This window comes from Lytechinus variegatus, chromosome 2 (genome assembly GCF_018143015.1).
Source record: "Lytechinus variegatus isolate NC3 chromosome 2, Lvar_3.0, whole genome shotgun sequence".
NCBI lineage: Eukaryota > Metazoa > Echinodermata > Echinoidea > Temnopleuroida > Toxopneustidae > Lytechinus > Lytechinus variegatus.
In genome coordinates this window covers 30,659,386-30,727,214 of record NC_054741.1, presented here as the reverse complement: position 1 = coordinate 30,727,214, position 67,829 = coordinate 30,659,386, and the positions used below count along the sequence as shown (strand labels likewise).

Below are 67,829 nucleotides of genomic sequence, written 5' to 3'. Positions count from 1 at the left end.
TTGAATGACCCATTGTATAGGGAAGCATGCACATATTTGATAGAAAACTGGATCGTTTATATTTTCTGCACAATGAAAATATTCCATTCATCCACGATATGACACTTTTTGTGTGAAAATATTTTGAAGAAGAATGATTCATTCAGGCTACAAACTGATTGAGACTTTCACAATTCTACAATTCTCTGGTTTCCTTCTTATGTTATCAATGACCCTAAATACACGTGTGAAAACTTGTGATAATTGTTCCATATCAAGTATCTCCGCTTCTAAATTAAACGCCTGATTACGATGAAATGTGGGCAATGTAATCGTAAATGTTTATAATTCAACTAGTCGATCATGTAGATGGCACATTTTTGACAAAATTTGTGAATATCAGTGACAAATATATTCTGCTACCCTGCTGTTCAGGTAAAAGGCGGAAGCACTCTTTTATATCGTAAATTTATCTTTTGCTTGTATGTATGTTATAATGGTTCAAGATAACCTTTGTAAGATAACCTTTGTACGGACAGTGTGATATTATCATCTGTGGGGTTTACTTTACTACCATGTTTTCTTCTGAGAAAAGAAAAAGAAATGCGTTACAACCAAAATATCCTTTAAGTTTTAATACTAATGTTATACAATTTGTATTTCTGCAATGCTTGCTCCGAAAGTATTTCCTCAAATACATGGATTTGGGGTATTTTGATTCAGTATTATTCAGAATAATTGAGACATGAGAATTAGGGTGTTTTGGTTTGTATTCAATCTGGCTTCACAAGTAGATTTTGTCATGAGAGACTTCTTGTATTTGCAGGAGAAAAGGCATGGGGCTGATTTTGTAAAAGTGAAAGTTGATTTTCTTTTCATATTTTCAGCAATATTGTACCCCATTTAGGTGGTATTTGATTCCCCCTTCCGTCCAGATGGGTGTTTCATAAAGCTGCTCGTAAGTTAAGAGCGACTTTAAGAACGACTGGTGATCCTTTCTTGTGATAAATGACGGTTCACCATTATATTCATTGGCAATGCTTTAGCGCGTAAGAGAGGTTCACCAGTTGTTCTTAAAGTCGCTCTTGACTTACGGACAGCTTTATGAAACACCCAACAGATCCCTCAAACGTGGTCTTGCATTAAAATAACCTTGTGGGTTTACAACAACAGTATACGCAGTATGCAAATACTCATATTTATCTTGATATTTGCGGTTTCAATGTCATTGATGAAAAATTGAAAATAATCTATTCCTATCCACCCATACACACACTTCAGTGGTTATTTGTATACTAGACATCGTGCCAATTGTCGGTTTGATCCATTTGTCAAAACGTTTGAGCAAGATATAACCTGATAGCATTTACTCTGTCACTGTATGAACTGTCACATCCCTGCAAATAATGAAAATGTAATTCAAGACATGTGTATTTGAAATTAAAGCACTTACATTATATTGTATAATTGGATGAAAAATGTCTCATGTCATGTGAGAGTGAAGTTGACTTGAGATAAATTAATTTACCATAAAGATGCAGAAACAAGTGTGTTTGTTTGCACCTAGAAAAGAAAAAAAAAGATTATAGAAAACAAGCAATATGTGATATTGAAATAGAGTATATATATATGTATATGATTAAATGTTCAATATTTCATTCAATATTATTCATTGTGTGATATTTTTTCTCGAGTTATTATTTTTCTTTTTTGTAGTGGCCTACTCGTGCCAAGAATGTTTGAATGTTTGTTTTCTTTAAAACACTTTTCTTCTATTTTGTAATTGCCGCTGTTAAATACAAAGACTGCTTTCATATCAAGCTCTAAAAAAAACCCCAAAAAAACTCTGAGATTGTAGACCTACTCACAAATATTCAAACAAAAGGAAGATATTCTAGAAATAGTGGAACATCCCTGGCAGTCTCAGCTGCATTGCATGATTCAATATGGCAGCAGTGCTAACTTTGAAACAACTACATTGAATAATTTTTCACAGAGGAAAAAAATATCAATTGATGATAAAATACCGAGTTTGTTTCCCTCAAATGATTTCTGACCTTGACTGAGAAATTTATATTTTTCGTATGTTATTGTGATATCAAATAACATTTATGTTTCATTTAATTTGATTAAGTAAGAACCAAACAAGCTTTATTCAAGTTGATTGGTCTAAAATGACCTTCAGATTGCTTGATTTACTTCAGATATATATGAGTTCCTGTTTGATCACTTTTGCTCCCTCCATCTTACATACTCTCACACCATTGAAGTCTTGCCCCTCTCCTTGCAAAAAACAAACAAAGTTTAATTTCTCTACTCAGACAATTAATAAAGAACAAGCTTAGATTTAAATCTTAAGAATCCAACTAGAAATATCTTTATTGAAAACTCTTTTTCCTTTGGAAATATATCAAGGAAAAATCTTCCAAAATTAGGTGCATTGAAATAAAAAACAAGTGGAATGCCTCTGGCCGTCTCACCTGCATCACGCGGTTCAATATAGCAGCAGTGCTCACTTTGAATACTACTCTAACTCGCACAAGATGTTCAGTGATACATGGTTACTCTTATCTCCCTTTTTTATGAACTAGACCAATAAACTTACAGAGATATGATGGTTATTCAACAAAAAACCCCAACATGGCCAAAGTTCATTGACCTTACATGACCTTTGACCTTGATCATGTGACCTGAAATGACCTTTGACCTTAATCATGAGACCTGAAACTTGCACAAAATTTTCAGTGATGCTTGATTACTATTATGTCCAAGTTTCATGAATCAGATCCATAAACTTTCAAAGTTATGATGGGAATTCAACAGATATCCCCAATTCGGCCAAAGTTCATTGACCCTAAATGACCTTTGACCTTGGTCATGTGACGTGAAACTCATGCAGGATGTTCAGTGATACTTGATTAACCTTATGTCCAAGTTTCATGAACTAGGTCCATATATTTTCTAAGTTATGATGACATTTCAAAAACTTAACCTCAGGTTAAGATTTCGATGTTGATTCCTCCAACATGGTCTAAGTTCATTGACCCTAAATGACCTTTGACCTTGGTCATGTGACATGAAACTCTAATAGGATGTTCAGTAATACTTGATTAACCTTATGGCCAAGTTTTATTAACTAGGTCCATATACTTTCTAAGTTATGACATTTCAAAAACTTAACCTCAGGTTAAGATTTGATGTTGACGCCGCCGTCGCCGCCGCCGTCGGAAAAGCGGCGCCTATAGTCTCACTTTGCTTCGCAGGTGAGACAAAAAATGAGAACAGTTCTCAATCATCCTTCCAACAAGGCTTAAAGTAAAATCCAACTCCTTAAAGTAGATAACTTTGCCTTAGTCTTTGAGACTGAATAAATTTGACCTGCTGGCCAACTTAATAGGTTGCTGGGCCTGGTCCTTTGACATGATCTTTGATGAAGACCTGATGTACTACTACTAGCTAGTAAATTGGCAATTCGTCCACTCGCCACATGGTCTACCTTCATTTAGTCTTATGCCATTCCGTCCATCAACATTTCGTCTAACAACCATTTGGTCCAATCAACACTTTGTCTAATCACCAGTTCGTCTAATAACTAGTTGGTCTAATACCCATTTTCTTTTCATTCATTTTGTATAATAAACACTAGTTTAATTAGACCAAATGGTATATGGACTAAATGGAAATTGGACTAACTGGTTATTAAATGGGATGGCAGATTAAAATGAAAGCAGACCATGTGATGAGTGGATGAACTGATGGTAGACCAAATGATAGTAGACAAGTTGGCAATTGGATGAATTGGCAGTAGACGAATTGGAGATAAACCCTTCCACATGTAGCTTAGAAGTACAGGTAACTCTGCCGAAGTGGAATCTTTTCAGACCACAGAAATCTGTTTGACCCAAGATAAATTCGACTTTGAAGAGGTATATAACACATGTTTTGAATATTCTGGTCTGAAATACTGCTTCGACTTAGGAAATTATTCGACTTACGGAAGGTCGACTTAGGCAGAGTTATCTGTTAGTCACACACGTTTTTAATAATGTCTAAAAAAATGCATCAACGTGGACTTATTATGGAAATTTATCCGTGGTACCTGTATTATAACAAAATAAACACGATATAATGTTCAAACAGTAACTTGATTCAAGCTTACAAATTAGATTACACATCTAAAAAAATATTTCTTAAATTCAGAAAAAATAGCAGTTGCACTACAAGAAAATAAAAAATTTCAATTACAAAAGAATATTTACATAAGTATATTTCATTTTAAGTGATTGATCACACATACTTTTACATAATGATTGCAGAGAAAATAGAATGGCAATTTATCTGATTGGCAAGTAAGACGAGGAAAATTTAAAGAAAAATCAACCACCTACATAATTCATTCTTGGAATTACTGAGGAAATGAAAAAGAATTATAATCCATAGTGCAAACCCAAATGATACAATTTTCCATGATTTCATTCCAAATTCATAATATCTGAGATTAAATGTAAATCCCAAAAGGTATATCACCTTGAAAATTATAATCTTTAGCTACATGTATGAAAATTAAATAAAGGGATCAGTGACATCTAATTTCAATGTTATCAATATATTCTGAATTGACAACTCCATTGAATACCATTCAGGGTTGCTGTCAATCGCAGAATGGAGAAAGCCAATCAACATCATTGTTGCATGTGAGGTTGAATATGATTGTGGGGAGTGGCACATGGTACATAAGTAAAATTTGCATAAGTTTTTTTGTTGTTGTTGAACAAGATCAAGGACCAAGAATGAAAAAGGACCAGTTCTTCATTAACAGCCTTACAAAAAAACACAAAAAAAAAAAACAGGGGCAAAGTGCATTTAACCCCAAAATATCAAAAGCAGCCACTCAATAGTTGCAAAGGAGACTCCATGACTTGCTGCCAGTGTCAATTCAAAGAGTTATTTATAGGAATACAAAAAGAAAATAAGAGGAACCTGGGAAAAAAATACAATTTAATTTACCCTGTTGGAGTTGTGATTCAAATAAATCAATACCCTGATAGAATGTACATATCAAAGAAAATCAAGAATCAATATTCTAACTCTAATATCACTTAAAACCTGGTCTAAAGTTGCAGTCCAACTATGGATAGGCAAATACAACACAGGTCTCTAAGAGTAGTACAGGTTGACTATCAGGTTATAAAGAGTACTGAAGTGATGACATCACAAAAAACTTTTCATGCATTCCAGCGTTTTTTGATACCAGATTTTGGAAGAGCATGATGAAAAACCACCATTTCCAAAATTTGATGAGGATCGGTCAATGGGGGCCCGAGATATGACTTAATAAATACATAATTGGCACCATTCTAGTCAATGTATATTTGGCCTGGTTCTAAATGTTAGGAACCAGGCAACTAATACACTGACTTCAATGGGGCTAATTAGGTCATATCTTGGGGATGCGGGGGTTTTTCATCATGCTCTTCCAAAATATGGTACAAAAAGCACTGAAGTGCAAAAAGTGAAAATTGATGACATCACACAACAGGTCCTGGACTTAGGTACTCAACAGACTATGGCACTCACAATCATTCGCGTCAATGTGAAAAAAAAATCAACTGAAATATCTTTTGTAACCATTAAAGCATGGAGAAAGAACTTCATACACATGACACTTGCTTCTCATAATTTTAGCACTGACTTGAACCATGGCTTAATTTAAGCAAGTCTTCAGAAGATAGGCCTTTGAATCTTGCAATACTGCATTGATACTGAATGAAAAAAAATGATACAGTATCACTCGAAACAAGTGGGATGTATTCAACAACACCACAGAAATTATTACTTCTTCTGATCACTACATAATGATTAAGTATATATCCACTTTGCTAAGTACAGCTTGAATTGCCACTTCACCCGACAAAAATAAAAAGAAAGAAAGTTGTCCGGTAAGTATAATGAGAATGGTGATGACAAATCTTATTTGATTGATTTTTAAAGATTTTTTTAAAGATTTTGAATAATTCATTTTGGGAATGTTACTATTTGACCATGCATATTTGCATCATATTAAGTAGTCAAAGGGGACAAAGCGTATAAAAAGATTAGAACAAGGAGGCTCCTTGATTAGAAGTATATGTAAAAAAAACATAACATTATACCTTGGAAATATAATCTGAAAATTCTATCTCAATGATCATTTAAAAAATAACATATCTGTAAAAATAGAAATTAAAATAAATCGAATACTGAGGTTTTCATTCAACAGCTGCATTGAACCATTAAGAATGGCCCTTTTCAAATACTCACTTTTTTCTAAAATCAACAGAAATTCTCCATCTTTTTATACACACTTTACAGTAGGGCCCCATTTCATGCTCCCCTACTTTATACCGTAGATGTTTATTCAAAGAGGCATCCCAAATCTATACATTGAAGATCACTTTCGTTCATTAAACTGAACCTTCATTTCACAGTGGAATCTTATCAGGTGGGTGTTTCATAAAGCTTTTTGTAATTTAAGAGCAAGATTAAGAACAACTGGTAAACCTTTCTTACGTGCTATAAATCACCAATGTGCTTCTAATGGTGAATATCATTAACCACAAGAAAGGATCACCAGTCGGTCTTAAAATCACTCTTAACTTACGAACAGCTTTATGAAACAGCCCCTAGGTAAGAACACAAAACGGCTACATTAATATATTTTTTCCTGTGAACTTATAGTTCAGAAACTTCCTTTTTTCGCGATTGTGTGTTCTAGCTCAGTCTTCATTATAAGTCACACTTCTTTTTTTTTTTCAAATACGAAAAATAAAAAAAATAACACAGGAATTAATTTCTGTCATCAGACATAAAACTCTTCATTATATACATGTTTATATTCTTGCCTTCAGCTTTATTGACTAAACTTCTCATCTGATAGGCCGAAATGTAAATAAAACCTCATGTTAACCTGCCCTTCTGAGAAAGCAAACGTCAATAGGGGTCACATTGCCTCTTATCTCAAATTTGGGAGAAAATCCCTTTTTGAGATAACAAAATCTGTCAAGTGATATCCTGTGCAATTATAAGATCTCCAACTTGAGATATGAAAATATACTGTGCCATGGCAAGGGAAGACTTCTCTATTTGATACATAATCTTATGGCCGCCATGTTTTTATTCTTTCTCAACATCACCAAGTTTTGAGAAACAACGATTTGCCCAGCAGCACAATACAATTTTTAACAATTATCCATTGAAATGATAATTTGACATCAAATTGCACTCAGAGAAATAACATTAACTAAATACTGCACTTAAAATTGAACTGTGTAAATTTTACCTAAATTCCCCTTGAATGAGAAGCGGTTGAACTTGAGTATTCCATCCCCTTGGGTTTTTCCCCCTTTACAACAATGCAGCAAAACCTTATTGTGGTTTCATGGGAATTCTACACTCCTTTCACTTTTTAGTATCAAATATCGAGTTGATTGAAAAGGGTTATTAAAGTTTATGGAAACTTATATTTTCTTATAATGTACACCACTACACCCACAACCTTTCTTCTTATAAAATACGATTTATAGGCCTAATAAGAAAAAGTTATAGCAGAAGATTTTTGACTTGCTAAGCAAACTTGACCAAAATCATCGCTCATTAAACAAACGAGTTACAATCTGAATATTTGTACAATTTGTATATTGACATACTACCCAAGCTCATTTCAGAATGACAATCTTTTCTTTTTAACACACATATGGAATGCTACTTTTGATCAAGTACAAAATCTGAAGTATTATATACATGACGTACAAAATATGATTTCAAAAATATTTGTGAAAGATAAAATCTGATTAATGATCCATTGGTAGGAATAGTCTTTCAGGTGCATTTGTTTTTTCTGGAACACATACGCTATACAATAAAAATTGCTTGAGACTCATTGCATTGAGAGTTATGGGAATACGTCTGGCCATTACTCATCAACTCCAATTGTTTTTCTGAAGGTTGACCTTTGACCTTGTCCTGAGATGACCCGGCTGCTTGGTACGGTATTGGAGTTGGCATGGTGTGATGATGATGGTCATCTAGCTTCCTGTGAAGTTCTCTCTGGGCCACTCTTAACACATACACCGACAGGAAAAAGCTGAAAAGTACCTGTAGGAAAAGGAAAAAGTCGAAATTTAAGAGATCTTAATTTAGCAGTGAGTAACAGCAATGAGTAAGAACATTTTTAGGAATTTATGAATGAATGATCTAGCCTGTTTCATACTGTAACAATTTCTATAACAAATTTACTATAAGCCAATCAAATTGATGGATTTCAGTAGCTTTTAACTGTTATTGTGTCCCGTCTTCACTCTTGACATGGTGTGATTTGTTATAAGTGTCAAATATGTGTCTGTCTGTCAGACTAGGTTTTCATAGTGGATACATGTATGTACTGACACCAGGGTCCTGTATTACAAAGAGTCATGATTGATCCAATCAATAATAACTCTATGGAAATCCATCAGTGTCATAATTTTTTTTTCTACAGGAAATTTGCACAATGTCCTTTGTAAACAAAACGAATCACAGTGAATTTTCAATAAAACAATGAATGCATGAATATACACCATAGTTAGAAAATATTTCGAACAAACATGAATAATACATGTTGACGTTGCTGGCCGTCCATACTTACAATTGATCGCATCAATCGTAACTCTTTGTAAGATGGGGCCCTGTCACAAAGGGGAATGATAAGAGGGCACAGATAATCAAATACACACTTCCACCTTACGTTCCTTGCTTTAGAGGGCATTTTCACGCCAGGGAAAATGAGTTGATTTACCATATTACTAACATTCCAATCAATTGATTACGGTAGAGGGAAAAATTAGCAATATGTGTTTTAATAATGGTTTGCCCCTCTCATTCTTTGTCTATTCACAATGTTCTGGCCCCTTAACAAAGTTTAGCCACTGATCCTACAACTAAATTTTTTAATGACCGATCATGCACAATTATGAATGCAATCAATCATAGAAATCAGCCTTACAATTAATTAATCACTAATTAGCTTAATATGTTTCCCCTACATGCTGCCAATGGCTCAGGGTAGATAATACAGCATCACAAAAAATGCCTACTGGTCCTGAAAACTTGATTCAACCCTGTTACTGGAAAATGCTACTCTTAGTGTAAAATTCCCTATGAATTTATTTATTCATTATTTCATTTTAAATATGCACATAAAAATTGACCAGCACATGCTGAAAGGGTCAATTTACAAAAATTCATGAAGTACAATATAACAAAGCATCACAGTATTCTATATCAAAACTTATGAGAGCTAATACTTGACACCATCCTCACTGCCATCCTAAAACTAGTTTGGTGGAAACTAGTTTAACATGTAATGAGAATGGTTGAAGCGATCTTCCAAACCAGTTCAGAAAACTACCTCGCAATGTAGTTTTGAAGATCACTTTGCCTCGTTAAACTGGTGAGGACACAACCGTTCTCCGGGAAGCGATCTTCACACATTTCGAGCATGCTACTCAACACGTTGTATATGGAAGGCCTATGCTGCGGTTTCAAATTTCGCATGAAACATGTCACCCCACTGAGTGTTCCCATAGCAACGTGAAGTCCTGCTTTACATGAAGTGGTTTTGAAAGCCACTTTCAGGTGATCAAATGGAACGCTAGCAAAGCGATCTTCCAAACTGGTTCCTGAACTGATTTCCAGTATAAAACTAGTTTTAGAAAGTATAATGTTGACTGTCTTTAGAAGAAAGGGACTTTACTTACCTGAGCTATAAAGAACAAGGAAGATGAATGTTGATCCTGTATATCTTGGACGGAACGAAGGGACGAACCCATGTAGGAATTGAGAAACTGGGTAGGTAGAAGGCCCAGGAATGATGCTAACATGAATGTTGATACACGGACATTGGACAGCTGTTGATGAAAAAATATCAATAAAAAATGACAAATAGAATAAAATAGCAAATTTTGATTTAATTATCAGAGAAAATTTAGGCAAGCTAACTAGAAACAAAACATTTAAGAGATAAATGACTGCCATTGACGGTTACAGGCGTATACCTGGGGATTCTAGAAAAAAAAGTATATGTGGGCATAATGCTAAAAGTCACCAATAGGTCTGAGTCATTGCGTTTAAAAATCTTTGAACACTAAAAAGCAAAAAAAAAAAACTTCCCCAAAAGTTGCTTGAATTACACATTTCACATCTTTTCATCCATGAAAAGGCGATCTATATTTCCCTGAAATCATTTTCATTTAGTTGTAAACTAACTATTATATGTAGTCCCTCATGCAGACTTTCCTGTTGGTAAATCTAGTGTGACATCGAATGAAATTGATCTTTCTGAGCCAAGAAAGAACAGAATACTCTTAATTTGTCTTAATAGTTTCCAACTAAATAAAAATAGCTCACTTGCTACTCACTGAAAATAGTAAGGGTCAATCCACTCCAACAGTAAGTAGATATATGAGCAAACACGTCATGCACTTTAAATGAGAAATCATTCAAACCATTGAAATATTACACACCAATTTGATCAGATTTTCTCACAAAGCAAGCTACATATAGCTGATTGCAGCTGCATACATATAACATGATCAACTTGGCAGTGAAATCCTTGGTTCAATTGACCACAAAGACGCACTTCTTCTGCAGCAACTGTCAGTCAATAACTTGTCAGAGAAGCAAGCAACAGTGCTTTGCATGAAGCAAATTAGAGTAAAATGACGTTATTTATGTAATAATAAAAAAATGAAGTTAAAATGCGGTAAAAAAAGACTGGCCTGTACTTACAGCAAAGACTCCATTCTGTATCCCAAAGGGTATCGGGGTCAATCTCGTCAGAGCAATAACTTGGAATCCATGATCACCTTCCACCACCCTAACAATCATCTCTAGCTTCTCTGTCATCAGGTTCCGTCTTATCAGGGAACTAAGTAACGTCCTACACACAAGTAGCGCACACACGGAGCCAATGGCTACTGTCACTATCACAACAAATGTTCCAAAGGCGAGGCCGAAGCGGTATCCGGCGACAATGTTGACCAGGATATAGCCCCACGTCATGGGGAAGGAGAGGAAGATGAAGAGAACAAGAAAGAAGAGAAAGCTCTCGGCATCACCGGAGTCAAGCAACCATGAGAGAATTAACTCCACCTGAACAAAAACAAAAGAAAAATGTACAAATTTTAAGATAGAGAAATGTACACAGAGAAATGGAAATACATTCTAGAAGTAATAAGATACTAAAGTACATGTAATAAAGGGAAAACATACATAAGAGAACAAATATCTGAATAAAAGAGGGGTATAAAGTCAGAAAAAGGGATCTAATTAAAGTAATTATAGTTTAGTCTGCTCTGCAAACCCTTCACTCCAGTTAAGGGTCTGAAAGTGCAGCCTACTTGTGCCTTGTGTACTGAAGGGAAACACCAAGTTTTGTACGTGCTAGTCTTTGCGTGGAGACACACTTGCTGATCAAAGTTTCAATCAGGGTCTGTGCTAGCAGACTAATTATAGTTTGGAAAGAGCACTACAAAATAAACAATCTTCAGAAATATCACATCACTTGAGCAAACACACATACATTCATGTGCACATAATCATGTCATCTCAAAATAAACATTTATCTATACAGAAATGACAAAACAGGGGGGGGGGATGTCATAGAAGCACTGAATAAAAGGTTACACAGGCATGTACAGAATAGCTTGTATGGTATTCACTTAAGAGGTACATTTATATAGAATGAAAATTGGATTCTATCATAATAAATCATAACCTATAACCTATTGATACTATACTCATTCTGAGAAAAGCTCCACATGTTATGTGGCAAACAAAGATTGAAGTACCGGGTACACCTGTATGTACATGTACATTTATTGTGGACACCAGATGTTCAAATATTTGCCTCAGATAATTTCAGTTTTTAGATTTCATATCCTCCAGATCTTTAATTAGAAGGTTCTATGGGGTAGTTCAATATTTGCTTGCATTATATTATTGGATTAAAGTCCTGAAACTGTGCTTTTATACTTTAAAACATGGAATTGATAGTGTAGCTGGCAAACAAACAAATCTCATATTGTAATATAAGATGATAATAATTCAAATATCAAAGAGAAAGAAAATCAAGTGAAATATTTATTCAACTCTCTTTCATATATCACAAAGATCCTTATTAGAAAACAGATTTATAGAGCAGATATTTGGAAAAAAAAACTGTAAATTTAGGCCTAACAAGTGAAATTCCTTTCCACATGCGAGGGTTATATGAATACAAATATTGTACGAAATGTAGGTACATTTAAAAATTTTCCTAGCGTCTGAGCAATGTCTAAGAGTTGCTATATTTTAGGTACCGTAATTCATCCACAAATTCTTAATACATTTCCACTGTATATTGGTTGATGTCGTTGTGATGGATAGATAATCAAATGAATAGTTGGCACAGTGTTGTTAGGTTGTAGGTAAATTCATTTAAATACCTACTAATAGACACTCCTACCACATTTACCATTATATTTTGATGGGGGTGTGCCTCACAAAACCCTGAAACTCCAAACAGGGAATAATTTTGCTTTACAAATTTGAACAGCATTTGGGTCATAAGAGAAAAGCTCTCAACTAAGTAATGTACAGTCCTATGTAAAATATGTTCTACATAAGACTTTATGCATAGCAGTCTATCAAAAATGTGGAGCAAATTGTGATGCGATACCAGAATAATTTTTCTGAGGAACTGACTACAAGAGTAAATATTGGGTCTTGGGTACTAAAAATATACCGTGCAGTGTGAAAAACAGGGTCTATGGAATGGGATGGGGGGGGGGTGATGACCCTAAAGCTATTCGATCAGCTACATGGTCACACAAAGACATATGTTGCCAATTTTGCTACAAAGAATAAGAGCACCAGTTGGAAAATCTACTGTCTACTGGGTAGTGCATGCTGGGAACACTAAATCAAAGTGCCACGTTCCCGACCAATGTATGCTACCATCCCCCCCCCTCCAAGACTATTATATGTAGAGGCTATATATGCCATTACCATTAAATTGGTACTTTGACATTAGGGTCAGAAAGAAGAGAAACAGAAAAAAACTTGACATGTTATCTTACCTCTTGCTGGAAAAGGAGAAACGTTGATAAACCAATGAGCGAGATGGCTGAATACGCTGTTAACCTAGGACACACCTTCACGCAAGGGAGCTTCCCAACGACAGATGACAGACATGACCTTGGACCTGAAGCCCCGGCACTCACAACCAGCTCCCTTGAACAGCATGGCAGTCTTGAACAGCAGGCCAAACTGCCAAAGTGGCATGCATGTCCTGGAGTTGAAGAGGCGGCGGCGGCGGAAACCCCACCCCCCGCTGCGGACATGCAGCAGTGGCAGCAGCTCAAGGATTGGCCGTTAGATAGCATTGATCCCAGACAGAGGCACTTCAAAACCATGTTGTAGCTGGTGCCTACAGTTTCACAATGCAGCTCTGTTCATGAAGCCACTGTGACAGTGACTATGATGCTAAAACAATGTTATCAAGAAGAATTACCACCCCTCTAGGTAGTTTGCATGTTAAAAGAAGCCACAAAGTTCTCCCTCGCCATTTCTGGCTTTCAACTGATAACGTTATCTCCTTTCGTTATCTTAAGCTTAAAACAATCACGATATGTCTACAATTGCATCTACACGAGTGACATGATGTGTACATATAACCTACATGCACATCCGAGTGTCAAGGCAGGTCCAGCATGTTTGATTTCACATTTACATGAAGTCTATCAGGCTTAATATCAGGCATTAATGTGAATTTGGTGTGGCTCATCAAAAATTAACCTTGTCACTTGGATGTAAACTGGTCTTAGTCTCATCAGCAGACCCCTTTAAACTCTCCCAGTCACCGAGTTTGTACAAGGTGCTCGATCATAGCTTGTAGTATTATCAAAATTGATAACCTGATTATCAGTCAATCCACATTGAATACTGTCCTTCAGAACATGGTCTTCAGCCTGACAAAGGCATACTCGTGGAGAGTCACATCTGAAAATAAAAGAAAAAGAAACTCCATATACTATGTATAAACATATTACAATATAAATCACTCATATATTCCATAATAAAATTATAAACAATGATCCAATCCATCCTTTACTCCCAACACTACTGAAATTAACTGGATATACATGTAGGCCTATTAGTTGGGCCAGAATAAATCTCCAAATTGAACCACATTTGTAAAAACATTCCTGATGACCATCAATATCACATGCAATTGACCAAGCAAGATTGAATCAGCTGACTTTCAGGCACAAGCATGGCAGTTACATAGAACCTAGGAGGGAATTATTGTTATCCAGGATACTCACCCTCTCATACTGTGCTTTTACACCAGTCTCAATATTAAAAAAATACCAGGGGAGCTTTTCAGGAAAAGTTTTGTCAGTAATTTTCATGGACTATTTTGCTCTCAAGTTTCAACCAATCAGATGCTAGGATTTGCAGTCTTAGCTCATGAAACACTCCCCTGGTATATTGTGCCATCTTGAAAGAAAATACCTGCAATACTCTGTACTTTTGAAAATCACAAGATCTTTTGCGAGAATTTTCCCAAGGTCACAGGGATATTTGATGCGTTTTGCTAATTTGCTTGCACCAGCAATAACTTTTGATCAATGATGTACATGTAGTAAGGCAAGAAGAGAGCAGTCTGCTGTGCAATCCCTTCACTCGAGTTGAGTGGTCTGAATGTGTAGCCTACATGTACATGTATATGTACAATGACTTGTGTATGCTAGTCTTGTTTGAAAACCCACTTGTTGATCAAAGACTTAGGAGAGAGTGGGGGCATCCTTAGCTGTAGGAATACACAATTTGTTTCAGGCTCATAATAATTACGAGACTGTTATGTCGATCATTAAGGTCGGTGTGATTACAATTTACAAGAAATATTATTGGGTATTATTTAAAACAGGTTCTTGATGGCCATTTTAGTGACTGGGTTGGTGTGAATACATGCACACAGTACCTACAAATTGAAGGGTACATTGGATCAAGGACATCTAATGATCTAATCAACAATTCTGTTCCTGTGGGGAAATAGATATAGTATTGAGTGTAGTTAAATCACTTCCACATATGCAGGGTAATTGACAATGGAAAAGAATTGACAAGTGAATATCATATGTGTCCATGGGGTTTCAGAAAGCTCCCTAAACAATTATTTTCCATGTTCTGAGTGATTATAATGCACTCCTTAACAAGCATTGGCCGTGTGAAATCCTACCCTTTAATAACAAAACAGTACCCTTGACAAGGATTCCCTTAATTTGACCCCCTGAACAAGTACAGTGCATAGTTCAACAGCCCCAGCAATCCTTTATTCAGTATGTGTAGGGAACATCGGGGTTAGTTGGAATGCCGGGTAAGTTGAAACATTGTAATTTTCATACAACAGTGTTATAGTATAAATTTTTTCTTGCATAAATTTATTTTACAACCGTTAAAGAAAATTACAATTTTTCAACTTAAATCCTGCATTCCAACTAACCCCGATCTCCCCTACCGGTATGCACATTTGAGTTATGATCAGGGGAGGATCCAGGGGGGGGGGGGTTATTTCCAATCTGTGCCCCCCCCCTTGAGATTCATAGTCAATATTTTCAATTTCATACACAAGTGAGCCCCCCCCCCCCTTGAGAGACACACCAAATATTTTTATTTGAATTGTGTCCTTTTTTTGCTTGTCAAATTTTCAGCAGGACAAAATGACCTTCATTTATTAGTAAAAACTTTTTCTTCATTATTAAAAGGAGGAGTATGCATGCTCAATATCTCGAGGTGATTTTCTCTCTCAATAAAATATGACTACGAAAGCCCTGTTCCCAGAAGTGAGCCAGCCATCGTGAGGAGGAAAAACCTAGAATTTTAGAACTGAATACAGAGGCATATAACATGCCTACATTCAGAAACTTTGCTAGGTATCCTAGGTAAATAATCTAGATCTACAAGCTTCACATCAGCTTTATTGCACTGTTTGTCTCATTTCCCTCCCCCTTTCCTTTTGAGGCCTTCATCAATTTCAAGCTCTAAGCTTAAGATAAAGGTCTCCCACATTTCAAAATGTACTATGTGATATATGTATATATATGATTTTTTTCTGCTATTTTTTGTAATAATTGAAAAAAAGAAGAAATTTATCAGGTATGAATATATCTTAATTAGGTTATTAGATTGTACATATGTATATGTTATTAATTATATCATTTACTTATTATGTCATGCTAAGAAAAAATGATTTCACTTGTATGATTTTATTGGAATCTGGAAATAAATAAATCAAATTAAATCTCTACATCCAAGTAAATCCAAGTAAGGTACATGTAGGCCTACCCACGGCAATTTTTCCATTTCCAATATTTTTTCCTTTTACTTGCCATGCCATGCCTTCATACAATTACAAACAATGAAATATCTAACGTCATCTTATAGTCTAGATCTAGACTCTACTACTAGAGATCTAACTAGGCCTAGTCATAGGTCTCGTGCATATGGGCAGTTCCAAGGTAAAGGAGTGACATTCAAAAACAAATTTTTGCATTCAAACAAAGATATCACCCATATTTGAATAGTTATTTGCAAAGAAATGGTACCTGACAGTAGTTGCTGAAACCCACTTTTCAAAATAATAACATTTGTCATTTTGATCCAATGAATTAATGAGATGTGGATATTCATAAACATGGTTACGGAGTGACGCAAAAACGGACATGCATATTTGAGGAGAAAACATATTGCTCAAACTCTGTGATCTAGAAATTGCTATCGCAATTTTAATTTATTGATTGGATTCTATGTTGTTCTAGCTTCAATATGCTGTATTACATTAAAAATTGGTGCATTATTTCATTAAATACGACTTTAAACGTAAACCCATACCTGGTTAGTTATGGAGTGACATTAGAAATATTCACCTGTATAAACAGGCAACGTAAAATTAACTTGTTTTAAAATATTTGTTTGATATTCATGTAAAATGATGACCTTCAGATTATCCAAAGAAAATTTTACAAAACAAGCAATAGTTTTCTGTTAATTTGAAATCAAGTAAAAAAAAATATATGTTGTTGTAAAATGATGACCTTCAGATTATCCAAATGAAAATTTTACAAAACAAGCAATAGTTTTCTGTTAATTTGAAATCAAGTAAAAAAAACAATATATGTAGTTGTCCCATGTATAGAACTTCTTGTATGATTTGGATTCTCCTCTAAAGAGATGCGTAAGAAAAAAAATGTGACTAATTATGTTCCCCTTTTGTATTTATGAAATTCCATATATGAGTTTTGATAGAAAGATTTGATCCAGATTTCAAATAGAGCCAAAATAAATTTTTGTTAAAAATATCCACTTTTTTGCTTGGCCTTGGATTCTGGAATTGCCCATATGCAATTACTAGCAAGTGTATTTTCTTAAAATTTAAATGTCAAGTCCACCCCAGGAGAATGCTGACTTGAATAAATATAGAAAAATCAAACTGGCATAGTGCTGAAACTTTCATCAAAATCGGATGTAAAATAAGAAAGTTATGACATTTTAAAGCTTCACTTATTTTTCACATAACAGTGACATGCACAACTAGGTGAGTCAGTCAATGATGTCCGTCCATCACTCACTATTTCTTTGTTATTTATTGTTTGAATACAATATTTCATTTTTTATAGATTTGACAGTATAAGGACCAACTTGACTGAACCATTTAGTATTAAACAATGCTGATTCCACATGTTCAGGGAGGAAATAATTGTATCACTTGACAATGAGGAGAAACTTAGAATATTTCATATAATAAAATACAAAAGTGGATGACATCATATAGTCTCCTCATTTGCATACCACTTCCAGCCAGGATGTGCATATAACTGTTTTGTGAAATTTAGCAAAACTTTAAAATGTCATAACTTTCTTTTTTTACATCCGATTTTGATGAAATTTTCAGTGTTATGCTTGTTGGATTTTTCTCTTTTTATTCAAATCAACTTTTGGGGGGTGGACTTGTCCTTTGCAAACAAATACGTAATCACTAGCTAGCCTGAAGGTAATCTAGATCTGGACGTTCGCGGTTATTTGTTTGGAAAACCCTGCACGCATTCACCGCACACATAATATACCCGCCCGACTTTCACCTACCTCCACACACAATATATACCCGCCTGACTGGAGGTAGGTGAAAGTCGGGCGGGTATATATTGTGTGTGGAGGTACATTTAGGTGAAAGTCGGGCGGGTATATTATGTGTGTGGAGGTAGGTGAAAGTCGGGCGGGTATATTATGTGTGCGGTGAATGCGTGCAGGGTTTTCCAAACAAATAACCACGAACGTCCAGATCTAGACTAGCCTGAAGGTAAAAAATCATATTTCCCATGTAACGTTATACTATTATGAATGTTAAAAGTTACTGTAACATTAATAGTCAACTATTCGAATCACACATATCATTCCCGGGGCCAGTTCCATTCATGAGTGGATACCATGCTCGACCATGGGGTCTCGAAAAGCACCCTAAACACGTATTTTCCATATACTGAAAATGCACCCCTTACAGGTCAAGTCCACCTCAGAAAAATGTTGATTTGAATCAATAGAGAAAAATCAGGAAAGCACAATGCTGAAAATTTCATCAAAATCGGATGTAAAATAAGAAAGTTATGACATTTCAAAGTTTCGCTTATGTTCAACAAAATAGTTATATGAACGAGCCAGTTACATCCAAATGAGTCGATGATGTCACCCACTATTTCTTTTGTTTTTTATTGTTTGAATTACACAATATTTCAATTTTTACGAATTTGACGATTGGGACCTCCTTGCCTAAAGCACAAAAGGTTAGAGTAATGGAATTCCACGTGTTCAGGGAGGAATGAAACTTCATTTCACACAACACTGACGAGAAAATAAAAATATTTCATATTTCATATAACAAAATACAAAAGAAATAGTGAGTGATGTCATCAACTCTCTCATTTGGAAGTAACTGGCTCATTCATATAGCTATTTTGTTGAAAATAAGCGAAACTTTAAAATGCCATAACTTTCTTATTTTACATCCGATTTTGATGAAATTTTCAGTATTTATGCTTGTTGAATTTTTCTCTTTTTATTCACATCAAGTTTTTGTTGGGGTGGACTTGTCCTTTAACAAGTATTGGCATGTAAAACCCTACCATTAACAAGTTATTGGAAACAAAACGATACTCTTGGCAAGTATTCCCTGAATTGAACCCCTAAACAAGTACAGCTATGTCACAGACGTCGGTCGTCAGTTTTACCTTTACCTTCATCATTGGTTTACAGCCCAGTGCACCTCCCACACCTCGCACAAATCGTACTCTAAACACTTATGGTATAGTGTTGACTCTTGGGGCAAAAAGTACATCCTTTATAAAACATTCAAGTCTTAAATTTTTATACCATAAACACGTAACATTACCTTTCCTAGCAAGACAGATTACCTTATCATTAATTTATTATGTTACGTACGTAACATGCCCAATCTTGAAAGAGATATCCTTTTTACGTGTTTTATTGGTCGCGCGTATCCACTCGTCAATGTAAGTGCCCCCCCCCCCCCCCCCGATCATGCATGGCCATATCCATGAGCCAAAGTCTCTCATGATCCATTTTCATGACATCAGACAATATTAGACTAGTTCATCATGTTCATATACACTTACATTACAGTACACTCTCAATCTCGCTTTTCAAACATGTGAAATGCTGCCCATCCCCCTCCCCCCTTGGGAATTCGTCAGTGACCTTACATTTCAAATATACATTACAGCTGTCCCGGGGATGCATGAGACTTGAGAGAGCGATCCTTTTTAGGCAGCGCGATGATAAACGTCAATTTCAAAATCTTATTTCCTTCCTTAATTCATTGCATGGTCCGATCCGATCCTTAATTGCACCCCGCGCCACCATCCAGTACCGTATAATATTTACGTACATACACGACTTCCAAGTATTCCAGGCCCAGCTTGTGCCCTTGGCACATGCATGCAGGTCGCCGTCGAAACTGATGAAGGTAAGGTAAAATGTCCCGCGCGCGCGCCAGGCCAGCAGCCGGCGCCGGCAGCTCCAGTGAACTTTCAACCACTTCCGTAAACATTGTAGGCCGGCTAGGCGCTAGGCTAGGCGTGCGCGTGCATGCATCATGACATCATCGTGCAGTAGTTTTTACGGAAGCACAGTTAACTGGTGCGGTGATCATTCCAAGTTGTTATCAGGTCTAACTACTCCTCAACTTCAAGACAATTGTCTTCTTTGTTGGTAAGTTGCCTCGACATTCATTCAATTCACGAACAGGGAAACTGCGTGGACTGAATAACCGTTTACGGTAACAAATACTCATTGAAAATAATAGGGCCTGGCGAATGTTAGAAAAAAATCCAGACTCTAATTGAGCTACATACATGTATATGATGTAGGCCTAGGCCCTAGGGATTGCCTCTGCTGTCCCACACAGCTTTGGCACTTAACATAGTAACACTCAGCTTGGTAACACTAACAGTGAATACATAAAAGATAGTGACAGATCTTTGTGGCATTATCGTGATATAGGGAACCACCGTTCACTTCATACAGCAGCGCTTTATTCAGTCACACGCACGGTTCCCTATTTCCACCTCCATTCACTTTGTACACAAGTGCGCGTACACAAATCTACGAGTGGTTCCCTAAACCACGATTTGGCCATCTTTGTCAAGGAAAAGTGAGGAGAAAGAGCTATTTTCCATGTTGGAAGTCAAGATATCATCGGCAATATCGTGATATTGGGAACCACCGTTCACTTCATACAGTAGCGCTTTATTCAGTCACGCACGGTTCCCTAATTGATTCCACCTCCATTCACTTCGTACACAAGTGCGCGTATACAAATCGACGAGTGGCTCCCAAAACCACGATTTGGCCATATCATATTTGACGCCCTCCCTGGGTTAATTTGACGTCTGTGATCATTAACGTTATGATGCTAAATCTCTATATAACTTACCAGGATTTGTTCTATTTGTTTCTGGGGATCTCCAAAACAGTGGAGGGATCACCTTAGAGAGAGCACTCTAACTTAGATTAGATCTAGACTATGTTTAACTAAAAGCTAAACTTAACAATTAACTTTTAATTATATATGACTGTGGATTACCGACAGGCCTTGTATTACTGAACACGCGTATATAGGGCCTACGCGTCAGAAAATAATTTCGTACATCCAAAACTTTGCAACATCCTTAATTCTAAGGGGTACTTATACAGAAAAATGGTCAAAAACATATTTTGAAAGTCTTTATATTCTCAAAATGATAAAATATGGTAAAAATAGCTATTCAGTGATTTTGTTGTTTTCTTGACTTTCCCATAAAAAACACATGTTCGGTAATACAATACCTTTTTCAAGTGACCAAAATCTTTCACATGCAAAGAGGGGTCCGATTGGAAGCTGATATTGTAAAAAAATACAATTTTTTAGCAAATTTTTACAAACTTTTACTATACATGTAAATTTTTTACAGGGTGTAGGTATTTGTGTTTTTGTGGTAAATGTTTGGTGAATTTATGAGAATATGTGTTTGATATGATTGAATTCATGAAAATTGTTTAGTAATAGGATTCACTACCTTAACAATTAAAAAAAAAATAATTATAAACAGGTTTCCCAAATAAGAATTATTAAGGGTGTTATTTTCAATGAAAATAGAAATTGTTTCAAATATTAAAGCATCATAATTTGTCTTTAAATAGGTTTTAAAAAAAACTCTGAGGTTATTTACCATAAATCAAGAATGGCATATTAATGTTGTATTGAAAAGAACTCCCATTCAAAGTTTTAAATATCAGATTTTTAAACGATCATCAAGCCACTCTTAGAAATACTTTGAAATATTGAATGACTGATATAAAATCTTTGTGCACATTTTGTTGTTTGAATCACAAAATGACAATAGTGTCGGGAAGATGTAGATGTCACAACATTCCGAAACAGTTTTTGTAAAAGAGATGAAATTGGAGATGGATCTCATTACCTTTGTCAATGCGCTGTATTGAAAAAAAGCAGAATAAATATTTGAAATGCTACTACGCTAATCCAAATAAATACAAAATGAATCAAGTGTTAAATAACAAGAAATAGTTTTTTATTTTTTGTGCTTATATTCTTGAAACGTTGAATGTTAACAACTGCAGATAAAAATAGATTATACAGTGTAATGGATAAATGGATGGGCCTTTTGCCCTTATAAAATTTGTCACCTCTCTTCCCATGCAGGTGTGTGTGTGCGCGAGTGCTTGCTGTGTACAAAGTGAAGGGGAGTGGAAAAATAATAATAATACTTGTATTTAAGAAATAATACTTGTATTTAAGAAACGCTATTCACGTTTGGACCATAGCGCTTTACAAAAAGTTACATTGAATACAATAATAATACAACATAATCATAAACCATACAAACAAAATAAATCATGCATTAAAGAAATATGACTTCAGGTGCTTCTTAAATTTCAACAGCCCTTACAAAATAAATGGCAGTAAATGGACTAGTGAATTATTTTACAATAAATGCTTGATTTTTTTTTTGCACAGCCAATTTCTACCAGACCTTACTTTTAGATCTTCAGACAGTTCAACAGTTGTTCATCAAATGCCTTTGCTCCCCTCCCCCTCCCCCAAAACATTAATGTAGCAAGTTCAGTCATGATATGTGGAGAAAGATGTTTTCTATAAACTTAAGATAAATTCTAAAACAGCAGACTAGGTTTGTCTATGTTAGACTCATAAATTTGGCCATGAACATACATGTACATGTTGAACAGGTGATATAACTATTAATTTTCTCATGTCATTTTCAGATATTCAGACTCAAAATGGATCATGAGGCTGTGGAAGCTCTGATTGAGGAGGAAGAAGACGAGGAAGAGGAGAGTCTATGGAGTAATCTACCAAACCACATTTTGGTTTACATTTTTTCTTTCTTAAATCTGAGTGATCGTTGTCAAGCTTCCCTCACCTGTAAAGCATGGAGTGAGATATTCGGAACTCCATCTCTTTGGAGGAAGTTTAAGTTTCGTTTCTTCACAGAGTCTGATTCCTGCCAGCTAAAGTGCCTCGACCTCTATGGGAGCCAGCTCAGAAATGTGTGCGTGGTACTGAATCAAAAAGGGGAGGACAATCGCAAGAATGCTTGTGAGGTGATCAACCGTCTGGCAGAGTGCCCTGACCGCAGGCTTCAAGACATCACTGTACAGTTCACAACAGACAACCCCCTCTTCTTCAAGGGATCTGAGTTCCTCAATAGCCTTGCATTGCTATTTGGACCTCCTGCCCCATCTGTGACTATGCACCACCAGCTACGCAAAATCGATCTTGGCCAATTGGAATTATCAATCAGTGATATCATGCTTGCTTTAATTGCAAATAATCACCCAAACCTAGAAGTTCTTAACATCCAGAATCACTCAATAAACTGCCATATCAGTACAGAGCACATGCTGGACCTTGTACGCAAGTGCAAGAAGCTGCGAGAACTCAGTACTTTCTACAAATCGGTATCCGACGATGTCTTCAAGGCTTTTGCTGATGCAGACCATGCAAGTCTGGAATACCTGTCTCTTGCTTGTCGACGTGAGGAGAAGTACCATAAGCTACTGTCAGCAGACGCCTGGGAAATACTTGTGGCTTCTTCGCCAAAGCTTCGTGTTAGTTTACTCTTTGACCACACCATTGAGCGGCATCAGATCAGGCACATCTTGCATCCTCAGATTCCACTCACAGAGCTTGCCATGCGAACAATGTCAGAACTCCACCATGAAGTCGGAATAGTTGCCACCTTCTATCCTCGCACCCTAGAAGTCTTCATTGTCGTGACCAAGGGTTCCGAGTCCTTCAAAACGGAACTAATGAGGTTGGTGTCAACAGCACCTCATCTACGGGTCCTGCATTGCTTTTGCGGCTTGGACGAAGACACCATAGCCAGAATCAAAGAGCTTTGCCCAAACCTGGAGGAATCGACTCTGAAAACAGAAGATGACTTTAATGAGATGCAGAGGGTTTTCGTTGGTAGGGCTGCACGGAATACTGTCATGTCTGGCCGGTAAAGGGTTGGTTTGAATAACGTCAAGTATTAAGTCATGTTTTATCTTCACACTAAGCTTCAGTGTTGGGTCTGGAAAAGTCTCGCATAAGACAGAAACCTAAGATAGAGATTGAGAGACAGAGACTCTGAAGTCCAAAATTGGCTGAGACAGATACTATAGACACAAGACACACAATCACTGTCTTAACTTGAGCCCTCCTTTTATAGACACCCAACACTGCTAGCTTAAGAGTGAATGTTATCCCAAAATAATATCAAGCTTGGACTTCTGAAAGATTTTATTGACAATTTTCTCCTAACAAAAAAATATCAGATTATCAAATATTTCCTCAGCTCATTGAATCATTGAATGACCAATGAAATAATGCAAAATATATTTAGATGCATAAGATATGCATATTCTGAATAAAAACATATATTATCTGATCTAATTTCAGTATTTTGTAAATTACTGATCCACACTCATTTTGTTCGTACTTTGTGTGCTTATGTTTAATCATTTTGAAGAAAAGTTTTAGGGACCTATGTATATTCTTTAATTTGATCTTCCTAAAACAATGTAAAATTGAAACAAATATGAATGTCATGATTGTCATCAATACAATAATGATGAAAGTGGCATTATGCCCGATTCCCCAAGAGATCAGCATTGTTTATCATGATAACACTTTTTTTTTAATTAACAGAATATCTTATTGATTTATCAATTCATCCACCCACCATTTAACAACAATTTTTTTTCTCATTTATTCTTACATACAGATGATTGGAGGTGCCTCTGGTGAGACGGAAATCTCTTTGAACTTTGAAGGGAGAAATTTAATGCATCATCTTCCTGGAAAATCAAATGCAATGTCTGATATTATTTTATATTGCTTATTGATTAAATCCATTGAGTTTGAATCAGGCATACTTTCATATTTAGATAAATATAGCCTCATCTTTCGAAAATATATGATCGATTCGGTGTGTTCTTTTGTGGAAAAGGTTTGCATTACAGGTCAAGTTGAAAAGGAAAATTTAACAATTTCTTTTTGGGTGACAGTTGAGATCAATAGGCCTACATACTGAAATATTTTAGTTTTTCACATTCTTATATTTTCTGAAGAGATTTGTGTGATCTAATAATCACTTAAGCATAAGAAATGCCTCAGATTGTAATTAAAAAAAAGAACCAATCGATGCAGTACAGATGTGACAAATGCAAATTTTGAATTTGCTGCCTTGTAGAGCCTCACATTCTGTTAGCTAGCAATTACTATTATATTTCAGATTGTTATATAAATGAAAAGGTACACAATGTGAATTTGATTTAACAAATAATTTCTTTCCACTAAAATGAGGAGAAAAATACATATTTTTGATTACTTTATGCAAACTTTGTTCCAAATGCCTTGATCTTAACACTTCACTATTATTAATTACCCATTAGGTTTTTGATGTAACGTAATGGTTTAGGAGATATTGTTTGGCATTTAATGAACAGCAATTATTAGAATATACTTGATGTGTATATTTGCATTATGTTTATTTCTGTTGCAAAGTGGGGTGATGATTAGATGTAAAGGTAATTCAATCATGTTGTTGCAAATTGAAAGCATTGGTATTTGACTGTTGTATATTGTAATTCATAGTTTTAAAGCTACTTATTTATGTACATCAATGCCAATTACAGGGTATCGAGAACTCGGGTAACGGGATACCTCTGCTAGATAACACTAAGATTGTGATTTTCGAAAGCTGTTTATTTAAGAATAATGTCAAAGTATCCATAGTATTATTATTCTATTTCCCTTGATTGTAATCTCTTCTTAAACTTCATCCCTTTATTCAACAGAATATTCATACAAGATAAGTAGAACATTGTAAATGATGTCTTTTATTTGTAATATTTATTATTATAGGCCATCGATCAACAGAAACTGCACCAAATCCTAAAAAAAAGCAATGAGTAATGCAAGACTAAAATATATAGGCAGCTACTGCTCTGTAGCCATAGTTCATTGTCTTTTGTATCAGACACATTGCTGATGTTTCATGTAACAACATAAGATTCATTAAGGCAAAGTCAATTTTAAAAAAAATGCAGCATCCACCTAGATAATAGGCTAGGTGTCAGCAAATTATCAAATTACAAAATTAGTAGAACAACAGTGGCTTCCAAGCAGGTTGGAAGGGACCTGTGCCCCTTTGTATATTTTTGAAAATCACCAATTAAACATAATTGATATACAGTAGCTAAATCTAAGAAATTATCATCTGCACCCCTTTTATTTTTTAAGATTTGCTCTTTGAAGCCTCATTTACATGTCCTGCCACTGATTAGGAAATAACAATAGAAAGGGAAAAAATTAAGTTATGATAATAGTTACTGGATTTGTGAAATTACTGGATTTGTGAAATTCATTTTAAGGTGAGATAGGCAGAAAAGTTAATAGTTTTGTTTTTAACTGTAAATTTTGATACCTATGTTGAATGTTATCTTCATAAGGTGCTATATTTTAGTGCTTTCATTCAAATGAATTATGCCCAAAGAGTATACATAGCCGGCTAAAGTATGCACAATGCCAAAGCAAATAACAGTACAATATGGAAAAGAAACTTCTGAAGAGAATAGTATAAATAGTGTAATAATTACTCAGGGAGGAGCAAGAATAAACCATTTATCTCTTCCTGTGCAAAGGTGATTCACAATTTGCAAAGAATAATGACAGTAATTCATCGCCAGAATGACAGAATTGCAAGCTCTTTTTCTTCCCTTGTCTTGTCTCCTCTGGGAGATGTTTGACTTGCAATGGCAATTGGAGCATGTGGAACGTTAGGAGTGTAGGGTGCAGTCCCTGCTTTAACATCTTCTGATTTAAGAATAGTGTTAATTCATATTCAATTAGCTTGATGAAAAACTGGTACTTTTAATTTAATGATGGTTTTTACTTGGCAGTCATGGGCCACTTTTCATCATAGTATGATGGCAACATCAGGCCCAAAGAACAATCTTGATAAAAATAAAATAGTCTGGCAGTATGTCATCACACTCTAGTTGAGGCCCTCATGCTAGCCAGGCAGCAAATTTGTTTTTCTCCTTTGCACAAGTGCCTTTTTCTATATTAATGATAATATGTTCTCTTTGCATGCTGCATTATCTCCTATAGTATTTAGCTATGCGGTGTCTAATTTTTAGTTTGTTTATATTGCCAATGTCATTCTGTATTAAATAAGGAGTGTAAAAAAAGAAATGAAATATTCAACTCATTAGATATTTTATATTCAACTCATTAGATACTTTACATATTGTTTCATATATATATGAAATGGCAATTGGAGCATATATATATATATATATATATACATTTATATATATTTTTTTTAATTAATAATAATTTTATATGTTCTTTATACAATACTAAAATGAGTATTTAGAAGAGTTTGGGAAAGTAAAAACTTGTAAAAATACTGGGCCTAAAAATAGAGATTGAACTAAGCTGTAGAAATAAAGGATTACTCACATTCAACTATATAACGTTTATATAAGCTTTCAGTTAAATGCATTATGCAATGTATTATACAAATTCAGATTAATTGTGATTTTAAATGTAAAATGGTCTACAGTTTGTCCCGGGAAAATCAAAACTGATCATTGGTGTTTTCATAACCTAATGATCTCATATGATTGATATGTGATACATATTTGTAAAGATTAAACCATCCTCTTTCATTTGATGCAATTTATAATGAAAATTTGAAGAGTAGGTAATCCATTCATTTGGTAGGAGGAATTTGAATTTCAAAGGGAAAATCAAATTTCTATTAAGTTAAAATTTCTGCCCTTTAATATGACTCCTTAATCAATGAATATAATGTACAACTGTGGGAATAATATTTCAATATTTGTTTTTGCAAAGTCTCGTGTTCCATAATTGTAAAAAAGTTGGGCATTTTTACTTCATGACAGCCTATCTGTTTGTCATGATGGCAAATAGAGTTCAAAGATCATTTTCAATCTTTACTCTGTTTTTCCAACAATTAAGCCCTTTGTCCACTACATTTCGTGTCAGGAAATTATGGAAATGCAAGCTCTATTTTTAACCAATTTAAAGGGCAAATATTGAATTTCCCAAATATGTGTAATTTTCTCACCAGCGGATACTGCCCACCAAATTATTTGACTTTTTGGTACCCTCTCTTCAAATTAATTTTACACACTCATGGATGAAAAAAAAATCATTCATTACTTTTGATTAAGTTAAGATATTTCATGCATTTTTTATTCTCATTTTTATTTTACTGGGATGTTAACAAAATTATTTATATTTATTGAAAATGTAAATATAGAGTTATAGAATTTTATATTCATTATACTGAGAGTAATAGAGAGCCGTGTTATAAAAGTAGATGATAGGGAGTTATTGCATTTACTACGGAGAAACTCAACAACACATCGATTCCTTAGAAAACAATTAAAATCACAATGGGAGAGCAGATAATCCAAAGATTTACAGTGGAGGAATAATTGCAAATATGTCGTCCAGAGTCAAGAGATTCCGATGCTGTCCCGGTCCACACTTTCGACAAGTTCCTCTCAGCTCTCCATTGTGATTTGACTTTGACTATTGGTGCGTTGTAAAGAGTGTCTCTGTAGTAATATGCGAAAAGTTCGGAATTAAACAAATGACGGGGCAGCGGAATTGGCCCGGGGGGCCACTTACATTGACGAGTGGATACCATGCGCGACCAAAAAAACACGTAAAAAGGATGTCCTTTTCACGATAGGGCACGTTACGTATGTAACGTGAAAAGGGTGTCAAAAATACAAAAATAATGAAAAAAGGGTATCTATTTCGTTAGGAAAATTACGTGTTTAGGGTCGAATTTGCGGGGATGATAAAACAAAATTAAAATGTTTGATAAAGGATGTCCTTTTTGCCCCAACACTACGTGTTTAGAGTCCTATTTGCGCGAGGTGTAGAAGGTGGGGTCGTACAAAACCAAAAACATAAGGTAAAGCCGACAACCAAAGGACCCGTTACAATAAAACATTCCTGTACTTGTTTAGGGGTTCATTTCAGGGAATATTTGCCAAGAGTATCGTTTTGTTTCCAATACTTGTTAAGGGTAGGGTTTCACACACCAATACTTGTTAAGGGATGCATTTTCAGAATATGGAAATTACGTGTTTAGGGTGCTTTTCGAGACCCCATGGTCGCGCATGGTATCCACTCGTGAATGGAAGTGGCCCCCGCGGAGGAATTGGAGGGTGATGCATGGCGCTTCAGCTTTCAGATCTTGTTTTTATGCATATTCAGCCCCCTCCCCCTTCAAACTTGTTCTGCCATCCCGTGGAATATAATTTTTTATTATTTCTATGTTGATCCAATTCGATTATGATTTTTAACATTTGTGTGTTGAATGCTTCATCAGGTTATAGCACAGTGCAATGTTTATAAATTAAGTTTGAAAATCATTTGTCTTCCAAAATAAGATTGTGTAATTCATCCTTTTGCACTATTTCCTCTTTTTTCAAATGGATTGAGGGTGTTTGCTATGCATGCATGCATATGTCTTGCGCTTGAATAAATTGAAAATTATTGCCTTTGTCTTTGATTTTGAAATCATGAATTCATTATACCGAAGTAAATAAATTGTCTTTTTACTAAAAGCAGTCTTTCATTATTTTCGATCCCTGAAAGCTGTGCCTGCTGTTTTTACAGGAAGATTTCAATTTAAGTTTTAATATAGTTTTAGCCACTATTTTATTTTTCATGATTATAAACTTCTAGAGAATTATTTTTATGGTTGTCTATTTCTGATTTTGAATTGTGCTTGAAATTTGACTTACGGTAGATGTAACAAATACATGTAATATATAGTAATATATACGAGTATTCAAAGTTTTAAATTCATTTTAAAAAAAGATGATGATAATTTACAATAATATAAATAGCCTGTATCATCAGCATGCAAATGAGGCAGTTTATAAACAAGCAATATTACAAATCTTTCAGATGTGGTGTTTTTTGTGAATATGTGTTGCCTCATAAGGTATTTGCAATGTTAAAGTGGCTTATTAATTATGTACACACAATTTTTGATGGAATGAAATTGTGAGTTACTGGAACAGTTTATTCAAATTCTGAAAATGATTGAATTAATTTCCATATTATCAGTTCTTTTGTGTGTGCAATCCAGTGTCTATCATATTTCTAATTTTAAAGTATGATACTTTAACTAGGGGGCAGGGGTTCACCATCAAAGGGGCTCCCCCCAAAATCCTCAAATAAATTCACATTTTTAATATTCAGTTGATACTACTTACCCCCGCCCCCCTTCTTAAAACAAGCATACCAGGCACATAACTGATAAGATATGAATGACATTAATCCAGAAAACCATAAGCCATTTAAACTGAAAAACATACCCAGAGAAACTATGAATTACTGATTAGCCTGCAGCATATTGATCAAAACAAATTGATATAGCCATCAAATCAATTTATGCAACACTTGAATGAATAATAATGAACAATTATTGGTGATAATTTATTTCAGAGTTTATTAAATGATTCAATTAGACTGCAAAGATTAGCTGAGCATCAGTGTATTGTTTTATTTGTGAAAGGAAATTATGGATGTCCTGCTTTTCATAGATTGTTTGGTGAGTAAAATGAGAAAGCTTCTGAGCGGAAAAGAAAAATAAATTATTATAGAAGACATGGAAAGATAAAAGAAACTAAGAGGAACGTTTAAAGAGAGAAACAGAGCACAGGGCACATAAGACGACATAGAAAATAAGACATGGACAAAAATAGACAAAAAGAGAAAGACAAAAAGTGAAAGTAAGAGAAAAGAGAGATACACACGGGAAGGAAGACAGAGAAATAGAAAGCAAAGAGAGGAAGACAGAGAAACTGACATAAAAAGAAAATGACGGGGGAGCAGAAAAAGAGGAATGGCGCAGAGAGACGGAGGTAGAGAAAAAGCCAAAAGAAAGACATATTGAGAGGAAGAGAGACATAAAGAGAGAAAGTCATGGAAAAAAGGGAGACATTTACAGAGAAAAGAGTGAGACAAAAAGAGAACTGAAGACAGATAAGAGAGAAATGAAGAAAAAAGAGACTAACAAGAAAAATGTCAGAAATAAAGACACACAGAACCCCAAAATGTACATCTTTAAAGTTGCTGTTGGATCATTTTTGTCACATTTTGCTAAGAGCACTGGCTGACGACATCCCATGGAACTTGAAGCAATGAACTAAATTTTCCCATTTGTTTTATCTGGCTTGTTCAGATATGAAACATTTGTTTTACCAGAAATTGTAAAACCTACCATACTTGCATATATTACGTTCATTCATTATTTCACAAATAAACTTAGTTATGCTAAATCATGGCATTTGATTACCCGGTATCAAGGAGTCATTCTTCTAAATAATTGTCTACGTCAAAAAAATTTCTGACCATTACTGTATGTTAATTGTGGTACTTATTTTTTGTCAAATTTCTCCTAAATCAAACAGATTTATGTGGTCCCCAAATCACCTATATTCAGTGATAATGTTGAAATAGAGAACAATTGCCTCAGTAGTATTTTTACTGCCTCATTTTCAATTGACATTACCTACAACATATCTCTCAGGGATTGATTGTGCCATGAATGGCAAATTGAACATGGCCGGTATTCTGAGGTCATTTTATCTTTAAAATATTTTATCTCTTAAAATGAAATTGGTATTCTGAGATGACATTTTATCTCGCAGATAAAATTCAAAATTTTGCGTATAATTTCATCTTGCATATCTATGATACGCAACAGAGCAGTGGCTGCGTAGACATATTCATGGCGTATCTGGCCATTGCAATGCGGGTGATGTGCTGGCGTCCAAGTTACTTTGAAGAAAAAATAAAATAAACTTATGAGGGTAGGGGCTATTTTATCTCCACGACGTTGATTTTGTCAATATTTCTAGGTGAATTAACTCAAAATGTTGGCATGAAAATTAAGAAAAATGATATATTCATTGAGAACACCTTAAAGTTATTCCTGTACAATCAAGAAGCATTTCATAAGACTTTTTTTTGACTAATATTGTCTTTGAAAAGATGCGATATAGACTTCGAAAAAAGATGAGAGTATTGCCACTTTTGTTAAAAAGAAATCTCTGTAGACGCGCAAGCGTATAGTGCAAGTGTATTGAAGTCAATAAATTGACGCAATCTCACTTCTTTGCCACACCTCCTAGCGGAATGGATTTCCATTGGTTGAGTGATATGAAAGAGCTATATATGCGCGTTTCTGATTGGATATTGATTAAAAAATAGGTGTGTCTTACAGAGATAAAATGAAGATAAAATTATTCTCAGAATACCAATTCGGAGAGATTTTAACAGTATTTTATCTCACTGATTTAAACGGAGATAAAACATTTTATTTCATCTGAGATAAAATGGATCTCAGAATACCACCCCAGACCTTTACTAAAAAAAGGAGACATTCAAAAATAGAAAAAAACATACACATTCTGACATCAATTACAGGTTTGAAGGATTTATTACATTTGAAAGAAGTTTCCACAGCAAAACATTACATGTTTCATTCATCATTGACAACTGCAACAAAGATGAGAATGTCATCAATTTCATCTTGCATGACTGTACAATCAGGCGCCCGTAATACAAAGCTTAGCAATAATCGTAGAACATTTTTCTACGATTGATCCCATTAAATTCCATGTACAATCAATCTTAAAAATCAAGCATACAGTAATCGCTAAACCTTTGTGTTACGGGACCCTGGTGGTGTTAGATTAAATATTGTACTAGTATTTCAACGCAATTTAAAAAAATCAATCGCAACTCCATTTTCAACCAATTGGTCAGTAAGAATAAGTAATTTATACTTTGAGTTGCATTGATGGCCAAATATAGTGCAATAGGCCTTAGCAGATACAGAACCATTTCATACATGTAGTTTCCGCTGAGTGGGTAAACTCCAATATCAGATTCTCAACCAACACTGAATTCCAAAAATGAAACAAACCAAAAGGGTTAAAACAGATCAAAACTATACAGAAAAATCCTTCAAGTAGTAAAATACTGCCCTCATAATCAAAGAAACAAAAATGGCATACAAATATAGCGATGATGAGCTAGAGAATTAATATCAACTGTGGTGTGCGACACATTTCATCTCAAGCACTTTTCAGAGTGAACAAACATGTTTGCAGCTTTATTTCTGACAGGAGATAAATCCATTTCCAATGGTACAAAATAATCGTAAAAGCTGCGTTCAGGAGCAGAAGTGGTGTTAACATCTATTTGGCTTTCTGTATCTACATTTTACATATTTTTGGTATGTGTATTTGAGAGACTCACATGTAAAGTTATAGTAATACACAACACTTGCAAAAATGCTAAAAATATATATTCAAAATTTTGCAAACTATCTGTGGCTATGATACACTTTCAATAGTAAACCTGGAAATCAACAAATAGGAATGACTCAGTGAGCTTATACAACGCAGCCACCGACGGTGTCCTCAAATTACTTATTCTCAGCTGTTAGAAAATATACACAGTTCATTTTCAACTTTATAATTATACATGTTATTTCTTACAAATACAAAGCATTATACAAGTCAAAAGTTATAGATTATATTTACAGTTTCTAGAAGACCCTCAATGATGCCCAACCACAAGTTCATTGGAAGTAGATGTTTAATTTGATTTGGATTAAATAAGATGCTGACTGATCATTTTGGCAATGATTCCAAATCAATCACTTAAAATACATTATAGCAGCATACCTAAGGCTAAGTAACCTTACCGACCTAGCATACATGTAGTTCAGAAGCATACCCAGTATGCTGATTGTGTTCATTCATAAATTGGTACACAGAAATACTGAAGAGGAAAATTTAAATAATTCAGGTAGAGTTGACTCTTGTTAGATTCCATGAATAAATACTGTTAAACTTTGAAACTACTTATTTGCTTGCAGTTCTACAGAACAAAAAAATGCAAAGAAAAAATAAAATCTTATACAGAACTAGTATTTAACTTGAGTACTTTTTCCACTGGCACAAGCTTTGAAAAGAAAAAAAAGAGTTTGCAACTTCAATATAAATGTACAAAAATAATACTTGATTGAGCTCTCCGAGATTTAACTCCTAGTGTTACAAGTTACCAACTAGTGCATGTAGAGTGGGAAAAATATGCATAGAAGATGCATACCCATACGGTTCCCTATGACCATTTCAAAATCAATATGGAATTCATACCAATATGATTTACCCTGTCTGAAAAAATATTGTCAGCTTGGCAGAGTACCAAATAAGACATAAAATACCAATTTCAGACAAAAAAAAACTGATGAGTGATTTTCGGTGTGCATTGCACAACAGTATATCTACATCACAAATCCTGGTAACAAGAGTGACGAGTTAAACTGATTGCATAAATCCATGTAACAAATAACAGCAATGGTGAACAAAAATGTTAAAGAGAGGAGCAATAAGCAAATTAATACTTTTGAAGGGGTACTCCAGGCTGAAAATAATGATTTTAACGGATTAAGAAAAATCAGACAAATACAAACAACTGAAAATTGGATCAAAATCGGACAAGGAATAACAAAGTTATGACATTTCAAAGATTTGCATTTCAGTCAAACAGTTCTGTGCAAGTTTTCATGAATAGTCAATGAGCAAACTGATGTCATATCCCTAATTGTTCTTTTTCATTTTATTATATGAAATGCTTTATTCAAATTTTTTCCCCTAAAACTAAAGAAGTTGGATTGACACCTGATTTAATGCATTAGGTATTAATTGCTACAACTTAATTTTATCAAAAGGAAGATATATCATTTACACTTGTAGGAAAAAAGGAAAATAATGATACAGATAAGAAAAGGAATGAGGGGGTGTGACATCATCAGCCCGACTAGTGAATATTCATGATGACATGCATATTACTGTTTTAACAAAATATCGCTAAACTTTAAAATTCAGTAACTTTGTTTAATATTTGTTAACAGATTTTGATGAAATTTTCAGCATTTTTCTCTGTGAATTTCTACTTCATTTCAGCCCAAAGTACCCCTTTAACAGATAAACAGCTGGAAGATAGCGTGTAAAAAGGATAAAGAAAGTTTATGTCACGATCATGACACACACATACATATTACATCCTGTGTCACAATGCATTGTACATGAGACTACAGCCCATAGTACGTATGGATGGACGAATGGATGTTGTAAAGTAATAAAATATGCATAAAAGAAGACAAATATGAAGACCACTTGACACAAGGTCATCATTCTAATGGGCATAAAATACATCCAGGTATAGACATCTAATGTTATCTATTCTTGTTTAATTGAAAATTGTTTAATTGAAAAATTCTATAATCATATATGTGTTAATTCTTACTGTTCTTCAACAAATAGATATATTGTGCCATCCCCGGTGCCATCTTCGTCTTCTTCCATTGCTGCGATGACCGATCCTTCTGAGATGATGCCCTGATTGACCATCTGTTGCTGTAACGCTGCAGCTTGCTCTTGAGTGATAGCTTGGTTATCTTGTGGAGTGGGTGTCTCTTGGGTTTGACCTTCCTGTGTCAGTTCCGGAGGCTGGGAGTTGTCCGCAGCTGCAGAACCTTCAGTGGTCTCAAGCTGCTGGGTGGCTTCTTGACTTTCAAGATGCATGTTATCCCCGTCTCCCTGAGGAACGGCCATCATCAACTGCCCTTCCCCTTCCTGGTTGCCCTGGACGGCAGCTAAGCTCCCATTCATCATCTGGAGTGCTTCATCCACATTCTGCCCATCTCCTCCTACAGTTAGAATAACAGGCATGGTGCCATCACTGGTTTGCACAAGTTGAACCGTGCCCTCTCCCCCTTGCGCCATGGAAACTTGAATCGTGTTGCCATCGGTTGTTGTCAAGGTCTGAGGTTCGACAATCTCTTCTACGGCCTCCAGTTCTTGCAACTGCATCCGTTGACGCCTCGTTACCCTCTTGCTAGGACTCCCGATTTCCTCGGCAGATTTGCGTTTCTTGGTCCCATCTGCTTCCTGGACAAAGTTGTGTTTGCTGCGTTGATGATTGATAAGGGTTTGCTTGTGCTTGAAGGTCTCATGGCACTCTTCACACTCATAAGGCCTTTCTCCGGTGTGAACTCTCATGTGGATGACCAGATGCCGTTTCTGAGGAGCGGAGTACCCACACTCCCCACACTTGTAAATCTTCTCACCCCTGTGCCCCCTCACGTGCTGCATGTAGGTGTATCGATCAGTAAATGCATTTTCACAAATCTTACATATCAAGGGTTCACCAGCCGTGTGCATCTTACGGACATGGGTCTTCATGTCGGCATATCTCCCAAAGGTGGTATCACAGTGGTCGCATTTGTGAGATGGTCTATTTCCAACATGTTTCCATTCATGCTCCTTGAGACTACTTTTCTGAGAGAAGGATTGGTCACACTGAGAGCAAGCAAAAGGACGTTCACCAGTGTGAACCCTCATGTGACGCTTGAGCTTGTAGTTGTCTGTGCTCGCATACTCGCACAGAGTGCATTTGTACGGCTTCTCTCCAGTATGGGAACGCATATGTCGTTTGATCTTGGACGCCTCGACACTCAGGTAGTCACACAATGGACACTTGTGGGGCTTCTCATGAGTGTGCATGTACTTCATGTGGCGCCCAAGCTCACCAGACGTGCCAAAAGCTTTGGGACACAACTCACATTTGTAGGGCTTGGTCCCAGAATGTGTGTTTTCGTGGTTGCGAAGCAGGGTGGATGTACGGAATATACGACCGCACAGATTGCATTCATGCACCTTTGGTCTCCTTCCAGGGCCCCCTTTCTTGGCACGGTTGAGAACTTGATCAAGGAGACGACCATCGTCAAACTTGGGTACCACGTACCTGGTCTTCTTCTTGCCTCCAGGAACCTCTACACCGGTTTTCTCATCACCAGCAGCAACCGGTGCTGTGTCATCCTCTCCTGCATAGAAATCATAAACAGAGGGATCTTGGCCATCCTCCCCTTCTACAACTTCCCTGACAATGACGATTTGGGTCTGCATTTTGGCTTCATCCTTGCGAGGCCGACCTCGCTTCCTTTTGACAGGCTTCTGTACAACCAAGGCCATCTCGTCATGCTCTGCCGCTGCCATTTGTAGGGCGCCCTCTTCCTGCTGTACATTATGCTCTGAGACAGGCTGTAGCTCTGCATAAGAGGGCTGCTCATCTGATGTTGTTGCAATTACATGGGTCTGCTCATCGCCAATTTGGGCGACACCTCCTTCTGAGACTACCATAGTAGTGGGTGTGGCTATAGTGGTTGTCTCTGCACCATCTACTGTTTGAAGGATAGTGTATACTTCAGTACCAGGCTCACTTCCAGACTGTAAATCAAAATAAGCAAAATATGCAATAACAATAACATACAAGCCATGATCTCAGTGCTAATTTGAGCATGAAAATAATAATCATGGCTGAGACATCAAAGAAAATTAAATCAATATTTCTTGAAAATATGATGTCAATAATGTATGTAAATTGACTAAATCGGTCATAAGTCAATATTTATTTTATTGCTCATGAGAAGCACAAGGCTCTGCAATCTTGCTCAGTATCAAAAGAATAAAAAAAATCAATGTATTAGGTGACTTTTTTGCAGTGGTTTATTTTCATAAATTTTACCAGACTAAGATGTCAAAACTTCCTCTACTCTAGATGACTCATGCTGCACATGAAAGCAAAATCAATACCATGAATATAATTACCCCTGAGTACATGCTTATTTTTTGTTCAAAATCATGAAAATATCTGTATGACAATGAACGTTGGCTTATACATACATTGAAATCAAAATGGTCTCTTACTTGTGTCATGGCTATTTGGGCAGTGCCATTGTGAGAAACAGGAACAAACTGGGTGTTCTGTGTGGTTTGATAGACAATGTTATCTCCCATATTGACAGGTGCACCCGAGAAGGCAATCTGGGCCACACCTTGATCTATCTGACCATTGTCTTCCATGGACACCATTAGCACCTAGAGATAGAAACAGAGAGGTGGGAGGGTGAGGAAGAGAGAATTTGTAACATCATTAAAACATGAGGAAACAGCAGAGTAAAAAATAGGAAACTCAATATAAAATATTTTTGAAAATTTGGGCTTCCCCAATTATGACAAAGAGTTCAACCATGTACTGCCGTAATTTATATGGAATTCAGAATAAGAACCTATATATTGTTTGCTGAACTATGAGTGGGCACTCATGAGACGAAACTAACAGTACAGGTTCAATTTATCAGCTTGACACTCAAATCATTCATCATTCTCAGGGAATATCAACCAGAATAGTTTTCTTCACTAGAAAAAAAAGTTAGAGGAACCACGGCCTAACTTAAACTGGAGCCTTGATCAGACACTTCTCACCACTCACCTGTTGCTGTTGTCCTATCCCTGATGAGCCATCCTCCATATTATGTACCATCACCACCTGTTCTCCATTCACTGTCTGTATACCAGCTATTCCTGAGAGGGGGGGGGACAATCAATATGAGATCATTAGGCATGTCTCTAAAAATTTCTGATAACTAACTTGTTCACAAAGGAGAACTAGTTTCAACTAGAGTTTTGCCATGAAAATCTCTTGAAATTACATCAGTTTCAACTAGCCACAAATTTTCATTATAGGTCACTTCTTAAACACAATGACATATAAAAGTTGGTTTGCTCTGTTAAAGATATTTCTTTTATTTCTTTTAATGTTTTTAAAGTTTTTTTTAGATGATTCTACAAGGAGTTCCATTCAATTAAATAATTCCTAAGAGCGAGACGAGCTGATAACATTATATTCATGGTTAAAGATAAGCTCTATCCACTGGGATTCTCAAGCGCATGTACAAAATGAAAAAATATGTCAACCATTTACATACAGGGATCTCCTGGTATTCATAATCGCCAATTCATCAATAAGATATTTTGGAACCATTTTAAGTCCTAAGAACCGCAATCGCCTTAACCCTATCTAGGCAGGAGGAGACGACCATCATCAAACTTTCGCTGCGCAATTTTTTTGACCGCGCCGCTCGCTGACTTTTACGCAATTTTTTAGCCCAATTTCACATGACCAGGGTACTTGGTTCTGAAATTACGCAAAATTATGTAAGTCCATGTAAGACAAAAATTTCCTCAAAAAACGTGATTTTGTGTAGAAAGTCAAAGCAAATTGTGTTTTCACCCAAAAACCATAAATGTATGATTATTTTTAGTTTTGCTGGTGTAAATGTATTTATTTCATGCTTTTTATGATCTCAGAAAAGTCCCCAACAAATTTCATTGTAAAAATAATGAAAAACAAAAGGTTAAAAAAACAAGGAAATACATAAGAAATTGCAAAAAACAATATACTACATAAGAAAATGATTTGATATCGCAATTTTAGGTTAGCATTAGGCCCGTTTCGGGTACACGTGTACACGCACGGTCAAGTCAGTGCACGTGTACTAAATTCCATCACCGTGTACACGGTAGCATCTGCATAAACAAGCTCACAGCCTCACATTAAATCTTAGTTCTCAGACACTGCACATGTTTTAATTACTAATATGTCAACATATTTCAATTAATCCAGAGTGAGTTCACTTCCCAAATCGCCAATTTAATCCACATTCTTTCTGGAGACTCACGTTTTTGTACCACGAAATCGGCACGAAATGGGTCTGCTCCGGTCTCAAAAGCTCGAAAGCGTTGCTCAATCACACTCAGAGTCAATTTGAGAATCACCAATTGCGATAGCGATCATCGCTACAACTTACGTGTTATACGCTCGCACACAAGCCTACAAACAAACGCTCTTCAAATTGGCAACATAATAATGAAAATTAATCGATAACTTCAGTTACACTTATTCTGCAGCGATCTGTGCATGCATGTACGGTACAGTATACAAAATGCGCATCCACCGAGCGTCGGCGATAGCTAGGGCCCTGCACTGATTTTCTTTTGCATTCTTTATTAATTTAATGCGCTGCTAAGCCGTGTAAAGTTTTAATTTGCACCAATTTTTGTGGATTGATACTTCAAACTTCTCAGGTAAGCTTTAAAACCATGACTTAGGCTATATAGACCCCTTTTTATGACATATTGATGCGGGTCCGTGTCGACATGAAAACAGAACTCGCTCTCACAGTGTTTACAACGTGTACACGACCGAAAAACATGCCGTGTACACGTGCATCAAAAATGGACTTTCAAAACGGGCCTAGTTAGCATAATTGCTTATTAGCGATTCGCATGAAAAAAATTACTATACAATTGTGTGGATTATGTCCCAGGCAACCCGCGTGCCAATTTTCGGCCAATAGCGCAGTCGACGGCCAAGATCTCAAGGGGGGGGGGCCTGAGAGGCCCCCCCCCGGCCATATGAATTCCCAAAATACCCAAGCCTAGATAGGGTTAAATATGCAATCATAAATGTGGGTATATACTAAACATATTTTGAAAGGGAACATGAATGAAAAACTTACTGCTTGGATCTACTTTAGCTCCATGCTCATCTACAAGGTTGGATGTATCAAGCTGCTGCATGAAAGTGCCCTCCGTACCAATCTCTCCCTGAGGAAAAAAAGGGGAACAAAATATCCACAACTTACTCCACAAGTTTAGATAATTAATCCCCATTTCTCGATAAATCAATACAAGAACTCAGGAAGAGAGAAAAAAGAAACATGTGCAGTTATTACATAATTCCATATCTCATATGACTTTGACAGTCACAGCATGAAGATTATCAATATATGAAAATATAGAAATTAATGACAATGAAAGCTTACAAGCAATGCCTGCATTTCTATTCGTTCCATTGACCATGACAGATGTTCAGCAGGACATTGAAAAAGGAGGAAAGAGAGAAAGCAGTGCTGTTTAAATGAGGACACTTTGAAAGCAACCTTCTACTATTAAAGCTTGTGTATAGTTTTGGTAAATCCACCAAAATGCACCTATCACTATTCCAATTCATTGCTAGCTAATATGAATGGATATGCCCTATAACAGTTATGATGTGGAGGATATGAAATGAAAATGTGTTTTACAGGATAAATTTTGCGATTTTACATGGAAATTTAACTTGATCGGGTCACCCGATCAAATTAAAATATCTGTGTGTTTTTGTCTTTCAATTAAATCCTATTCCAAATCATGGAATGGGCTGAAACTTTCAAGATATGTTCTTTGTCTGTAACTTTTGGATATCTAATCACTAAATTTATAAGATAAGTGCTTGAATGCCCATTTTTTAAATTTAAAACAAGCCTCGCCGAGAGAGGGCGCTATATATCCAAGATTTGAATATTTGAAATTTTCTCAGAGAAGTGCAGTTGGAAAAATATCTACGGTCTCTACGCTACAGTAAGACTGTCATATTAGATATTCGATTATCAATCACATTATTGACCCTTTACCAAAGCTATACACAGGCTTTAAACCAAACAGTGACTTAATTTGTATATGACAGGTGTGACAGGGATCGCCATGAGATAATTGGCCTGCACAACCACAACACAAAGACCGTATTGTACAGACCATCATATCTTGAAATGCACAGGATGAATGGTGATGAAGGTAATATTTTGCAAGTTAATATGTCCTGAAGTAGAAGTATTTGATGCGATAACTTACTTCTTGGTTTTCCTGCGCAGCATTAGGATTGCTGATGTTTGCTGAAGCATTCGCAAGTAGCTGTAATGTGTGGGTGATATCGATGGTGGCTTGGTCGGGTGCTGGCTGGCTGGTCTGACCAGCCTCCTCTTCATCATCTGCAACCTCCTGTTTAACCACTGTCAAAGGTCAAACGGTGATATAAAACGAAATCATTTCTCTGCCATATGTAACAACCTTTGTTGACATTTGATATTTTACATTATCAACCCTACATCTGGGTCCCATCTTGCAAAGAGTTACGATTGATCCAATCAACCTCAATTCTATGGAAATCCATCATTGTCATAATATTTTTTTACAGGAAATTTGAAAATGTCCTTTGTAAACAAAGAGAAGCACACTGAATTAAAAAAAAAAAGATGGATATGAATATACATCACAGTACTTTTTGTTAAAAAAGATATTTTGTTAAAAACATGCATAATAGGGAGGCGCGATAGCTCAGTCGGTAGAGCGGGGGATTCGTATTCCGGTGACCCGGGTTCGATTCCCATTTGGTGCGCTAGTGCCCTTTGGTAAGGCATTTATCCTCAGTACCAGGACCTTCGGAGAGGACCTTAAGCCGTCGGTCCTCTGGTTGCTTGCTTACAAGCATTCTTGCTTTCTTAGCAATCAGGTAAAAAAATCACCACTAACCATAGATGTTAATATTGCTGGCTTTCCATAGTTGTGGTTGACTGGATCAATTACAACTCTTTATGAGAGGGGTCCTGATCATACTTTCATACAAAAAACAACTACAAAAGAAATAGTGAGTGACATCACCAACTCTCTCATTTGCATATCACTGAGTTGTGCATATAACTGTTTTGTGAAAAATAAGCCAACTTTTAAAATAGTCATAACTTTCTTATTACACATCCGATTTTAATGAAATTTTCAGCGTTATTCTCGATTGATCCAAATCAAGTTTTTCTGGAGTGTTCTTGCCCTTTAACAACCACTGTCACATTTGATCTCTTACCTTGATATCCCAAAACTATCCAGATCATAATCACTTCCTTATACATGCTTGGAGACATTTTGAAATTTATCCCTCAAATGGTTCTTTAGTTATTTTAAGAATATAAAGCGCTTTATAATTCCAGCTATTATTATTATTTAAAGGAGCATTAGATATAAGTAGGACCAACAGACGACCAGAAACCATAATGCCTCCTGCAACCACTAACAATATGACATCTATAACTCTGGTCATCAGGGGATCATGACTTCCCAACAAATACCAGCTAAACATAATTTACAAGCCTTAGTCGAAAGAGATTAATTTCAAGCATTAACATATCAATAGACATGAATGCTGACCAGGGATTCTAACACTAGTCAACTGTCGAGATTCAAGCCACTGAATCCCTCCTCCTTACAAAAACAAATAGGAAGTAGCAGTGAATAATAAAACCCACCAATTTTCTATTCCTAATGTCATTATCCTATTTGATACACACCATTTTATGACTGGTTACCTTGTGCAAATTTGCCAATCTAATGCTCCTTTAAATAATAATAATAGCTGGAATTATAAAGCGCTTTTTGCCAGATAAGAGGATACACAAAGCGCTGCTATTATTACCTCGGCTTTAGCTCGAGCTACCATCACCGGCACTCAGTGCATGCAAGAATTACTCCTGCCAGGTACCCATTCACCTCACCTGGGTCGAGTGCAGCAGTGTGGATAAATTTCTTGCTGAAGGAAAATACGCCATGGCTACGATTCAAACCCACGACCCTCTGTTTCAAAGGCAAGAGTCAGAACCACTAGACCACGACACACCCACAAATAAAATGCCAGTTGTGATATCGATCTCAAAATGGGTTTGAAGAATATGGATCCAATAAATTGACAACCCCATGTGTTTGTATACATACAAATAAAACAATAATAAACAGTTCTTGTATAGCCCATATCACAATCATGAATAATGTCTATATGCGCTTCCAAAGGACTTCGATATTATTACCCCAGCTGTAGCTTGGCAGCAGTAATTACTAAGATTACAGCGCACACGCATTTCAACATGTGACAAATAGTTCTGGAATAAAAACAAGTGGAATGCCTCTGGCCGTCTCACCTGCATCACGCGGTTCAATATAGCAGCAGTGCTGACTTTGAAAACTACTCTAACTCGCACAAGATGTTCAGTGATACATGGTTACTCTTATGTCCACTTTTTATGAATTAGACCAATAAACTTACAGAGATATGATGGTTATTCAACAAAAAAACCCAACATGGCCAAAGTTCATTGACCTTACATGACCTTTGACCTTGATCATGTCACCTGAAACTCGCACAGGATGTTCAGTGATACTTGATTACTCTTATGTACAAGTTTCATGAATCAGATCCATAAACTTTCAAAGTTATGATGGTAATTCAACAGATACACCCAATTCGGCCAAAGTTCATTGACCTTTGACCTTGGTCATGTGACCTGAAATGCGCACAGGATGTTCAGTGATACTTGATTACTATTATGTCCAAGTTTCATGAATCAGATCCATAAACTTTCAAAGTTATGATGGGAATTCAACAGATACCCCCAGTTCGGCCAAAGTTCATTGACCCTAAATGACCTTTGACCTTGGTCATGTGACGTGAAACTTATGCAGGATGTTCAGTGATACTTGATTAAGCTTATGTCCAAGTTTCATGAACTAGGTCCATATATTTTCTAAGTTATGATGACATTTCAAAAACTTAACCTCAGGTTAAGATTTTGATGTTGATTCCTCCAACATGGTCTAAGTTCATTGACCCTAAATGACCTTTGACCTTGGTCATGTGACATGAAACTCTAATAGGATGTTCAGTAATACTTGATTAACCTTATGTCCAAATTTCATGAACTAGGTCCATATACTTTCTAAGTTATGATGTCATTTCAAAAACTTAACCTCAGGTTAAGATTTGATGTTGACGCCGCCGCCGTCGGAAAAGCGGCGCCTATAGTCTCACTCTGCTATGCAGGTGAGACAAAAATGAAATACAGAATTCCATCAAATGTCAGATATTTTTCTAAGCAATATTACTATACATGTACATGTAGTTTTGTCAAATTACAGCGAAGATTTCATGACTTCACTTTTATATGTAAGTTTATATTAATGTAGCGGTTCTGGATCTATGATAATAGGATGGCATTTATTCTTGATGTTAAAGACTTTCTCATGAAATAATTGTGTGCCGCAACTACATTCTTTACCGTTTAAGTACACGAAGACCTGTAGATGCATAATTATCTATGCACATACCTGCTACATTATCTCCTTCAGCTCCTTCCTCAATTTGTACATCCGATCCCTCATCACTATCTTCTCTTACAACCAGTGGTGCTTCCGAGCTACCCTCTCCTGTAGCTGCACCTGATGACTTTGCTATAATCAAGAACAGAAGCAATGTTCAGCCATTATTAAATACATGTAGAGCATTGCTGACTAACCTTGACCATCCACTCAACCAACAGTATGCCAAAAATATGATACAAGCACAAATTGCCAGGTGACATTTTGATATCAAAATTATGCGCTATATCAAACAAATATTAAATATTTGATGATTTTATGATTACCGGTATGTTGATATATTTGTTGTTAACAGGAAATGACCAACATATTGTCAATTATGAAAAATCAACCATTATCTACATGTATCAACCACCAATGCTGCTCTGTATTCCTTTACACTAGGGTTGCAAAATTCCCGGGAATTTTCGAGGTGGAAACTTTCCATGGGAATAAACGGGAATGTATTGGGAATTTTGGGAATTTTCGGGAATTTTCAATAAGTGTTGGGAATTTTCAAACAAGTGGAATGCCTCTGGCCGTCTCACCTGCATCACGCGGTTCAATATAGCAGCAGTGCTGACTTTGCATACTACTCTAACTCGCACAAGATGTTCAGTGATACATGGTTACTCTTATGTCCTCTTTTTATGAACTAGACCAATAAACTTACAGAGATATGATGGTTATTCAACAAAAACCCCAACATGGCCAAAGTTCATTGACCTTACATGACCTTTGACCTTGATCATGTGACCTGAAACTGGAACAGGATGTTCAGTGATACTTGATTACTCTTATTTACAAGTTTCATGAATCAGATCCATAAACTTTCAAAGTTATGATGGTAATTCAACAGATACACCCAATTCGGCTAAAGTTCATTGACCTTTGACCTTGGACATGTGACCTGAAACACGCACAGGATGTTCAGTGATACTTGATTACTCTAATGTCCAAGTTTAACGAACTAGACCAATAAACTTTCAAAGATATGATGGTAATTCAACAGATACCCCTGATTCGGCCAAAGTTCATTGACCCTAAATGACCTTTGACCTTAATCATGAGACCTGAAACTTGCACAAAATGTTCAGTGATGCTTGATTACTATTATGTCCAAGTTTCATGAATCAGATCCATAAACTTTCAAAGTTATGATGGGAATTCAACAGATATCCCCAATTCGGCCAAAGTTCATTGACCCTAAATTACCTTTGACCTTGATCATGTGACCTGAAACTTGCACAAAATGTTCAGTGATGCTTGATTACTATTATGTCCAAGTTTCATGAATCAGATCCATAAACTTTCAAAGTTATGATGGGAATTCAACAGATATCCCCAATTCGGCCAAAGTTCATTGACCCTAAATGACCTTTGACCTTGGTCATGTGACGTGAAACTCATGCAGGATGTTCATTGATACTTGATTAACCTTATGTCCAAGTTTCATGAACTAGGTCCATATATTTTCTAAGTTATGATGACATTTCAAAAACTTAACCTCAGGTTAAGATTTTGATGTTGATTCCTCCAACATGGTCTAAGTTCATTGACCCTAAATGACCTTTGACCTTGGTCATGTGACATGAAACTCTAATAGGATGTTCAGTAATACTTGATTAACCTTATGGCCAAGTTTTATTAACTAGGTCCATATACTTTGTAAGTTATGATGTCATTTCAAAAACTTAACCTCAGGTTAAGATTTGATGTTGACGCCGCCGCCGCCGTCGCCGTCGGAAAAGCGGCGCCTATAGTCTCACTTTGCTTCGCAGGTGAGACAAAAATGTTGGGAATTTTCAAAAAGTAGCTATTTTCTGACATTCATATACAGGAATTGAAAGGATTGCCCTGGCAGATGATGCTTGATTGTGCTTTGTCAGTAAGTTTCAAGTAAAATATAAAGATAAGATGGTTAGACAAAGCAGAATTTCAATGAATTTCATGTAAAAGTTGATTTACTGTATTACTGGTTGAATGGTATGTATGATGGCAGTACACGTACACTGCAAATGCTTTACACAAATGATATACATTGTTCATGGATTGATGCCTCTTGGATATTCTGATCTTTTTGCAGATGAGAAACATTATTAATAATAATTATGACATTGTTGTAATGAGCATTATATCATTATTATAATTATATTATCATTACTTTATTTCTCATTTATTTCTGCATAGTAGAAGTGATAACTTGGTGCTGTGTGCAGCATTAATTTGATGAGTATAAAAACAGTTTTCTGGTTAGAGCTTTAAGTTAATTTCAGTTCAATTAACCCTCTAATAGAAATAAACATTTTGTTCATTATTTTCAAAATACTAGATCAAATTAAATGAAACTGATATGAGATTGTCATTTAATATCACAAAAGATATGAAACTGATAACAAGTTTCTCAATCTCAATCAAGGTCAAAGGTCATTTGAGGTCAACAAGCTTTAATAGTGCATTTTTATTTCTCCCTTGGTGAAAAATTATTCATCTTGATTGTTTTCAAAGTCAGCCATTATAATATTGTTATTTCTTGCCCCCCCCTCCATTTTCCGGGGGTGGAGGGCGGCATCAGAAATAAAGGAGTAATTTAACATTTTTCGTTCCTGGACCTGATTTTTCCCATTTTAAGACTCAAGCCAGCGCCATAGCTGCTGGTGGGATTAGTCTGCTGTGCAAACCTAGACTGCAGACACAGACCATGATTGAAACTTTGATCAAAAAGTGGGTCTCCATGCAAAGACTAGCTCATAAAATCTTGCTGTTTCCTGAGCGAGAGGGCCTTCAGTTCACAAGGCATGAGTAGGCTGCACATTCAGACCCTTAACTCGAGTGAAGGCTTTACACAGCAGACTAAGTGCAAACCCTTCACTCGAGGAAAATGGTCAGAATATGCAGCCTAAGGTTTCTGCCAATGACTTGTGTACAGAAGGTCCTTTTGTTTAACAGAAAGTTGTATTTGTGCTAGTCTTGTGTGAAGTCCCACATGTGGATCAAAGTTTCAATAAGGGTCTGTGTATGCAGACTGCATGTAGGGGGCAATGTTATTATTTAATGGCAGGTTCTCACTTAAAAGACATTTACATTTAAAGAAAAATGAAAAAAAAGTGTAATGCAAAGTTTTTTTTCATGTTGAATTGAAAAGCTTCATTTTGTACATAATGCTCCATCATGTTACTGGATTCATATACATGTACATGTAGTGTATTTATGTACAGTTTGATGAATATTTTATACCCTGGGCAATTTAAAGAAAGAAGAACAGTATAAATACAAATGGAAAGTATATTGCAAAGTTTTTTTTCATGTTGAATTGAAAAGCTTCATTTTGTACATAATGCTCCATCATATTACTGGATTCATATACATGTACATGTAGTGTATTTATGTACAGTTTCATGAACATTTTATACCCTGGGCAATTTAAAGAATGAAGAACAGTATAAATACAAATGGAAAGTATGATATTTGAGGATATCTATTTATGAATGTTTATTTAAAAACATAATTTATCACTTTTTGTAAAAAAATGAAAATTCCTGAAAATTCCCAAAATTCCCGAAACTTTCCATGGAAATTTTCCAAAATTTCCGGAAAGTTTCCAGCCCTTTGCAACGCTACTTTACACCAACTCAGAACTTTGTTAGTTGGCACCGAAATACCCGCCTTGCACGGACAAGCACCGATGAAAGTCTTACTTTCAACTCCCCCTTCCCTGCCCTCATGGAATTACAGCTTATAATTAACGTATACAATGAATTTTCAGGCTCTGCTGTATTTTGCTGGCAATAAACGACTACCATAACATTAAATATGAACCAGCATTACATTACAAGCACATATTTTCTGCAACATTTTGTGAATTCCAGTTTCAAGAATCTAATTGTTGAAGCATAAAATCATACAATGAAGCCTTACAATGCTGTTTCATATAGATCTGGATTTATATAGCTTACATTGCCAACTGATTAACTCACTGATGTCAATTTATGAAGCCTACTGTAGTCATGACAGTCACTAGAAACGTGAGCTAGTGTTACCTTTACAAATAAGATAACCTAAAGGTATATACATGTAGGAGAAAGATAGGGATTTTTTTCTTTTAAACTCACCTGCCTCCTGCTGACCTGTACCAGGGGCAGTGGCAGGGCCTGATGAGAGCTCCTCGTTAAAATTTTGCAAATAGGTCTCCAGGACATTCATGGACGCTGCATCGTTTCCCTCAGCTTCACCCTGGTTAGCTGGTGCCACTGGTTCCTCTGACTGGCTGCTAGGTTGCTCTGGGTTTTCATCCATGGTCACCTTGCCTTATAACCTGCATGGAAGACAACAATGCAAATACATTCATATATTTACCACCACATGGAAAACTCTACTTTTCCAGGTCAAGTTCTTCTGAATAACAGGCAAACATGAACCAATCATCCAATGAAATCTTTATTTATTCTATGGTTTTCATTCTGTAATGCATGCATACATGTATGAATCTAGTTAGATGTTCTTTTTATTTTACAAATCCTGGTTTTCAGACAGTAAATTAAAACATCAAACAATATTTTGCAATGAAATACGAGACATAAATTATTGATCTATAAGGGCTCGGATAAGGCTTTTAGCTTGTAGACTGGAATTAAATTTAGAAAAAATGATTTCAGGTTTTTCAAATCATTAAAAGAGGAATTTAAAATTCCAATGAAATAGATGTTTTCAAAATTCATGTTTTACATACTTATCAATATCAATATGAAATGAGAGATAATCTATTATATTTATTGAAAAAGATCATATTTATGTGTCAATTCTAAGTAGGAAAAAAAAATTAGAAGCAATGAATGTAAAATGACTTTGAAGAGATTTTTTTCATTTTTAGAATTGTCAGTTAATAAATACAAGCCCTGGTGACAGGGACACCAGGCCCCTTTTCTAGGATCTCGACCATGTGATTTGTGCTGACAAGTTGATGAGCATGTTGTCTATACAGTCTATGGAATAATCTTTGAAACTGCATTGTTAATTTTATGAAAAATTTTGCAACTACATGTTCAGCAAAATTCTTGCATGATTTTTGCATAATATGCATAAAATCAGAATTCTGCTCTAATTAAAAAGAGGTTTAAATAATATATTTGTTGTTCTTAGTTTTTTTTTTCAGCAAAACTAAACCCAATTATTAACAAAATACAAAATCAATACATCTATTTAATTTATCTATGTTATTTGTGCATTTACTCTTTGGTTTTATAGGTTTTTTTAAACTGACTGGGGACACTATTCTGATCATAAATAATGAAAAATTGATTTTTATCCACAAAGTAAGACTTTGTAATATCATACTTATAAATTCTGGCTAACAGAAATTGCATGGCAGAAATTGAAATATTTGATAATTCATAGATTTCATAAAATACAAATGAAATTCAAGTCTGGGACATCATAGGCACTCTCACTTCCGTATCAACCGTATACTGTTTTGTGAAAATAAATTAAATTTAATTCTTTCTTGATTGACGAAATTTTCAGCATTTTTGTAAGTTGGATTGATTTTCCCCATTTATACCACTCATTCAATGAACAAGGTTATGATATAACCTTGTTCTCACTTATATCTCCATGTGTGGCAAAATAAGGGTGGCAAAGTTTGGCTTATTTTCTCTTTTTCTTTGGGGCAAATGCTTGATTTTTTTACACCGACAGTTTCCATTACACTTATTATTCATACAACTTGACTCTTTAAAATTTGATTCATTAAATTATTTTTTCTTAATTAAAAATAGAAATAAAAAATGAAAATTTTCTTGCCATAATCACTTTCCACCAAAAGAGGGCATACATAAAAATATGCCCAAAATTCAAGTTTTTGAGCGCTCTGGTGAATACAAAAATTATTCCCAAGTTACTAATGAAAAATAAATTGCAACTGTATGGAAATTAGTAATTTTGGTCACAAAAGTGATATTTTAATGATTTTTTTAAGTGTGTGCTCTGTACAACATTGGCATACCATAGTCCTACCTGTAGATTCCCCACATGCAGGGTGGTAGCAGTGAACAAGTGATTTATACCAACTTGTATTTGTTGGGGGAATTGACCTTAAATGACAGAAGCAATAAAATTATGAACTAACAATTACAAAATACAGTCATTAATGTATTTTTGTTTCATGATTTTTATTTGAGCATGTACGTACATGTAGCTCTATGGATGGGGAGGCAGTGTCATCTGCACATTTCTAATCAAAGATCATGCAATGACTACACAATTTACATGCATGTTGGAATAGAGAGCTAGACATCTACCGGTATATAAAAGTCTCCAGTATAATTGGAGATTATTGGTGATGTACGTAGGTCTATTCCAAATACCTCAAAGTCAAATTGCTTCAGCAAGGTGTGCAGCCTTGGCTTTGTCATCAATATTCTTAAAGACAAAGTGTATGGGTCTGTATTCTGCAGACTTTGGTTCATGTTGTTTATTTCTATTATTTTCTTTTAAATCATGTTACATGTCAAGTAAATATGCAGCTGTGGTAAGTGTGGACTGTTTTTTTTTTTCAAAATTGAAATTTCATTAAGTTTTACTCAATACACATTCAGACTGAGCTTTGGATTGAGATTCATCTGGCCATGCTGGCACACTGACTTTTTATTTATTTTAACTTGTCAAGTTAAATAAAACAAAACAGTACCAAAAAGAAATGGAAGAGTCTACCTCCTCTCAATTTGAAACAGGTGGATAGGGTACGCAGGCAGCTGAGCTGATTTTTTAACACTCGTCATCGCGACAGTACAGTGAGCCTGAGTGAGGCCAATGTTGGGTAATCCTCTGTTTTAGGGGTCCAAATTATTTTAGGTTGCTAACTTCAGGCAAAAGTCACGAATGCACTTACAATGAGAATAAGTCGTCCGCAAGCTACAAGGCCGTGAACGTACGATCGCCTATCATAGTATCAGCCTGGCTGCGCTGGTCAATTGACTGCTCTCCCGGGGAGTCAAGGCGAAAGGTGGGGGGGGGGGGTCCAATAGATACATATATATTGCTATTCCGGGACAGCCCGACCACCGGACAGCCCGACCCTGGACAGCCCGACCCGCTGCCCTGGACAACTCGTCCCGGTCGAGTTGTCCAGGGTTGGCTCTGAATCGGACAACTCGACCACTTGAATTCTTCTTCAAAATTTAATGAAATAAGATATCAAACTTTACTTCAAAAGTATTTTCCCGCACAATCCATGTTTCTACAATATATTCTCGACAGAAAAATTGACATTTTGGTTCATTTTGAACTATTTTGAAAGAAAATAGAGCGAGTTCCCTTGCCACGAGAATAATCCGATACCGCCGGCGAGCTGTGTTCATGCAACTTGCAAGGTCTGCAAAATTGAGTTGATTTTTCCGTCACTTGACATATTTTAATGGTGAGTGTGTGTTATTTTGTATTTTCATATTCCATTTTCACATTTCCTGTACTTATCTAAAGTCATTGCATTGCACAAAACTGATAATTATTGCAAACTTTTTTAGATAGTTCGCCTGGAAAGGACACCGATGCGGTGCTTCGCCTCGCCGGCCAGCTGGGCGACCGGCTGTGCTTGTGACTGAGTGAGGCAGTCAGCTCAACTAGCTATGCGATTTCGAACTTATTTTAGTTAATTTGTCCGTCTCTTGACATATTGCCCATATTCCATTGGGGAGAGTGTGCTAATTTTGTATTTTCACGCTTCTTTCACTTTTAAAAAGTTTTTTATGTCACTAACAAAAGGAAATAGATTTGAAAATGTCTCAGTAGCCGGCCTATGACTATGTAATTATGTATGAAGTTTACATTTTTTTGTAGGAAAATTTTTCGTTCTTAAATAACTACTACAATTTGTTTTATTGTTTTCTAAGTTTAGAAGAGCAGGGTGGGGTGCACAACTGACAATAGATTGGGTAATTATAATTATCAAAATTGAATAGTTTATTGAAATATGAAATGTATTCTGCCAAAATTGAAAAAAACTTACCTTTTTTATCAAAATCTAAAAACTTGCTTTTCGTTAGCGAAAAACATGTCTCTCATGTTTTACCTGTCGGTTACTGTCGCAGCTTTTTTTAATGCAACTTCCATTGGTAACAACGGGTCTTCTGGAGGATACAAGCACTTGGGCTGGTACCAACCTACACCAGGGATGAGGAGAAGAGGTTTCAGACTCAACAAGCGATGGCCTTTCCATTTCCTTCACAAGCAGAAATAATACCGAGTTCCAATGACTTAGGCATCAGAGTCGCAGTCCCTTGATGGATGAGGTAAATACAGCTTCTTAGATACAATAAATCAATTTTTGTGCACGTCATGCAGGCATGTCAAAGTTAAATTTCTGTTTGTTTTTTTTATTTTCAAATTCTTTAAAGGAAAGAAAGTACAATTGAATTGAACAATATTTTGTTTTCTTTTATACATTGTTTGAATCGAACAAAAATTTAACTTATTTTTTCTTACATACATTGTATTCATAAAAATTAAAAATTGCTTCTTCTTAAAAATGTGAGTAACCACTACAGTTTTAGGTTAAGTAGAAGTTGTAAACATTCTAAATTAATTTTGGGTTTGTAGAGGTTATGCTTAATTCATGTGGAACATTTATGTCATACACATCTTCTAGATGATACCAAGTATCGTTCAAGTGAGCTTGAAAGGGAAGTTCACCCTGACAAAAAGTTTATTGTAAAAACAGCAGAAAAAAATAATAAAAAATATTGCCAAAGGTTTGAGAAAAATCCATCAAAGAATTTAAAAGTAATAGAATTTCAATTATTTGATTTGTGATGTCATATGCTAGCAGCATTTCTACATATAAATAAATGGTAAAAAAATCAAATCTTTTCCTCATACATCCACCAATATTTTTTTATTATTTTTCTGCTATTTTTACAACAAACTTCTTCAGAGTGAACTTTCCCTTTAAGATTGAGTTAGTTGCAATTAACTTAATTTAAATATATTTTAAAAATGTATTTGCTTCTAAATTGAAGGTTGAAATGGTTTGTTTTTTAGTATAGCAAAAGAGGTGCAGAGCTTCAAGTAGTTGAAAGTACTATAACATTGTCAATAGGTCTAATGTATTTTCTATTTCTATCTTTCCAGCTCTTTGAGACCACCTGAATTGCAAACTCTGTATTGCCAGTTTATGTGTGACAAAAAAAAATGAGGGTTGAAAATCCCTCCAGCTAAGTTAGTGATCATGTAATTGCCATGGAAACCAAATATAATAATGTATAACAGGTTGTATATTCCTGAAAGTGCAATTGTTGGATAAATGTTAATTCATATTGGCGCTAATGTAATTTTAAGATTGTCCTTATTGTTAGCTTTACGTAAACACCAAAATCAGAGGATATTGTTCCCAACTGGAATTGTGTCATATTTATTATCATAATTTGGTAATGTAATGCTATTTGAAATTTTGAACCAGTATTTTAAGTGGGATATAATCTTTTATATACAATGAAGTTCAATGTGTGTTACTATGTAACTTTAGATCTGATCAAGTTTTCCTTAATGTTACTTATTAAAACCCACTTAACTCCAAAGAAGTATTTTGAATATTCGGTTCTTTCATTATTGTGTATCCCTTTTCTCGCTGAATATTTACCTTTTATTGAGAGCTGTGGTGACGATTTCCATGACATTTGCTCTGGCAACAATTGCTCCGCTGTTAATTCTACACCATAATCTTGTGAACAGCTTTAACCAGTAAGGTCTAAACCTAACTTAAAACCCTATTGCAACCCTAAACCTCTATCATGCGATCGTTTGTGATCACTTATGGTCACAATATTATGTTGCACAGAATTGCAACGGTGAAGAGTCGCAAGCAGTCGCAGCACCAATTGTGAAAGGGGCTTTAGAAAAATTAAGCCTGGGGCAATTGTCGCAGGAGCAAATGTTGTATCACATGTGGGGGGGGGGAGGATGGAGATGATGAAAGGTGGGATGGTCATGAGGAGTGATGAAGTTGATGAGAGGGGTGTGGATGATGAGCGGATGGAGATGATGCGAGAAGGGATGATTCAAGGATGGATGGAGATGATGAAAGGTGGAATGGCCATGAGGAGTGATGGAGTTGATGGGAGGGGTGTGGATGATGAGAGGAGGGATGGGGGATGATGCAAGGATAGATGGATGGAAATGATGCGGGGAGGGATGGAGATGATAAGGTTTAGAGATGAGGATGGAGATGGTGAGGAGTGGTGATGATGAGAGGAGTAGAGATGATGAGGTGAATGGAGATGATGTGGAAGGGCTGACATGAGTAGGGGGTGAAGATGAGAGGAGGGATTGAAATGAAATAGGGATGGAGATGCGAAAATGGTTGGAGAAGACGGGAATGGAGATATTGGGGGAATAGAGATGAAAGGGGGGGGGGTGATCATGACAAACAGCATTGCCTCTACCAACTTCATCATCATCAATATCATTACCATCATCGTCACCATGACAGTCCACAAACTTCATCATTGGCGTAATGAGTGAAAGATTTTGAGGGGTAAGGTATGCCCCATCATGGTAAAAAAAATTTTTTCAATTGTAAAAGAGCAAAAATTTTGACATTTTTATTACGCAAATTCAATTTTTTGATAGATTATGACATCATACTAAAACTCTTTGTTTTTTTTAAATTCTTTCTTGTATTTTATCTTCTTTTTTCTTATTTTTTTTGTGGGGGTGCTCTTGCCCCCAAGACCTTGATCCCCACCACCTGTATTCCACTGTTCATTATCACCACCATCTACTTCATCACTACTATCGTCATAATCATCAACACCATTTAGCTTCATTCATTCGATCGTCATCACCAACATCACCACCACTATCATCGACATCATTACCATCACTATCACCACCTCCCATCTCATCCTCACATCTTGATCATCATCTTCATGATTATTTCATCTGTGATTTCATACACAGATACTAGTACTAATGTCACATTATTCATCTCTTACCATGCCTAAGATGGACTTTATATATTCTCACCCCAAAAGGACATTTTAATCAATGAAGAGGATTTATATCTCCATTATCAAATCAGCGCAGGTTGAAAAGCTTTGAAAATGGAACCAGATAATAATGTAATTCATAACTATTTGTGAGAATAAATGAAAAGTACAATATCAAGATACAAACCCGCAGCTAAAGAAGTCATATTTGCGCTTGAAAAAAGAAATATTTCAAGCTAAAGCTGTTTGTTGGAATTCTTGTAGAGAATTGGTATGATTATCATTAATCAAAAAGTGGCACGAATATTCATCCTTGGATAAAGACATGCAAGATTCATTTTAAATGTGTTGGAAACGGCATTACCATCATGGAAATAACAAAAGACGGGGTATTAATCACCTTCAGTGGTATCCCTTTTCTGCACTTTTATTTATTTTCATTATCTTTCCTTTTTTCCATATCTTTATTCGCGACCCCCTTTTCTTTTTGCGCCCCCTGAATGTGCCTCCTAGATGCGACCCTGACTGAATACTAGTTTTTTCTACTTGAAGTTAGCCCCAAAAAAATAAACTTTTGACATGGCTGCCAAATAAAAAATATATCAAGGGAGGGGGGCAACATAATTATATGCAAGCCAATAAAGTCAACTTTCAAATGACACCAAAAGGTGTTGAGCGAGCACTACCCACTTAAAAGGGTATGAAAAATAGGCTGGGCAGGAATTAGCCTTCCAATTTCTGTCAGTTTTTGAAAGGCAAATCCGTTAGAACCTGCAAAGTTAAGGGTGTTGTGATGATCAATCGTGGCCAGTTTTGGTTGTTAAAGCAAATTTCATAAATTATTAAATCGAACTTTAATGCATGAGTGAAGTTCAACACACAATGCACTTTTTGGGGCAGCATTATACTTTACTATGTGGATCTCAGCAATGTGTTCATGGGAGTCGGGAGAATAGGGGGTGAGATTGGACTTAAGTGGGAAAAGTAGGTTGATGGAATAAGGTTCAACAGAACATTTAGCCCCCCCCCCTCCCTCTCACCCGCCCTCCCCTCCTGTTGAGAGACTGATTGCTATTACATGTATCATGTACGTATGAAGTCCAGAGCAGAATTTTCGGTAGGTTGATGCATTGGCGGCGGAAGCCAAAATATTTAGGGGGTGTCCACCTGAAATATTGGGATGGACACAGGTAAAAAAATTGGACACCCAAATTTTTAGAAAAGCAAAAAAAAGGTCATCAACCTAAATTTTAGGGGGGGACAACACACGTTTCAGGGGGGGGGGGGTCCACGTGACTTTAGGGGGGACGCTGGAAATTGACAAGCAAAAAAAATAAATAAAAGTTATCAAAAAAAAATTAGGGGGGGTACACGTCCCCTCGGCTTCCGCCACCTATGGGTTGATGGAATAAGATTCAACAGAACATTTAGCCTCACCTGCCCTCCCCTCCTGTTGAGAGACTGATTGCTATTACATGTACGTATGAAGTCCAGAGCAGAATTTTCGGAATTTAATGATAAGTTCCGAAAATTGGGGCTTCAACTTTTACCTATCAATCATTTTGTCAAAAATTTATCAATAAATCAACTCAATGTGCAATATGCTCAATCAAACATTCATTTTTTTTTCAATAAATTATTTAATAAATCATCATAGGCCTATAATCAGTCAATCTCTTGGTAATCATTTGGCGCCCCTTAGTTTGAACATCAATTTTGCACTCCTACATGGATAGAACATGGCATGCAGGGGATAGGGTTTTAATGTCAATGACACCCCAAATATTGAGGGGATGTGGTAACCGGAGAAAAAAACCTTTGAAGAATTTGAATAGTAAAAACGTTGATTCTAGACCACTAGATGACATGAATGGAATAGTACATTATTCAATACATAATTTGGCCCAAATAAATTATTTTTCTTTGTGGTCGAATTTTTTGGTGGGGCTTGAGCGATTTTTTTTTTGAGGGGGGGGGGCTTTATCCCCCACCCCCCAAAAAACGCGCCTGAAGAATAGAAAAAAAGGAGGGAAAGAAAAACAGAAAAAGTGAAAAGACAGAGCAAATGAAACAGTGGAAAGGGGGAGAAAGGAAAAAGAAGGGGAATGAGGAAAAGAGAAAGAAAAAGCAAGAGAAAGAAGAGGGGAAGAGAGCGACGGTCCTAATTACATCATTTATTCAGGCCTTTTTAGATAACTTAATCGTGTTTTTTTTTTTAGAATTAAATTATGATTTTCTTGAACTTTGGTCTGCAGGACTATCCCATAATTAATCTTGGTGTCCCCTACAATAGTTCAAGGCCCCCAAAGCTTAATAAACCCAGCTACGCCACTGATGAGATCGAGTCAATTACCTTCGCGATTGTATCATTTCCAAGAGGTTCTCAATAATATTCCTGAGATGATAAAATGGATGTTGGTGGCAATGGTCATGATGATGATGTTTGTGATGATGATGAACATTGGTGATGACGGTGACGATGGTGGTGATGATGATGTTGGTGATGATTATGATGGTGATTATAGTGGTGATACGATGATGACAAGAATGATGGATAATGTGATGATGACGATGGTGGTGATGGCAATGATGACTGTGATGGTGGCGATGTGATGAAGATAATGGTGATAATAATGATGGCGATGATGGATGAGAATGATTTTGGTGGTGATGATATAGTGGTGATAGCAATGATGGCAATAATGATGGATGATGGTTTTGGTGATGGCAATGATTGCGATATTGATGGTGGCGATGATAGAGACGATGATGTTGGTGATGTTGAATGTTAATGCGATGATGGTGATTAAGATAATGGTGGCGATGATGATAGCGATTGTGGTGATGATGATAATGGTGATGATGATAGCGATAGTGCTTATGGTGATGATGATGGTGGTGATGGCAATGATTTGGCGATGATAGAGATGATGTTGGTGATGATAATGTTGATGATGCGCCATTCATCCTCTCCATCCCCTGATCTCAATTCCTCTTATCTCCATCGCCTCCTCATCCCCTTCATCCTTCCTCTCATAGTTTCCATCCCTCCTCTCATCTCCATCCTTCCTTTCATCTCCATGCATCCTCTCATCCCCTTCATCCCTCCTCTCATCATCTATAATTCCTCTCATCTCCATCCTTCCTTTCATCTCCATGCCTCATCTCATCAACTCTATCCCTCTCATCTCCATCCCTCCCCTCATCATCTCCACCCTTCCTCTCATCTCCAACCCCCTTTTCATAACCATCCTTTTCATATCATCGTCTATATCCCTCCAATTTCAACTTCATCTCCCAAAATGTCCATCTGATCACCACAGCACTTAAAGGTAAAATGTTCAGCAGAAAAAAATATACACGAGAGTAATAGAACCCAATATTCACAATACTTTTTTAGTATACTATTTATTTTCTATGTAACAATATGATAAACTTAATCACAACTAAAATTACCAAGTAACACATAATTTTCTGTTATATCTTACAAACAGTATAGCATCACATAACAAAACACTGCCTTGTTATGCTGTTGAAAAAAAAAAGAAAATCAAAGTGCACTATTCCTGGTATATTTGTTTACTACTTACATATTATCACAAAGTCATGTGTGCCCAGTCATACTTTGCCTCATAGTATAATTAGCAATTGCCAGTCCAACATCAGACAAATAATTCCTGCTTTACTTCCTTAAAGTCTGTTATATTTGTATACTATTTGTACATATTCACAAATTTATTTGTGCCCATAGTTATCATAGTTACATTTGTTGATTCTTAACTCCAATTGAGAACAATATCCTCTGCTTTGGGTGCCAATGTAACAATATGGACAATCTTAAAGCTACAATTATTATGCTTGTTGGATTTCTCTCTTTTTATTCAAATCAACTTTTTGTTGGAGTGGACTTGTCCTTTCAACACTTCCTTACAATTTTGTTTTATAAATAAGTACAGTTTGCAATCCATGTTGTCTCAACTATATCAAACAGCTGGAAAGATGAAATGAAGTATGAAATGAATTAATGACAAAATTATTGTAATTTCAAATATTTGAAGATCTGCAGTCTGCACCTCTTGATACTAAACAAAACCGACCATTTTCAATCTTCATCTTGTCTTCAATTTAGAAGCAAATACATTTTCGAATATATCAAAGTTAAGTTAATTTGCTAAACACACTAGAACCATATCTGGTATCCACATAAATTTCGCATTACCATATCCACAAATTAATCTGAAATGTTACAACTTCTACCAAACCTATAAGTAAAACAAGTAAAATTTTTGTTTAATTCAAACAATGTATAAAAGAAAAAAATATTGTTCAATTCAGTTGTCCTTTCTTTCTTTTAAAGAATTTGAAAATACCAACAACAACAAAACAACAGAAATTTAACTTTGACATGCCTGCATGGAGTGTAAAAAAGTGATTTAATGTATCTAAGAAGCTGTATTTACCTCATCCATCAAGGGACTGCCGCTCTGATGCCTAAGTCATTGGAACTCGGTATTATTTTTGCACGTGAAGGTAATGGAAATGCCATCGCTTGTTGAGTCTGAAACCTCTTCTCCTCATCCCTGGTGTAGGTTGGTACCAGCCCAAGTGCTTGTATCCTCCAGAAGACCCGTTGTTACCAATGGAAGTTGCATTAAAAAAAGCTGCGACAGTAACCGACAGGTAAAACATGAGAGACATGTTTTTCGCTAACGAAAAGCAAGTTTTTAGATTTTGATAAAAAAGGTAAGTTTTTCAATTTTGGCAGAATACATTTCATATTTCAATAAACTATTCAATTTTGATAATTATAATTACCCAATCTATTGTCAGTTGTGCACCCCACCCTGCTCTTCTAAACTTAGAAAACAATAAAACAAATTGTAATAGTTATTTAAGAACAAAAATTTTCCTACAAAAAATGTAAACTTCATACATAATTACATAGTCATAGGCCGGCTACTGAGACATTTTCAAATCTATTTCCTTTTGTTAGTGACATAAAAAAAACTTTTTAAAAGTGAAAGAAGCGTGAAAATACAAAATTAGCACACTCTCCCCAATGGAATATGGGCAATATGTCAAGAGACGGACAAATTAACTAAAATAAGTTCGAAATCGCATAGCTAGTTGAGCTGACTGCCTCACTCAGTCACAAGCACAGCCGGTCGCCCAGCTGGCCGGCGAGGCGAAGCACCGCATCGGTGTCCTTTCCAGGCGAACTATCTAAAAAAGTTTGCATTAAGTATCAGTTTTGTGCAATGCAATGACTTTAGAAAAGTAGAAGAAATGTGAAAATGGAATATGAAAATACATAATAGCACACACTCACCATTAAAATATGTCAAGTGACGGAAAACTCAACTCAATTTTGCAGACCTTGAAAGTTGCATGAACACAGCTTGCCGGCGTTATCGGATTATTCTCGTGGCAAGGGAACTCGTTCTATTTTCTTTCAAAATAGTTCAAAATGACCTAAAATGTCAAATTTTCTGTCGAGAATGAATTGTAGAAACATGGATTATGCGGGAAAATACTTTTGACGTAAAGTTTGAAATCTTATTTCATGAAATTTTAAATAAGAATTCAAGTGGTCGAGTTGTCCGATTCAGAGCAAACCCTGGACAACTCGACCGGGACGAGTTGTCCAGGGCAGCGGGTCGGGCTGTCCAGGGTCGGGCTGTCTGGTGGTCGGGCTGTCCGGACCCCGGCAATATATATGTATCTATTGGACCCCTTGTGCCTGTGTGCCCCTTAATATTATTAATAATAATGGAGCAGTTCATCCCCTCTTGCCACCACCCCTTCTCCTTGCTACCAATGTCATCATTATGCCCTAAAATGTACCCCAAATGCCACAATTAATAAAATCCCCTCAAACAGAGGAGGTGATATATAGCAATATATATGTATCTATTGGACCCCCCACCTTTCGCCTTGACTCCCCGGGAGAGCAGTCAATTGACCAGCCAGGCCGATAGGCGATCGAGCGCGCTCGTACGTTCACGGCCTTGTAGCTTGCGGACGACTTATTCTCATTGTAAGTGCATTTGTGACTTTTGCCTGAAGTTAGCAACCTAAAATAATTTGGACCCCTAAAACAGAGGATTACCCAATGTTGCAATTGCTTGCTGCCACGTTTGGTCCCACAAACGTGCGGAACCTGCAGCTGCTAGCTGCAGCGGGGGAACCATCGCGCCGAACCTACCCGATGGAAGGCCTTTGTTCGCCGCTGACGCCATTCCTCGCGTACCCTCAAAAAAGAGCCGTAATAAGTGTGTGTAAAGCGGTATAGAGTAGCGCACACACCCAACAAAGCACAGTGCTCTTTGAACTTCCCCAAGCCATGACATTCCATCGAAATACAAGCACTTTTGCTCCTTAAATCACATCAAATAATCGATCATCACTTGCACACAACTTTCATGCAGATCTTCCAGGGTTCTACTTCATCAAATTATGTTTACAAAAAAACTTACTAGCGTTTTACCGAGTAGTGGCGCTCGCCTTCCTTGTCAATTTCTAGCCATAGCGGTCGGGGAAATACACCCGTGCAGTCCGCATGCAAAGAACGGCTGTGAGCAAGTAAATTTGCATACTTTTGGACAACCACAAATGCACCCGGAAATGAGGGTCCCTAGAAATGTTCACTTAAATACCATAAAAGGCCTTTCAGCAGTATTCTATTTGCAATATTTCCGTAGATTATTGATACACACATAGCAATATTTCATTATATTTCAATATAAATAGCAGAAAATTATATTAAATAATATTTTATATCACGTAAATTTATTAAGGATTAAGGATTTTTTAAGTTGACGATTCATCGAAGTCTTGCGCGAGAAGCGTCAGGGGGCGCGCTGTCGAAAGAGACATTACAAGTATTAAAGCGAACAAAAACAACTCACCTTCTCTACCAAATTGCAGGAAACACCTTAAAATTGCCTCACCTAATATTTGGAAAGGTTTTTTGCTCAAAATATTGTAAAAATATGACTTTTAGATGAAATATCCAACTGGAAGAATGGCGAACGCCGAGAGCAAGATGGCGCTGTTTTAATGCGCATGCGTGATGACAACACAATATTACTCAATTGCGCATGCGCTTGCCATTAGGCGGTACATATTTTAAACTTGAATTAGGCCGACTAGTCCAAGGATAAAGAAAGATGTAGGTCTAAAATGAATTGAGTTGAATTTAATTGAATAACTTTATTGTCAATAAACGTAATTCTTCTTTCACTGCTTTTAATACACACATGCAAATACAATTCATATAAATTGATGAAACACATCAAACTTGCAGTTTTACAAACAATACAAACTTTAATTGGACAGAATAGACGAGATCACAAGAGTAGAATGTTTGACACCAGTTTTAACAGAATTTTAGTATTTTTTTCTACGTCTTGGGGAAAAATAAATTTGTAGCCCCTCCCCCCCGGGGGCCTAACGTAAAAGGCACTTTGCCGTTCTGATATCTAGGGCCAGGCCATCAGGGTCACTTTTTTTTATAAATAAGGAGGATGGATCTGAGGGTAGCTGGGACAACCCAAATGAGAAGTCATATTTTTCTATTGTCATAGGAGTAATCTTATTTTCTTGTACTATTCTTCCATCTCTCATTTTCTTCCTCCCTTCTATGTTAAAGGACAAGTTCATCCAACAACAAGTTGATTTGAATAAAAAGAGAAAAATCCAACAAGCATAATGCTGAAAATTTCATCAAACTCTGATGTAAAATAAGAGTTATATTTTAAAATTTCGCTTAATATCACAATACAGTTATATGCACATCCCGGTCGGTATGCAAGTGAGGGAACTGATGACATCACATGCATGCACACTACAACTATTTCTTTTTTATTGTATTATGAAATATGAAATATTCTATTTTTCTCCCCCATTGTCCTGTGAAACAAAGTTTCATTTCTCCCTGAACATGTGGAATTACCATTGTTTAACATTTTATGGTTCAGTCAAGTTAGTCCTTATTGTCAAATCTGTAAAAAATGATTTTTTTTTTATAATTCCTACAATAAAAAACAATGGAAATAGTGAGGGACATCATCGATTCTCTCAGTTGAATGTGACTAAAATGTGCATTGTGAAAAGTAAGCGAAAATTTAAAGTGTCATAACTTTCTTATTTTACATCCGATTTTGATGAAATTTTCAGCATTATGCTTGTCTGACTTTTCTCTATTGATTCAAATCAATATTTTTATGAGATGGACTTAACCTTAAAAAAAGAAAGAAAATGGGCCATGGCAGTCGCCTCTGCTCATTGGCGGCGGAAGCCAAAAAATTTAGGGGGGTCCACCTGAACTTAGGGGGGACAGGTCCTTCCCCCGCTTCCGCCGCCTATGCTCCTATGGTGCGAACCTGTCAAAATATGACGAAATTCGTTCATTATTTTTCGATTATAGGTATTTAATCGAATACATAGAATATCAAACTTCAGATAGATACATGACAAAGACTATTTTAGAAATATACATTATTAAATTTTCATTTATTTCATGAATAAAAAAAAGGACAAGTCGGGGAAATACAGTTAGGTCAAGTAAATGATAGCAGTGTCGGTAAAAGTTTTGTAGCCCCATTCACGGCTAAGGTCTTGCACTCCATCAAATGGTCTTTATATGAACCATACCCAATTTCTTTCTCGAGTCATCTACAATATGTATCTCTCCCTCTATCTTTTTGTCTCTTCTCTCTCCCTCGAACTCTCTTACACAATCAACGTACATGTATATACACAATGCAAAACCAATGTCATTTCATTTTCCTTCCTCTAAATTTCGGCTATGATTTTCCTGTATTCCCCTTATAAACTTCTTCATTTCCTCACATCATGGGGCTACAAAAAAAAGAAACAAAACTTTGTTTTCATCACAATCTCAAATTATATTAGACAAATATAAGAATCAAACTTATTTCATTTATTATAATGTAAATTACAAATAATTAAGACACAATTGGTATCAGAGTTATTTCAAAATACATGCAATAACATATATGTCAATTGTAATGCAGAGTTATGCAGTAATACCGAGTAATACAAATGTAATATCAAGGTATTTTCATTTACATGCTGAATTTGAAGAGTTGAATGACAAACATCTACACATTTACAAACAACATTAAGAAGCACTTTTCTAAATTCAAACACCTTGTGTACAAATATCTGGACCCTGTAACACAAAAATTTATGATGGATTGCAAATATGAGAGAACAATGCTGATTGGTTCATGGTCAGTGTTTTTAACATAATGTGCATGTGACAATGATCACGATTGGCCAAAACTCTAAAATAAAGGGCTCTGGTTTCATCCAACTTCAAGGGCAAACCACCATGAACCAGCATCTAAACCCACGATGCACCTTAGGTGATTAATTGCAAATCTTTGGGTTTCAGAGTCCTGATCAAGATTTCCTGCAAGGCGGTCTTCAGTGCTTTCTACTGACAGTAAGGACTTTCTTGCAGTAACATGATTGATGTGGTACTAACATACATGAAGCATTTGGAAGCACCATTTACATTGTATATTTACGAAGGCAAGAAATTATTGTCTCTATGTAGAGGAGAAAACATGATTATTTGAAAAGACACAAATATTTGGTATCAACTCAATTTGGCAACATGACTCAAACACACCAAACATTATTTTAGACAAAAATAGAATAAGAAAATCTGTACTTAATTTTTTTTAAAGGAAAATGATGGCAATTTTTTTTAAAAATAAAGTATCGCTTGAATTCATCAGAAATATGTCAACAAAAAATTTGACCCTTGGTCAGGGCATAACTTTATCATGGGCCCTTCAAAAATCGTCATAATCTTTAAAATCTATAAGATACTAGATCTGTTGCTGAGTAAGTGTAAAAGAGCACTACTTTTCTAGAAGCTGATATTTCAGTCAATTTGTGTTATTAAGAATTTGAGATTGAGCTATTAAGATTTGAGAAAAATCAAAGAGCAGTTCAGCATATCATTACTATGACAAAGACTGAATCAGCAGATCAGAATGTATGTACATATATCTATATGATGTAAAAATATAAGGAATCTATTTTGTAAAATTTGTTCACAATTTTAAAATGAATGCTTATTTTATTTTCTGATTGTTACAGAAAAATCACTGTTAAGGTTGGATATCCAATAAGCTTCCTTTTAATTAAAACATACTTTACCTTTAAATATATGTATTACAATATAGAAACTGCATATATATATACAATTAAAAGTAATAAATTACTTGAAGGACTAGATCTAGAAACTCCCAATCCTCTTTGGTGTGAAAGGTAAAAAGAAAAAAAAAAGATGGCATTTTATCTTCACATCATTCAGGAATGTTGTAACAGTGCAAGTCATTATAATAATAATCATAATAATAATAGGCAGGCCCATAGACAGCATTTTCAATTAGGGGGTTTCCATCCCTTCTCTTCCCATTTTTCTTGCTTTTCAGCAAAGGGGTGGGGGGTTTGGGGGTTCAATTGAACCCCCAAACTTCCCCTGGCTACAGGCTTGTTAGGCACCTATAGAGCACCATCTACTTGGAAATAATCTACTCTGAAGGGCACTAACAATAATGATAATAACGTCATTTTTATCAAGGGTAGCCACTTCAGTTCAGAAAATTTTTCGACCAGTGGGCCCTGAATAAAATGTTGTTATAAAAAATAAACTATTATTGTTTGATAAAGCACTGTCTAATCTAACAAAATATCTCATCCTGCAAAACATACAATGAATCTGTGGATACATATTACTGAATCAGTGCAAGAATACCTTGAGCACACTTTCACACATGGATGATTCGCAAGACACATCCTTACACAATGTGTGATACATGACGCTAAGGGTATTCTCTCACCAATATATTAAGCAGGTTCCAAAAACACAGTGGAAAGGACAGAATGTTGAGTCTAAATATGGTCATTCTCATGGCTGTCAATGTCTTGGAAGTGGAGGATGCAGCAAGTCGACAAAAGTGAAGGATAAGAGACTTCATCAAGCCTGTTTCTTTATGATATCACAATTAGATTGTGTAGTCAATTGATCTGATGAAGCCCCTCAAAGCCAATGGACGTTCCTTTGATTGGCCTTAATCTCATTGGCCTGGAGGTTTGTTCTGATCATATTAATTAATTTGTTCCATTTGTACTATAATGCGCCCTATGGAAAAGTGGTCCAAACCTAAAAATGTCAAAATTGAAGGCCTGATGGAAGTCACGCACATAAACATGCAATTTGTATGATAAAGTTTGTCAACTTTTTTATTGATCTCCTAGTACTTGACTCCCAAGCTGATGACCAATTTTATGTATTGAGCAGACATTCGAGACATCATGAGAAGACTGTTGTGGTGCGGAAGAGAATGAAAGGAAATCTTGGAGTGTGCAATGACAGATTTTTGTCAGATTCTTGTTCTCTTTCCCATCCATCATGTTTTCAAAAGGTGTCCATGAACTCATTTCAATCTAACTGAAGTACATACTTCAGATGATTAAATTTGAATATATCCCTGTGTCTGCACATGAGAAGGTGGTTACTACATGAAAACATCATAAAATTAAACTACATGGCCCGTATTCTGATCTCAGGTTTAAATTAAACCATGGTTTAAAGTTGTGGTTTAACTATGGATAGCAGATTGGGGCAAAAATCTTTATTAGTACACGTTC

General features: G+C 35.9%; 3 protein-coding genes across 8 annotated transcripts; 1 reads left to right on the top strand and 2 right to left on the bottom strand.

The window, feature by feature from the left end:
* Positions 1-7,352: 7,352 nt before the first annotated feature.
* On the bottom strand, positions 7,353-14,033 carry LOC121407818 (transmembrane protein 64-like). The gene is made up of 4 exons (XM_041599041.1): positions 13,113-14,033; positions 10,783-11,145; positions 9,753-9,902; positions 7,353-8,112 (listed from the first exon to the last, which is right to left on the bottom strand). The coding sequence occupies exons 1-4, from the start codon at positions 13,446-13,448 to the stop codon at positions 7,870-7,872; spliced, it is 1,092 nt and encodes a 363-aa protein (XP_041454975.1). The 5' UTR covers positions 13,449-14,033; the 3' UTR covers positions 7,353-7,869.
* A 6,152-nt stretch (positions 14,034-20,185) lies between these two features.
* On the top strand, positions 20,186-27,137 carry LOC121407817 (F-box/LRR-repeat protein 8-like). Of its 3 annotated transcripts, none has more exons than XM_041599040.1 (3): positions 20,186-20,319; positions 22,894-24,100; positions 24,900-27,137. In XM_041599040.1, the coding sequence occupies exons 2-3, from the start codon at positions 22,909-22,911 to the stop codon at positions 24,920-24,922; spliced, it is 1,215 nt and encodes a 404-aa protein (XP_041454974.1). In that variant the 5' UTR covers positions 20,186-20,319; positions 22,894-22,908; the 3' UTR covers positions 24,923-27,137. The 3 variants fall into 3 exon arrangements, with proteins under 3 accessions (XP_041454974.1, XP_041454972.1, XP_041454973.1); XM_041599038.1 differs by having other exon boundaries at positions 22,894-24,134; XM_041599039.1 differs by having other exon boundaries at positions 22,894-24,141.
* An 8,067-nt stretch (positions 27,138-35,204) lies between these two features.
* Positions 35,205-63,202, bottom strand: LOC121407816 (transcriptional repressor CTCF-like). 4 transcript variants are annotated; one of them, XM_041599037.1, is made up of 8 exons: positions 63,086-63,202; positions 49,269-49,471; positions 45,127-45,249; positions 41,833-41,990; positions 40,680-40,767; positions 38,591-38,682; positions 38,026-38,196; positions 35,205-37,545 (listed from the first exon to the last, which is right to left on the bottom strand). In XM_041599037.1, the coding sequence occupies exons 2-8, from the start codon at positions 49,450-49,452 to the stop codon at positions 35,560-35,562; spliced, it is 2,802 nt and encodes a 933-aa protein (XP_041454971.1). In that variant the 5' UTR covers positions 49,453-49,471; positions 63,086-63,202; the 3' UTR covers positions 35,205-35,559. The 4 variants fall into 4 exon arrangements, with proteins under 4 accessions (XP_041454971.1, XP_041454968.1, XP_041454967.1 ...); XM_041599034.1 differs by having other exon boundaries at positions 63,044-63,201; XM_041599033.1 differs by lacking the exon at positions 63,086-63,202 and adding an exon at positions 62,612-62,721.
* Positions 63,203-67,829: the final 4,627 nt, after the last annotated feature.

What these genes read in the sequence shown, in the direction of transcription:
- LOC121407816 (XM_041599037.1), bottom strand. Translation starts at nt 49,452, where the DNA reads ATGGATGAAAACCCAGAGCAACCTAGCAGCCAGTCAGAGGAACCAGTG. An exon ending in CTGCGCAGGAAAACCAAGAA is followed by an intron (nt 40,768 to 41,832) that starts GTAAGTTATCGC and finishes TTTTTTCCTCAG; the next exon opens with GGAGAGATTGGTACGGAGGG. An exon ending in CCCAAATAGCCATGACACAA is followed by an intron (nt 37,546 to 38,025) that starts GTAAGAGACCAT and finishes TTTGATTTACAG; the next exon opens with TCTGGAAGTGAGCCTGGTAC.
- LOC121407817 (XM_041599038.1), top strand. Translation starts at nt 22,909, where the DNA reads ATGGATCATGAGGCTGTGGAAGCTCTGATTGAGGAGGAAGAAGACGAG.
- LOC121407818 (XM_041599041.1), bottom strand. Translation starts at nt 13,448, where the DNA reads ATGGTTTTGAAGTGCCTCTGTCTGGGATCAATGCTATCTAACGGCCAA. An exon ending in TTCTCCTTTTCCAGCAAGAG is followed by an intron (nt 11,146 to 13,112) that starts GTAAGATAACAT and finishes GTTTTTGTTCAG; the next exon opens with GTGGAGTTAATTCTCTCATG. An exon ending in TACAGAATGGAGTCTTTGCT is followed by an intron (nt 9,903 to 10,782) that starts GTAAGTACAGGC and finishes TTTCATCAACAG; the next exon opens with CTGTCCAATGTCCGTGTATC.